The sequence below is a fragment of the Thermobia domestica genome, chromosome 15 (genome assembly GCF_964235325.1).
Source record: "Thermobia domestica chromosome 15, izTheDome1.hap1.1, whole genome shotgun sequence".
Classification (NCBI taxonomy): Eukaryota; Metazoa; Arthropoda; class Insecta; order Zygentoma; family Lepismatidae; genus Thermobia; species Thermobia domestica.
Window position 1 is genome coordinate 75,743,575 of NC_137468.1, and position 72,089 is coordinate 75,815,663.

General features: G+C 35.3%; 2 protein-coding genes across 4 annotated transcripts in view; one reads left to right on the top strand and one right to left on the bottom strand.

The window, feature by feature from the left end:
- The first annotated feature begins 1,688 nt into the window (after window positions 1-1,688).
- On the top strand, window positions 1,689-60,234 carry LOC145671863 (proteasome subunit beta type-6-like). The gene is made up of 6 exons (XM_081741090.1): window positions 1,689-1,827; window positions 18,618-18,685; window positions 37,736-37,867; window positions 41,301-41,430; window positions 50,501-50,651; window positions 59,835-60,234. The coding sequence occupies exons 1-6, from the start codon at window positions 1,729-1,731 to the stop codon at window positions 59,960-59,962; spliced, it is 708 nt and encodes a 235-aa protein (XP_081597216.1). The 5' UTR covers window positions 1,689-1,728; the 3' UTR covers window positions 59,963-60,234.
- An 8,826-nt stretch (window positions 60,235-69,060) lies between these two features.
- LOC145671096 (anoctamin-7-like) overlaps window positions 69,061-72,089 on the bottom strand; it is a 1,175,643-nt gene continuing 1,172,614 nt past the window's right edge. For all 3 annotated transcript variants that reach the window (XM_081739856.1, XM_081739857.1, XM_081739858.1), the window contains one exon: window positions 69,061-70,307. In XM_081739856.1, the coding sequence (XP_081595982.1) occupies window positions 70,119-70,307 (189 nt within the window). In that variant the 3' untranslated portion in view covers window positions 69,061-70,118. The remainder of the gene's footprint in view (window positions 70,308-72,089) is intronic.

The following is a 72,089-nucleotide window of genomic DNA, read 5'->3' on the forward strand; positions in this document are numbered from 1 at the left end:
TATTTACTATTAGCTGAATATACCCATTCTTTGTAGGGGGGTTGTATTTGAAAGTCAACGCCTATCACCATTCATTTCAGCGACCGCGAAAACTATAGATTTGACACTAATATCGGTCATTTTGGGTTATTTTTACATGTCTCGGTATCCTTCCCCCCGCTGACCCCCTGGCCCATATACAATGGTAGCTGAATTGGCAAATCATCGCTAATGGAAGTGACACCATTGATCTCAGCGACCGCGAAAAGTATGGTTTTGACACTAATGTCGGTCATTTTGGATATCTCGGTATCCCCCCCGGCCCGCAATCGAATAGGGTGAATTTGGAAGTTAATGCGATCGTAGTTTCAACATCGATCTCAGTGACCGTGAAAACTATGAATTCGACACTAATATTTGTCATTTTCTACTACTGTTACATGTCCCGGTTAACGCCCGCTGAGACCACCTGGTTCGACTTAAAAAAAAAAAAAAAAAAAAACGCTTCGTCTTGGTCTGGACTAAGGTATCCGTAACCAAAATTTGGAAACTCTCGGTCAACTTGTCTGGGCCCCAGGCCGGTCCTGGTAAACGCCTCCCCTGGTTCGAAATTTAAAAAAAAAACAGTCTTGATCTGGGGCCTGAACCAAGGTGCCCGTGACCAAATTTTGGTAACTGTCAGTCCACTCATCTGGTGCCCAGGCCGCTTGTTTCAGAAACTTCTAGTATTAGAAGGAAATATATACTTACTTGTTGTTTAGTATCTTTTTCAGCACCGTAAATATAATATGAGGCTATAGTATGAGGTGTAAATCTACAGTTTAAAATAGAATCCGAACCACCGTAATGCGTAAAAAATTGAATACTCTTCCACTGGGAATTGTATTATGACCATGTGCACTAAAGGTGCATACACTAACAACAGCAGGTGGGAAGACAATGTGTTGTTAGTGTATTTCCTTATAGCTTTTTTAAAAGAAAAAAATCTTGCCTTATATACAGATACTTAAAATTGTTTACATTGGGAATTTTGTAGTTGAGTTTAAATCTTTTGAAAGTCTTTCAACAATAAAGCATAATAATCGTCGTTGTAATTTCTTATATGTTCCTGAATTCGGTCCTCACGCCTTGGTGAAAATGCTTCTTATTTTCTTGTGATTTGGATATTTCTTTCTCAAGAAAACATCATTCTTACTCTGAATTAGCGAGATTGAAAATTTATCTTGAAAAATGTTTAAAATGAATAAGGTCAAAATAATATTTACATCGAGACATTCTTAGTGAGAACGTGTATCTTAAAACTAGCTTGACTGGAATTATAAAATAGCAATTCACTTCTCAAGACAGATCTTGAGAACAAAATTCATTTAGATGCATCTATGAACAGCCCTTAGACGCTTCATAATCATCCACCATTTAAATGGCTTTTTTATATTTAAAAAAAACAACAGAAAAAAGATAACAATGAAAAGAAGCAAACACACCTTAATTTGTGTGTACTTTTCTTACAAAAAGTCTAGATTATCTTCATTACTTTTCATTCTGATGTATAGAATATTTCAGTTGACAACAATTTTATCTTGATTGATTTTACGAAATGTAGGACATTCAATCCAAAATATAATACAACTTGAGGAGATAGGCGATTTGAATAATTTTATCGTTCCATTCTAATCAAATACATTCTAATAAAGTATAGAAGAAGAAGAACAAAACTGGGCACTAAATAGGGACACGATTATCTCAATAATGGATGTATATGATACATATAATAATAAACTTATTTCTTACATTTTCGGTTCACCTCATGGAAAACCTGAGTGGTTGGACAACCCATTATCTACAGGGGTTAGTATATTATCAATCACGACTGTAACTTAGAAGCATCACAAGCAATGTTTCTTTCAGAATAAATGTTCCGGGGCACACTTTAGTATTCAGAGGGCACATTATATTCACACGGTACTATTCAATTTATTATTATTATATTATATTATAATTATAATATTATATATAATTAAATATAAGGCTTGTGTATAGCCCGCTCCCCCCAGTTCTTTGTCACCGGAACTGGAGGAGTCACTACTACTACTACTGCTACTACTACTACTACTACTACTACTACTACTACTACTACTACTACTACTACTACTACTACTACTACTACTTTACTACTATTACTACTTTACTACTATACTACTACTACTACTACTACTACTAATATCGAGAACATAACCCAACCAACCCCTGCGGGGCTTCTAACCCGTTCCTACTACTAGTACTACTATTACTATTGCTACTAACTACCACTACTACTACTACTACTACTACTACTACTGCTACTACTACTACTTATACTAAAGCTTCCTTACCACAAGATTTACATCTTAAATCTTTATAACATGCGATTCGGATTCATTATGAACTAATATGAATTGTTAGAATCACTATGATTCGTTAAAAATCACTGGGGGGAGCGGGCTATACTCAATCCAAATATAATTATAGGTCTAATATTATGTTATAATATAATTATTGTATTATAAACGTATTATTTTGGTCTCCTCCCGAGGCATTCCGAGCTCCGGGGGGTAGTGCCCCCCAAAAACATGTCTGGAAGAAACACTGTTCACAATACTTTATTCGCATGGAGTTTCCAGTTAGCTACATTGTCTAGATTCCTATATAACACAAGTGGATCAAAAATGGATTCTTCTACATTATCAACGTAACAGTTTAAACCGTCCAGGTCAAGTTTAGGCAAGTCAAGGTCCAGGTCACTTGAAATAACTGTTGACAAATTATAGTTATTGTACTGATTTCCTTCTAGTCCAGGAAATCTAGAGCAATTTTACCCTCAACCTGGGCAAAATTGCAACACAAGCTTTTAAAACAGTTTTCGATTCAGGAATTACTACTGAATAACATATTCAAAATCCGACAAAATCGGACCACGGGAACACCCCCAAAAAACGGCTTCAAAATGGCCGATCATGGTTTTTTTTTAAAAAAAATCGTAGACCTTTACGTTGGCGGCTCTAGTAGTCCTCTTAATTGACACAGAGACATGAATGATACCTCGTTGGAACGCTCATAGACCACAAATTCCAACGAAGTGACTTTTGTACCCATCATGCCCAACCCATAGAAGAAAAAGAAGAAGAAAGTCGATTTTTTGTTTTTTAATTGATATTTCTTGGACCCTGGCAATACTGTACTTCCTCATACTCCAGCAGAAAAATTCCTACGCGTAGACCAGACATTGGTAACAATAATATAAAAAAAATGAAGGACGTAGGTTCAACAGTAAGGGAGATAAAAATTCGGAACCGCGGACAAAGAAGGGTCACTCTGTATATTTTTTACTGTGGTCTAACTTCTGTTCCTTAGATCAAGCATCCTCCCTAATTGTCACAGAGACATGAAGCATACCGCGTTGGAAAGCTTATGGAACCCCCTTGCCAGTGACGTATCGTTTGTGCCCCCTGTGCCCAACCTGTAGAAAAAGAAGAAGAAACCTTGAAAAATTGGGAAAATCTACACTTTTACTTTCTTGGGCTCTGGCAACCCTGATAATCGTTGGGTATAGGGGGCACAAACGATACGTCGTTGGAAATAGGGTTCCATAAGCTTTTCTACATATCATAGTCTTGCATGAACCTAGGCACTGAAGAATCATGGCTGCTTCCCTTACACGTTTGTGTATCATCTGCAGAAGCCTAGATCCTGACGATAACCTCATCACACTTCAAGAAAAGGGAGCTGAAGGAGTGAACAATGCCAGTAAGGCTCGCGGTAGTAACATTCTCGCCGCTACAAGTATGGTTGTTCATGTCTCTTGTCGCAAACGTTACATTGATAAAAAAGATATTGCGATTGTCCTAAAAAGAAAAACGTCATTCAAAAACGAGTTACTCGCTCGTCGGATGAGTCCTTCAACAGCAACAGTGACTGCCTGTTTTGCGGAACGCCTGTCTTGTTTGATGACCGTCACGTGTTGAAATCAGAAAATGTGCGAGTGAAAACACAAGCATTGCCACACAGCATTTTAAAGTGTTGCAATGAACGAAACGATACCGGGTCATAAACTGTCCGAGGTCGAATTGAGTACTTCTCATTTGATCTTCATGCAGGAGATTGTGTCTATCACAGATCATGCACTATCAACTTTCGAACAGGTAAATCAATTCCTCAACAATACTGCACCGACAATCAGTCAGCGTAAAAAAAAAAAAAAAAAAAAAAAAAAAAAAAATCCGGGCTGGCCGACCTACAAATGATGAGAGAATCCGAGCATTTAAGCGCAACTGTAGTTATTTGTTTGGAAGAGCACGATGATGAGCAACTAACTGTGGGAGAAATTGTTACAAAAATGGGCACATTCCTTGTAGGGACTGATCACATTGCATATGACAGACGGCACATGAAGTGTCAACTAATGGAGTACTTCGGTGAAAAAATTATAATTTCTAGTGACAGTGGAAAAAACGACTTCATTACACTTCGAGAAACTGCCAATCACATTCTATGGGCATATCGTGATGTACCACGAGAGTATGATGAAGAAAAGGAAAAAAATAGAATAATAGAAACCGCAGCTCGACTGATCAAAAGCGACATAAAATCCAAACTACAAACTGGAAGTGATACATATCCTTCACCCAGCGACTTGAGCATTCAGGAATTTCTTCAGTACATTCCACCTAGCCTTAAACTATTCTATGCCATACTTTTTGCCGTAAAAGGACAATGAAACCAAAATAGCATCGATTGGCCAGTGTTTGAGGCAAGCAGCCAGACCAAGAGATATGTTAGCTCCTCTGCAGTTAGGTGTTGCTGTGCAGCTGCACCACCACTATCGATCGAAACACCTGATTGACACGTTGCATCACCTGGGATTTTGCTCTTCATATGCGGAAGTGCAGCGGTTTGAACGCTGTGCTGCAAGTACATTTGGTAATCGTGTGATCGAAATGCAAGAAGACCAGACTCTCCTCTTTGCAGCGGATAATGTAGACCATAATCTCCAAACACTGAGTGGTTTAGGCACATTCCATGGTATGGAAATGTTGGCGGCCATTACTCCATCCACTACTACCAGTTTAACCATTCTTCGGAAGCCCGTCTCTGATGCTGATGTGAAGTCCCTTACCAGTGTCCCCATTCACGCATAGACTGAAGCCAGGGCTATTCTTGAAAAGTTCAACTGTGAACTGGTAACAGCACCATCACCGAACGAAAGCTCCCTGGATATTTTGTGGAAACTTTCCTGGCACTTTCCGTCACGCACACCAAACTGGTCAGGAACGATGCAGGCCATTCACGCAGATCCATCTCTTCATCACCCAGGGAAAACCACTGTTCTCTGCTTACCGATTATTGACCTCCATCCATCTGATATGTCATGCATCTATTCCACTTTAGTGTACCTGAATAATCTTGCGAGAAAATATAAAGTCACACCAATCATCACCTTAGACCACTGTTTCGGAAAGATTCACGTATCCTGCATGACAGAGCACAAAACACCAGTATTAAGGACACGGGTCTCCTGTTGGGCTCATTTCATACTCTGATGAACCTTCTAGGAGCAATTGGTTCCCTGATGCATGGTTGAGGCTTACGTGAAATCTTGGTGAGGTTTTATGTTAAGTGGCAAGTCCGTAGCAAGAGCCTTCCGTGCGCACATGATGGTTGACCTCGCATTAAGTGCATTGCTTGTGGAGAATGTTTTTTTGGAGACCGATAACGGAACACACAGAACTATCAACGATGCTTACTCTCTCTACCAGAGTCTGATGTCGGGTGAGATTACTGTAACTGGAGCTAGTTCTTCACCTCTTCTTCAAGAAGCCCGAGAAAAAATAGAAGCACGAAAGTCAGAACTTATTAACACATCGAAAACAAGTCAGTTGTGGCTTGCATACCAGCGCATGTTGACTACAGCAAGGAAACTTGTGGCAGAAGACCGAACAGGAAGCTGGGAGGATCACCTTGATGTTATAGCAAAGTGCATTCCCATATTCGCTGCAGCAGGACACTTCAATTATTTGAAGTCGACGTGTTTGTACCTGCAAACAATGTTAACGCTGCCATCGGTTAATCCAACGTTCACGAAAGCTTTCAAAATGTGTTCAGAGTTATTAGAAGAAGGAACCGTTATTGGGCTGGGTTGCCCTCTGATCTAGTCATAGAGCAGGTTCTGATGAGATCGCTAAAATCCAATGGAGGTCTAACGCATGGGAGTGGAATATCGGAGATGCAACGATCTTTGTGGGTGCTCTCAATGCCAGCATGCTCCGAGTACAATCTGGCGATACAAACTCTCACTCACACAGCATATGTCACTAACGAACAACATAAAGAAGCCGAAACGTCAAGAATGTCACGTGATATCAGTGACACACTTCGCATTCTTGCAGGACTGCAGCCCATTTCACCATTTGACGGAGACAAATCGTTGAGAAACATTGCCACTGGCGTCACAGCGGATTCCTCGATCAACGTCCATAATTTATTTTCAGTTGGAGAAGAGCTTTCGAAGAAACTATCTGGCAAAGACCTGTTCACTGTGAAGTGGAAACGTGCAGATAGTCAAAACTCTAGCATCCCCGAGTAGTGTTAAAATCAGCAGCGATATCTCCGTCCATTCGAATCTTTTGTTTCAAAGACTGTTAGTTGTCGCTAATGCAGACAGCACATCTTTAGAGGAGACCTTAGCGCATGAATTATGTGCCTACCCACCAGCTTTGTTTGAGTCACCAAGCATGATGCGTAAGGCAGACAAAGCCCCACTGGCCCATGCGATATTCGAGTTCAGCAAGCAGCAGACCGTACAGTTTGAGGAAACGGAGCCAGACAATATTTTGTATGTCTTAGACGGAGGATCTCTGTTACGTAGACTACCATGGTGTAAAGGCAGTTCGTACGACAATATCGCTGCATCATTTGCTGAGTATACGGTTCGTAAATATGGCACATCAACCATCGTGTTCGATGGGTATGGAATTTGCTCACCATTGTTCATTGCAACTGTGCTACCGGGTGTGCAAGAACGTATTGTACTTGCAGAAAGCATGCCCTTCCATGTACTATTGCTAGTGGTGTGTGCAAAGAAACTGAATGTTTTAACTGTTTAAATGAATATGATGACGACAGTGTTAGCGTAGGCGATGACGATGTAGATGTGTAATTTGCCTCCCAAAGTATTTCGTCTTCCCATTCTTTTGCCTTAGAATATTTTGCTTTATATATAGGTGTTATGTTTCTATAAAACGAATTGTTTTGTACACTGTATTATGGTATGACCTTCTATTTGATATTGCTTGTGGCAAGAAGCTGAATGTTTTAACTGTTTAAATGAATATGGTGAGGACAGTGTTAGCGTAGGCAATGACGATGTAGATGTGTAATTTGCCTCCTAAAGTCTTTCGTTATTCCCATTCTTTTGCTTAAGAATATTTTTGTTTTATGTATAGTACTTATATTAAAGCGACCTTTGATTTAAAGGAAGAAACAAGATCTTTTCATGCGTAGAACGATTATCTGGGTTGCCAGAGCCCAAGAAAGGTAAAAGTGTAGATTTTCCCAATTTTTAAAGATTTCTTCTTCTTTTTCTCCAGGTTGGACACAGGGGGCACGTCTTTGGCAAGGTGATTCCATAAGCTTTCCAACGCGGTATGCTTCATGTCTCTGTGACACAGTGTTGCCAGATCAATCAGTTGGAAAAGCAGGAGATTCGAAGATAAAAAACAGGAGAAAGCAGTAGACACTTAACAATGGTGGCGTTCGAATGTAAATCCGGAGGGGGGGGGGCAATAAAATTTGCCATTATTAAGGGAGCAGTAGTCAAAACAAGCAGTCCAGAATTCATTTCCGATTAAGTACGTTGAGCAAATGAAAGGGAAAAGTCCCGATTTATATTACTATTATTTGATACACACGTGTGTGAAGTAAAATGTAGTGAAGAGCAAAGTGGAGTGGGAAAATGCATTTTCATGCACGTAGCGATAACGTAGCTATATGGTACAGTCACACGTGATCGTGGCGTAAGACGATTTCTTGCTGACGATCGTGGAGAAATGATCTAAGCCACTCTTCCAACTCAAGTCCCAATCTAAACAACACTTACTTGTAACTCTTACAGAAAGTCAGAATATAGACGAATCTTATAGAAGATGACGTACAGTTGTATTCTTTGGATTCATATTATATACAGTAAAGCTCTATATGTTCTACAGAGCTTTCTGTACTATAACAGAGAAATTTCATCTTTTTATGTGAGGAAACATTGAAAATTCAATATTAATAATAATATATTTCTTCAACTCCTCGAAGTAAGGAAAAAGCAGGAGATTGTTCACTTTTCATTTTCTTTTGCAGTAGATCAGTAGAACGTAGAAAAAGCAGGAGATACCCTGCAAAATCAGTAGATCTGGCAGCACTGCTGTGACAATTAGAGAGGATGCTAGATCTAAGAAACAGAAGTTAGACCACAGTAAAAAAAAATATACAAAGTAACCCTCCTTGGTCAGCGGTTCCGAATTTTTATCTCCCTTACTGTTTAACCTACGTCCTTCATTTTTTATATTATTGTTACCAATGTCTGGTCTACGCGTAGGAATTTTTCTGCCGGCGTATGAGGACGTACAGTGTTGCCAGGGTTCAAGAAATATTAATTAAAAAAAAACAAAATCGAATTTCTTCTTTTTCTTCTACGGGTTGGGCATGATGGGTACAAAAGTCACTTCGTTGCAGTTTGTGGTCTGTGAGCGTTCCAACGAGGTATCATTCATGTCTCTGTGTCAGTTAAGAGGGCTACTAGAGCCGCCAACGTAAAGGTCTACGATTTTTTCCAAAACTATGGTCCGCCATTTTGAAAACCGTTTTTGGGGATGTTCCCGTGGTCCGATTTTGGATATTTTTATCAGGTGAGGTTCCTAAACAAAATACAGGTGTAAAACTAAAGGTTGCAATTTTGCCCAGGTCAAACCGTATTTTGACTCGACTATTCTTATTGTCTTCCAAAAGATTTGCGCTGGTAGACCTGATAATAGCCCAAGTACCGTAGAAGAAATACACAGGGGCAGCGAGAGGTAATTCTTGAAAAGTTACAGTTCTTTCACGATTTGAGTATAAATACAGCGTCCAAACATATGACAAAAACTACAATGCAAAATAAAACTAATAAAGTAGAGAACTACACGATACTATCTACTACAAACACGATACTATATATCCTAGTCAAAGCAGGGCGAAGCTAGTGTGAATGTGTGGTAGTGTGTTCGAAGGGACCAAATGCGTCAGCGGTGTGTAAGCATGTAAGCTAGGACTTGGGTTTTCGCAATGATACACTTTCCTGTAGCATCTCTAATGATTTCACATAAGTAACGCTACACCTGTAAAATAAAATACAACTTTTGTATACTGTACAGAAACACTGCATCGCCATAAAATAATATCAAGCACGTTTTTTCTATATGCACTTACTTATTTTAACTCTCGTATTGCATTTGTAATGGTTTTGCACTAATAATTCTATACTTGCAAGCAAAAATCAACTATATTGCCTACTATTTAATTCTGCCACCAGCAGAACTTTGTTCCTTATAAACATCATGCAAGGTATTAAATTTTGCAAAATGTAGTGTGGTTAAACTTGACCAGCGCCTTTACTCTTTTCTTTTTCTTTCGAGATATATCAATGGCAGTTAATCCTTGATCAGGCACGTAGCCAAGGGGTGGGTCCGGGGGATCCGGAACCTCCCGTTCGAAATCAGAAATGAAAATAAATTAAGGAAGAATGAAACAAAAAGAAACGAGTAAAAGAAAAACCAACGTTAAAAATATAAAGATACAAGTGTTTTGTTACTCTTTCTTACGTATCTTCACTGTTCGCCTTTTCCCGTTTTGCCTTATGATTCTTGTTTCAGGAAACATCACTCAAAAGTTGGTACTTGATGATTTATTATCGTAAGGCAAAACGGGGATTCCCGTTTCGCCTTACAATAATTTTCATATATTGGTAGCACTGCTTGAGCAAATATAGTGCTTGCCTCGAATCTGTTGGCACTCTCTCAATTTAACGTTGTCATTTTTCATTTCTCTTTACCAGATTTATTTTTGCTTTTGTTGTATATAAAAACAGTACAAACATTTTTAACACTCTCCACCTTACATGTACTTTATTTCTTTTAACCGAAGTGACAATCGTTTATTCTGTCTACAGAAATAGAATTGCAATTCCTAGAAAACAACTGAACTCGGATCAGGAGTGCAGAAAAGTTTTGAAGAGTGAAAAAAAATCCTCGCCGACGTTCACTACTTATGTATAAAGAAACAGACAATTTAAAATTATAGTTTTCATATGTTTCATTTATCGTGTAATGGAAACATTTTTGCAGAAACTCCACCTCACGAAACTTTCCAGTCATCAAACACCATGAGCCCAACGTTTATTAGTGTGCAAAAAATTTCAGGGAAAAAGTGTACGACTATAGTTGGGTAGGGAAAAGAAAAGAATGAACTCTTCCACAACCCAAACGAAGGTTTTATTTGGTAAAGTTAACATTTAAAAAAGATGGGAGTAACAAGGAACTTACAATAGCGATATATACAGGGGTAGCTGGGGAGAGGAATGGGGAGGTGGCCCTCCAAACTATATCCTGTCAAATGGGGGTCGCTTGTTATATGTTTATTAAACTTGATTAATACTTACAGCTAGGGACGTGAGCAGAAATTCATTTCAGGGGTGAAGGGTGCAAATTCAATATGAGGACAAATTGTATTAAAATTTGTGATACCACCCCTTAAAATTAGATAAAATTTACAGAAAAGACGGGATTTCGGGGATGGGGGTTCGGAATCCCAGGACCCATTCCCTGCATACAACGAATGAAGAATGTTTGTTATATAAAATAAACTATTTTTTTTAAATGAACAGTGCTAATACGTTAAAATAATTTTAAAAATGAAATTAATCATCCAATGTGATACTCTGATTTGCCTAACTGGATGTACAGTTGCGAATTTATTGGTATACTATATATTGTATAATGGTGTCTGTCATTTATATCCATAAGAACGCAAAGTAAAACAAATTGACTTTCATAAGTGATTTTTCCTTTCTTATTAATAATTTATAGCTATGAATATATTTACAAGCCTACCAATATAAAGTTCGTAAGGCGAAACGGGAAATGCACATCGAGATTTCCCGTTTCGCCTTACACCAAGATGGAAAGTGATAACAGGTTTTACATGCAGATTTCATTGCTAGAGGTCATAAGGCGAAGCGGGAAAAGGCGAACAGTGCAGGAATCCTTTCTTATGAGAAGCTTTGTGCGGAGCGAAGGGGGTCAAGTTTAGTGTTGTAAAAAAACGGTTTTTTTTTCTGTAAAGTTTTTTTCAATAAAAAACATCGTTCTTTTTCATGTTTTTTTCAAAAGTCTGTTTTTTTTTCTGGCAACTATTATTTATTGATTTATGTTGCAGATCATTGAAATAATCAACAGAACTTGAGTCGAAGATCTCGTAACTTACAAATCGTTTGTTTCTTTGAACCTATACGAGCAAAATTGTGAGATTATTCTTTTCAGCCCCAGGTCATTTTTGGCGTTTTCCTACATTTCCAGTTAGTGAATTATTGCTCAAAAACTATTCATTCGATTGATATGGTTAAGGCCTTGTTTTTAAGAAAATGGATGTGGCTATTTTTTGGTGTAAGTTGTATTGCAGTGTTGCCAACGGGTGAGAAATTATTGAGGGAAATGTAGGGATGAAAATTTACAAAAAAATTCCTAACCGAATTTCAAAAATTTTTTGTATCTAGCACCACTGCTGCTATATGGGTTCAAGTCACCTAAACAAATCTTTGGTGTGTTGACAAGGTACAGTGAAATTCTGAAGTCGCTGGCTTCCATTCAAAGAGAGAAAGAAAAAATTCTGTCATACACATGAAATTTTGACACTTTTTACGCCTCAGAAGTAAAAATCAAATATGCCGGGGTACAACTTCTCTAATTATCCTATTAAAACTTTTTATGGTGCGTTCTGTAGGGCAAAGAGGAAGCTTTCAGGTAGTGGTACGTTTGTTTCAATGTAGCTAACAAGAGGGTAATAATAGAGGGGAAAAGGGAAATTTTCCGAATTTTTCACCTAATAGCGGGAATTAATTATTTTGGCTGGAAACGCTGCCGTCAGACAGACGAAAACTATCTGAAAATAAACCGTAGTGCTCCAAGAATATATCGTTTAAGTATCATGGCGATATATAACAAAGTAAGCATGAAATTTTAAAAAAATCTCATTCTACCTCAGAAATTCACCATTTTCTTACCATTTCCAGAACATGGTTTATTATAAACCTCAACTGTACTTCCCCTAATTATTCTAGTAAAACTTTTTATGGTGCGCTGTGTAGGCTAAGGATGAGGCTGTTAGACACTGGTACATTTGTTCGAATGTAGCCAACAAGAAGGAAATAATAGAAATAAAAAAGGAAATTTTTCCCAAAATTTGCCCCTAAAATCTGGAATTAAAATTTTTTGTAGCTAGCAACACTACTATCACACACACACAAACTACATTAAAATAAGCTTTGGTATTCCTCTAATATATCCTACAAGTATTGTGACGATATCTAATAAAGTAAGCATGTCAATAAAAATATCTCATTCTACCTTTACAAAAATCACAGTTATCTTTCCAATTAGAGAACAAGGTCCACTGTAAACCTCAACTGTACTTCCCCTAACTATCCTATTGAAACTTTCTATAGTGCGTTGTATAGAGCAAAGACGAGACTTCCAGATACTGGTACGTTTGTTCCGATATAGCCAACAAGAGGGAAATAATAGAGACAAAACAGATAATTTTTCCAAAATTTCCCCCTAAAATCTGGAATTAAAATATTCTGTAGGTGGCAACACTGCTACCAAACAGACGCAAACTATCTTAAATTAAACATTGGTACACCACTAATATATCCTACAAGTATTATGGCGATTTTTAAGGAACAAAGCTTCTAATTACCAAAAATATATTACGGTAAACAGAAAAGTAAGGAAAAACTGGAAAAATCAAGGGCTAGAACCTAAATACGAATTTTACGTGCACCCCCTAATTACCCCATTGTAACTATCTGTACTTTCGTTTGTTAAATAAGGACAAATGTTCGATTGGCGTACGTTGACTTGCACTCGGACGTATAGGTACGGATTTGTAAACAAAAATTTCTAATATTTTGCCAAAATATAGGAGAATTTTAATTTCCCTAATTGGCAACACTGCGCGCAAGCCCGTCCAATTGATGTCAACAGTTAGGTATCCATCCGAGGTATCTACCTGGCAAGTCTTAAGAATGTCTTTCTACAACGAAGGAAGCTACAGGGAAGAAAAGTAAAGGACATTCGAAATTAGGAAATTCTCGAATTTTTGACTGGGGTTAAATTTGAGAAGGAAATTGGACACCAGAAGAAAAAGAAATTAATATGATAAACTATAGTCCTAATTAGTGTCCACACTGGAGCGGATTAAACAAGTGACACACCTGTGTGTGCCACTTTGGCCACCTGGGCCACCGAGTATACATTTGATTACATTTTTTTGACTACTAACTCGTGTTGTTGTTGTAGTTATAGTCTCGACTAATAATAATATCGTTGTAAACAATAACTTTATAAGGAAAATTTTCTCTCCTTTTTACATCTTAGTTCCAACACTGTTGGTGAGAAATGTAGTGTTTCAGAATAAATTTTGGGGTTTAAGTCTTCGTAGTACTTATTACATTTTACGTACAATTATAAGCAATGCATCAAGTAAAAGAGCACCTCAAACAGTGTTTGCTACAAGTGTTCAATGTGAGATTCATTTGTCACACGGAACACATCTAGTCGATAGGCGAGAAAGGCCCATAAACTTTCCGCCATATGGCACAAAACACATTCAATTTAGGGGAGTTTCGTTTCAATTGTACCATCTCCTGAGGATTTGCTGACGGTCAGATGCAAACATTATGAGTGTTCACATTAGCTCTTAGGTGAAAAGTCGATTTATCACTGAAGACGACACGATCCAGAAAATCTTCGTTGTTATGCAGGAATATTTCACTTGCGAAATTGGCACGTAAACCGTAGTCTGTAGGCTTTAGACTTGTAGCAACTGCAAACAATAAAGACGTAGTTGCAAGCGTCTCCTTAATATTCTTCACACAGACGGTTGCACTGTATAGGTTCAGTCTTTATTAAAACACAAAAAGCTTTCTGCTCTCTAGTCTCCATCTTTGCTACTTGCTCTTTCTAACGGCAGACAGAAGAAACAATGCATGTACATGCGTGCGTACAAAACTGTTTGAGTTGCTCTTTCATTTGATATAATATTTATAATTGTAATATATACTACAAAGATTCAAAACCCTAATATTAATTTTGAAACACCCTGCATTAGTTCAAATTGAGTAATCCTATATTCAGGTCCTAGTCAATTTGTCGCCTCGTGCAATGGCATAATTTGCCGCCTCCACCTCTCTCCAGAAAGAACAAATCTTAGAAGTCATGATTTTAAGTATGCTACTCCAGCATGAACAACAAAGGTGATGTAAGTGCAGTCGCACTCAGAAAGGCTTAAATACTTACTAAAAATGCAATTCCGTTGTGTCTGTTTTTTTCTTTAAATGTTAATCTATTATGATAGTTAAAGATAAAGCAAACACACCTGCAGAGAAAAGATGGTAATCCTTTTTATAGAATTCACTATCGAGCTTCAATCTCAATGTATCAGTTTGCAATTCCAGTGCAACTAGCTCTTTTATCTTTATTTCTTGATTTTTCTTCTACATCTTCTAACATTTTTTAAAAAAAAAAACTTGTTTCTATCTTCAATGATAAGGAACTTGCTTCTGACAAAAACAAGACTACTTTCATATCAAAACTGTGATAACTTACTAAATGGAACAGATATTCACTACTATTCGAGAATTGAATTCTTGCATTTGACAACAATCAAGCAATTTGTGCTCGGATTTATTCGACCATTTTCTTTAGCATTGTCCATGTGGCCTTAAACTAATGCAACCTAAACATAATTTATGAATGTTGTAGGCCTATTCAAATAGGTCAGCTTAGTAAATGTAACTACCATCATCATGAAGTTTGTTTCCAACAAGAAATATTTAATTTAAATAATATACTTATGACTGATTTTGCCGGACCATCCAAGCTTGCCGTTCCACGCAAACGCACGTGTTGCATACATACAGTGGCGTATTTAGGGGGCTTCCGGGGTTAAGCCCCCCCCGAAATCTTACTATAGTAAAGTATATGAAATATCTTGCAGAATTTTCACATTTTCAGGCAAAGCCCCCCCCGAAAGTTAGCAAAGCCCCTCCCGAAACAAAATCGTAAATACGCCACTGCATATATGGTAGAGCCGGCTCTGCATATCATATATATATATCTAGTCGACAAATTATTTATATATGACATTTAGAAAAATACTATTAGGCAAATTAGTATTAGTTTTTACCTTTAGACAACTTATTGGAATTTTATACTGTTCGTGACATTATTTTCGTACTTATTAAAGGCCTGCATTCACGAAAAAACAAAATTTCAATTCTACTTTTATTTCTTAGTTGATATTGATGAAAACTGCTGAAACCCGAATTGTTAATAGGTATGGTATTCATGTAAATTGTAAAATATTTGTAGCGTATCAGTATCTAGCGTTTAATTTATGTTGCATTTTACGGTGATTACACCTACATAAAAATATTTCATACTTAAATAGACGTTAGATGCATTACAAATGACTATTTAAAAAAAAACGAAATTTAGAAAAAAACGAGAGGCAATGTTTTTTTTCTAAAAAAACGTACATTTCTGAAAAAATACGAACCGTTTTTTTCTATTTACAACACTAGTCAAGTTAAAAATGGATACTATTGTAACGAAGCATTCCGAATACCATTTAGCTACATACTAATCCTATGGATTACAAATGACGATCGATAAGCCGGTTCGATTTTCGCTTTCGCTGCAACATTAATCCATTTCAAAGTATGCCTTTACTGGCGGAGGAGATCTCGTTGCTATCCTCGGCGGCATTAAACATGATAAGAAAAAGAAGAAAAGAAGATAAGAAGAACTGAGTTCGAATGACTTCGGAAGACTATATCTTTTTCCTTCTTTATATTCTTTTACTTTAGATTTCTTCATAGTTTGTTATTAAAATACTTACTATAATATCCTCAGTTTATTGTCCTAAAAAACAAATATGAGTATGTTGCCAGTAAAATAGTTTACATTGATCGAAGCCCTGATGGGTAACCACAGTACTTGATTTCACCCCGCTTCCCATTACGAAATCCTGACAAAACGAACCAATATAAGTTGCCAGTAGAATAATTTAGAATGTTCGAACCACAGTGTTTCGCTACGGACTCCCCTCTATTACAAAATCCTGGATAAGTGCCTGTCCTTGATATTGGTCAATATAAATGTAATTACAAATAACTATGCTGTAAAATATATCAAACCTTTAGTAGAATCTACAGCAATAAACTGAACGTAAGAATAGAAATTAATATAAACATAAAAGATATATCTTTTCATGTAAATAGTATCCTCATGTTGTCTACTCTTCTTTTGCTGGAGCTAACCGATACCTCATTTGGAACAGGTAAAGTTGGAGAAACCAGAAATAATTGTTTAAAAATTACAGTTCTTTTCAGAAGTTATCTTCTAATGCCTTTAAGACTCCTAGTTTTATGGTGCTTCCCAACTGTGAACAGATTTATAAAATGATATGCCTGTAAACTTAATATAAACTTAATGTACTGGGTAAAGCTTTGCTCATAGCTCACCATAAAAACTTATATACGTTGTCAATAATTATTTAGATATTTATTATATATATTCTTCAATTCAATATGCACGCTAAAAATTAAGGATAGGTGTATCTGATATCTTCGCTAGGTCATTGTGCTTAGTAATTAAAAGGTTTGACTGATCACTGACTAATGATACAGTTATATTAGAACCTCAACATAAGGACTTTCGTTCAGAATTCGAGGCAGGATGTTAGTAACAACACAAGGCATATGCTGACAGAACACCGAGGCTTTGTTTCTATTTCCGCGTTCCTTCTTTCATTCACCTATTTCATTTTATGGTGCATATTGCCTTGAAGAATGTATGTAATAAATATCTAAATATCTAAATAACTATTGAGAACGTACATAAGTTTATATGGTGAGCTATGAGCAAAGCTTTACCCAGTACATTAAGTTCATATTGTTTCCAGACATATTGGCGTGGAAGACCCGGCGGAAGCTCATATTGTTCGGATTCCATGTTAATCAGTACGTCCACGTCTCATATAGCCTCGCAGATTGCTACTAGGTGTAGAATGAACATATGCTATAGTTAGTAATGTTATAGATTTGAAGATCAGCGTACTAATGCAGCTTATTACGTCTTTACTTTTATTTCATAAATATCCTATATTTAGTTGGAATTGGATCTGGAATATCTCAAGCAGATCATAGGCAGTTATCCGAAACTTTGAGTTTATTGTATTCACTAAGTAATAAAATTTGAACAATTAGTTTTACAGTATAGTTTTTCCCTGCTACATATCTTATTGTTCCACACTGAGAAAAATCCGTTCTCCGGACAGCGGTATATTGTACAAATCCTCTTGCTTACCACAGAAATAAGTATGAAGCATACGTTATCCGTATGCTACATACGCACTGTCCTTAGATGTTACATCATTCCTTTGCAGGATGTCTGATATTTAACAGTTTTCCTTATATTACATACATATTATGTTACCTTCGTCAGAGATATGATATATACGCCCATTTGTATGTGAGATCTTGACCGCGTATATTGTTTCATACGGAAAGCACGTATAGATGGAACACTTATACGGAAAGTATTATAAAACATGCGTTTTCAGTTATACGTCTGCTGTACGTTAAGTCCAAAACTACAAGAATTACGCATGTAACCTACCTTTTTAAGTAAGCCATCTACAATTTTTTTCTCAGTGCAAGTTAGTTCGTTAAGTAGGACATTCAGAGCACAAAAGATTCAAGACCAATTTCCGAGTTGTGAGAAAAGAAAGAGAAATTTTATACACTCCGTGTAAATACATGGTATAGTGAATACCGCTTTTTGAGTCAAAAGATCCAATATATTTCAATCAAAAATTCTTTTGTGGGCCTTATATCCGGAGAACTACATATAGTATAACCAAACCCAAATTATCACTTAACTCAGTATGATGTGCTTATTCCGTAGAAAATACAAAAAAAAAAAAAAAAAAAAAAATCGATTTAGGGGCGGTTTAAAAATTTGTGACCCCTAGTGCAAAAACTAATTATTGGCCAAGATTGCAATATTTTGACACATTTTTTGATCACTCCTAAAATTCTTGTTAAATTATACTTACTATTTACATATTTGGACACGTACCGTATCTTACAAGTACTGAAAGAAATTTCAGATATAAAATTGACCAAACTGACCAAAAACGGACTTCAATCCTCTGTGCACTGAGCGTCCTAAGTAATTAAAATAATAACCATATTCTAAAATCATATTTTAAATATAAAAATGTCTTGTTTTTTCTAGACTACAATTATAGCGGCAGAATTTGACAATGGTGTTGTGATCGGAGCAGATTCAAGAACCGCTGCAATGTAAGAATTGTTTTCTGTTCCTTTAGTAGATTTTATTCCTTGTATTCGTTAACATATAGGAGACTTGAGCTAAAACAACCTCAATAACAACAAACAGATAATATTAGAATTTTTGAAAAAATAGGAAATTTATTTAATAACCAGTGACGATGCGTTTTGAAAGAAGTACTTACCACACCTACACTAACCCATCGTCACTAGTTTAATGTACGAAAAATGCAAGAAAGTAATTAATAATATTAAATATAAAAATTAGAAATATGTTTTGAAAGCAAAAAGAAAATGAGTTGCCGCTTCGAGACTCGAACATAGGCTCATTGATTCATGATGCACACTCCTTATATTCTAGGCCAGCGAGGACCCTAGAGAACGAAGGTTTGTCCATTGTATTTTCAGTACAAAGAGGCAAAATTCGAACAAGATGGCGTCAGAGCCGGCCAATTAGTTCGTAAAAAAGAAATCTACATGTTATATATAGCACAATCTCTTCAAGAACACGTCCTGCTCGGGACAGTTACCCATACTATCGAAATAAGAAAACGAAAGTAAAGACACGTGACTGTACCGTTATTTTACATTCGCTAACCCATTGTCACTAATTTAACAATAACATATGTACGAAAAATGCAAGAAAGCAATTATTAATAACACATATAAACGTATGAATATGTACTTTGAAAGAAAAAGTGAAAAATAATTAATTGCACTTGCCGGTATTTGAACCAGTGGCGGCCGGTGGATTGTGGGCCCGGGTGTTGCAGTACGAACGATCGGAGACAGAAGATACAAACTGAACTCACTGACTAATCAGCATAACTGTTGATGCAAATGCTCTCTGACGTGTGAAATTAAATCAAATTCTGTTTCAAAATAAAAATAAAAATAAACAAATTAAATAAAATAAAAATAAGAAATAAGAAATAATGCAGAAAATTTTATCCAATTAGTCATCTTATTTAATTAATAAGTCCATTCTCCTCTCTTTGATTGGAGCCGTGAACGCCCGAAAAGGAGGACAGAGGGGGGTCCGGGCACTCCCTCTTGCTCACGAAAATGTACTAAATTTCTTAAGATTTTCTTAATACAAATGAAAGATGCTAAAGTAATATAGCAATCAGGGAGATGAGCCCCCCCCTAGGAAATTTTCTTCGGGCGGCCATGATTGGAGCAAATCTGCCTAATACATGCTGGTTGAATTCTGGTATTCCAATTATCAGGCCGTTTTCGATGGTAAGCATAACCAATGGCGATACCCTTTTTTAGAACATTCAATTACTTAGAAGTGTCAATTCTTTTCGCCTTTCTCTTTTTGCTGACGTCATAGCTACAGTTAATATTAATTTGAGAAGCTTTGTAGATTCACTAAATAATATTTCTGGATTATTCTGGATTCTGGATTATTGCGAACAATTCATTCTAGCAAACTCATTACCTGACAGTAATCCAAATTCCTTTGCAGCGTAGACTGAAGACAGTTCGTGGCAGAGATTAGTGTTATAAAAAAATATAAATTGAACACACTTTATCTAGGAAAATTTAAAACAACAAATTGTGGAAATATATCTAGTGCAAACAATATTGCTGCCATAAGATGTCCTATGAATTCAAACCGGATTTTTTTGGGAACAATCTCATGAATTGACCTTTGCTTATTTTGTTTAAGCCTTAATTAAAAGTTTTTTCCTCAGTGGAGAGTTGAGCAAATTGATTTTTTTTAAAGTTATTTACAGAAGTTACAGTATAAAATTCATTCAGAATTTGTAGGTTATTTACATAATAGTCCTGGATCCACAGTACATGCCCGTAAAAATTTGTGGGTGCACGGAGTTTTATTGTTTCATTGTGTTCCTCGACCTATCGTTGTCTACTTTTTCTTGGGTAGACATCTCAATTATGGTCGCTTATCTCCAGAGACGCCATTTTCCAATATGGCCGCAAAATAAGCAACCAGCATGCATAACTAAGTAACTAAGTCACCTAGGAAAGTGATCTTGGTGTCGAATCATAGGTTTTCAAGGTCAAGGAATTCAAATATTACCATGAAATTGCTATATATTGAAGAATTGTACATATTACAGACAATACACTATATATATACAGGGTGGGTCATTTTAATTCATCCACAGGAATATCTCGAAAACTACAAACCGAAGCAAGAAAAGTTTTCAATTATATCTGTTTACCACAAAGAGTGACACATTTTGGTGTACTCTTTAATACTATCAGATTAGCAGTATTGCCAATCCAACACAAAGATTTTTTTTTTTCAAATGTCACTACGTCAGGTTATTACAAATTTCAAATCTACATTAGAAAGAAAACAAACAATATCACACTTATTGTTCAGTTTTGTAAACTAACGACGCTACAGTATCACAAATATTAAAAACGACCAAACTTTGAAGGTTTCTAAAATAATAATAATAACAACGCAAGTGACGAACAGGACAATGTATATCGAATGAACTATCATCTTGATCTGACGAATTTCGAATAGATGGGAACAAAATTATAAGAAATTAAAAATAGGACTTTTTGAAAAGGCTTTATTCCGAAAACAAAGTTGATATACAAAATAGTTTAAGGTTTACAATATATGTAAAAGCAGTATATCAAATATTGTGTTATTAGTACCATTATGAATTAATATTTGTTGATGGTCCAAAATATCATTAATATAAACAAATTAAACTATTAGAAAAGGTGCTGATGTAACTAAACAACTGAGTATTTTACAATATTTCCCACATATAAACAACATTATACACAACATTTGAGCAACCACAATATCTATAGTCTTTAATAATATTTTGTCATGTTTAATGTATGCTAATTTTTCTGTCAAAATGTATATCAATACTAACACACAAAACCAAGTAGTTCCATAAAGAGCATCGTTTTGCCGTTGTACAATTTGTTTTTCCCGCAGATATCTTATACCTCACATTTAAACAACTTTCTTATTTAAAGTACTAAAAGGGTTTTTTTTCTCGCTAATACAGGTTAAAGATTACTTAATATATGTCCAAATTTACAAGTCTAAAACAAAATGCATGTGACTTACAACTGAGAATATTCACAGCACTTCTGACAAAGACAGTGCACTGTACACAACACTTGAAATTTCTTACATATACATTGTTTACAATTGTTTATTTTGCAAGAACACACTCGCAATACAGCATCTGGCAAAGGTCGGAAACACTTTCTGGTCTCAGGAAACCGTTTACTTCCCTCATACGAATTCCACGTTGCTTTCAATAATGTGTTTCTTTTCTAATAACAACAGAGATTCTCTGATGACCAAGCTCGCGCCTCTAATGTAGCCTCGAATAGCAAACGAAGTGGGTGCCAGCTGATGGGTTTACGCTCAGTCGAGAAAGTAAAGCATCGAAAGTTTCTACTTCAGTCAATCTGGCCCTCACTTTCGTTAAATATGTTTCTGCATTCCTTATGTCTTCAACTGAGAGACTACTTGTTTTAGCAAAATGAAGAAGATAATTTATTGGTTGTGCATTCAGTGCTGCATTTTTGTACCTACTTTCTTACAATGTTATTGCCAGTGAAAATGTGAGCGTTGAAGACGACGCTACGCATTTTGTCTCCAAGTGTATCATATAAGTGGTGAATAGGAATGAAACGACGCTTTTCTCCCACCCCAAACATTACCCACAATTGCTTCAGTTCTTTTCTACTTAAGGTTGCAAACTATCTTAGTAACAAAACATCCATATCAGTATCATTGGACATCACAACAACTCGCTGCGCGCCGCTGTCAACTACCCAGTACTTGTGAGGCACAATTCGTTGGTCGGTTTCTTCAATCTTTCATGTGACCGTTTCAATATTAGTTACTTTTCCTTTTAAGCATACTGTATCAGGAAAGACACTGTCGTTTATTACCATTCCGCTTGTAACAAGAATTAAATCTGTTGAAGGTTTTTCAAGTATCACTTTTTGTGTGTGTTAATGCTTGCAGTTTTATTTTATTTTGAACGGTATTCCAGAAGTTTTCAATTTGGATTGGTATGTGAGTCTGAGATTGAAGGCAAGCAAGATGAATAGATCCGGTAGTGCATGATCGACGTACTCTCGCACTTTCTTTGAGTAAATTGTCAAAAATAAATTATTTTTCTTTGGCTGGGCACACTTTAGTCGTTCGTTCAATAACGACTATTGCTTCTCCAAAGTTCTTAAATAATGACATCTTCATCATTCTTATCTGCGACATAAAATCAACAACTACAGTAGTCCGTTCCGGAAATTGTGGATGAAATGATATACTCTTGTCGATTTTTTCTCCAAATGTAATACTGGCTCATGCTTTGTTGGTCTCGAAGGTGCATCACCTTCGAACAACTGACTTGAATTTATAAGATCATGAGAGAGTATTTCTTCCTTGTCAAGCCTCTTTCTTTTGCAATATCGATTTTCTTCTGAATCTGTGAAAAATTCCTTGCATTGATGATGGTAGGTGTCACAGTTGTGTTGTTTATTATAAGAGTTTCGAAGGTGGGGGACATAGGCTTTTTCAATTCTGTTCGTCAGTCTCCTTTCCTTGATAACAGAGCACTCTTTCCTAAACTTCTCATAGTTACGTCTCCCATCTCTTAATACACCTAAAAGTTTTGCCCTCACATCCACAGGTACTGTACAATTTATTTTGACACAGTGTTTTGTGTTTTAAATGGATTACCTTCTGCTATTATGAACTGAAGCAAACATGTGACATTAGAAGTGAAACATTGACAATGGCGAGAACTTCGTGATAGATCAGTTGCCATTCAGTGACGTACTGAGTTTTACGCGTTTATCCAATAATTCCTTTCGTACTTTTTGAGTTCGTTGATTGTTTGTTCCAGTTTCATATCGGGGGCCACTGCGTGGAATGGTGCAATCTTTTCAGGAACTAATAACTGACCAATAACTTTTCATGCAAGCAACTATTTCAAGGCGCTTCATTAACTCCAAGTACCATGATCCATAACGTAAATATTTCAGGCAATTGAATTGCTGAAATACAGGGATTAATCACTCAACGGTCTCAACATGTAAATTCCAGTCTCCTTTGCGATCAGACGTTACAAGGTTTAATACAATGTTGAGGAAATTGTTGAGGTAACTGTAAAGTTCTTATTTCTCGGTACATTCGTTCACGTCTTAAATAGCCTCTTAATTGTTGATTTGAGTATGGAGGAATTTACACTTTCCTTTTTCTTTATTTTGCAAGACCAGTCGAAACTGATTTACTTCTTTGAACAAATTGTTGTATGCTTCCTTTTCGTTACTACCCCAGAAAGCATCCCAAATCATTTTCTCGAGTACTTCAAAGGCAATTAACATTCCTTGAAACGCCTGAACATAATATTTTTCATTTAGTACACTTTAACTGAATTCACTCCGAAGATTTCTGTTTCAACCAGATCATAATCGAAACCGCTACCAAGGAGGCACCTCTTACCACACTATAGAGCCACTTTTTTGCAATGAAACATTCCAAGCATTGGCAATATGCCATGAAATTCCTCTGGGTTACTGAGAACTATGTCCGCTACTGTATAGAACACTCCTTCGTGGCAGAAAACCGGAAGGTTGGGTTGTCTCAATTGTTGTCTCACAGATTCAAATTTTTAAAGGGCAGTACACACACTGACAGAAATCCAATTTGTTTAATTGGTGCAATCTTGGATGAAATTAAAGAGTGTATACTGCTCCACGTTGATGATACAGGCTGTGTCGCCTAAAAACGCACCACATCGAGTAAGAGAAATAACAAACTCAGTTTTTAGAGCACATGTGGATGCCTCATCAGATGAATGAATGCCAACATCCTTAGCTACTTTAAAGTTGCTCGGAAGAGCAGGTTTGATTGTACTCTTTCTTCGATTTAGTATTTTTTGACACGGTAGCTCACACTGAAGTTTACAAGTTCTCTTTATCAGTGCAGTTTGTGAAATATTTTTTTCTTTCTGTGGGTCCCTTCTGATGTCTTATATTGAAAAAGAGCCATAGCAGTATGATGACTTCCAAATCTACCTGAGAGCGATGACTTGTTCTTAAAGTCGAAGTTGTCAAGAGTTTTTATTGTGAAGTCTGTTAAGTCCAAATGACTTGGTATCGGTATGTTAGCATTGGACATCCTCCGAAATAAATTTCTGCGCACGCCCCTGCCTATATTATACACAAGACTTCAATATATCGCAAATGTAAGGTAATATTTGGCTTCTCGGACCCCGAAAACCTATGATTCGACACCGAGATCACTTTCCTAGGTGACTTAGTTCCTTAGTTATGTATGCTGATTGCTTATTTGGCGGCCATATTGGAAAATGGTGTCTGTGGAGGTAAGCGACCATAATTGAGATGTCTACCCAAGAAAAAGTAGAAAGCGATAGGTCGAAGAACACGATGCAACAATAAAACTCCGTGCACCCACAAATTTTTACGGGCATATACTGTGGATCCCGGACTATAATTAGAGTACACACAATACTAAAAACCAAAACAGCTGATTAAAAAAGCAATAGCTGATACAAAAGTCAAAACAGCTGATACAAAAGAGGTATATCAATCTCGAACGACACATAGGGCCTATACACCAACACACACAGACACACACGTGGTAAAGAAAAACTACATCCCAAATCATCCGTCTTGGCTGAAGAAATGCACGATAAACACAATATACAGGGTGTCCAATATACAATGCAATCCGGAGTTTGGGATAGTAGAACTTTTGATTCTGAAGTGATACACAAATAGTGGTTATACTAAAATGAAGCCTTTATCATGTATATATTTGTAAACTAGGAAGCAACGATTGAAGTACACTATGAACTACAATGTTGTCAGATGTAAAAGAAGATGTGTATATATATATATATATATATATATATATATATATATATATATATATATATATATATATATATATATATATATATATATATACAAATCATTTAAATTGACTCATAACTCATACGTATAGATGTTCTGTCATTAATTTTCAGTTTGCTTAGTTGGAGTAGCTTGAAAAATATGTAGCAGAAAAAAGAATTTTTCATTTCCACCGATAACTAATCGGATGAGGCCTTTGTAAGGGAGAACTAGGGAAATCGGAGTTTTCATAAACTAACACACTGAATTGGCAATCCTGCTGATGTTTCAGTGCATCAAAAGGTTTTGTGTTAAGTATCTATCCACATTATGCAATTCCTGAAAACAATGAAAAACAAACTTTGAAATTATCATGATAAAATTTTTGCTTACATGTACCCGGCAACACTGCTGTTCATTTTTATGGGGCTATTTAAAGCAAGAGGTATACAAGAACAATTCTCGAACTATTCAAGATCTGTAAACGAACATTCGCAGTGCCAATGAGAACATTAATACTTCTAATCTTTGTAAAGTTGCTGCCAACCTGGTGAAACGTGTAAACCAGTGTTTGAATCAAAACAAGGGACACTCCCAACATCCACTGTAGAGTTGCTAACTCGTTTCTGATAGTAGCAGTGTTGCCGGGTGCATATAAGTAAACGTTTTAACATAATAATTTCAAAGTTTGTTTTTCATTGTTTTCAGGAATTGCATAATGTAGACAAATCCTTAACACCCTTTTGATGCACTGAAACATCAGCAAAGTTACCAATTCAGAGTGTTAATTTATGAAAATTACGATTTCCCTAGTTCCTCCTTACAGAGGCCTCATCCGATTAGTTATCGGTGGAAATGAAAAATTCTTTTTTCTGCTCCATAGTTTCCAAGCAACTCCAACTAAACAAAGTGAAAATTAACGACAGAACATCCATACACATGAGTTATGAGTCAATTTACGTTTTGCAAAATAAATAAATAAATAAATAAACCTTCGGTTACATCTGGCAACACTGTGTGGTTCCTAGTGTACTTCAATCGTTGCTTCCCAGTTTAAAAATATATGCATGAACAAGACTTCATTTTGGTATAACTTTATTCGTGTATCACTTCATATTAGGAAGTTCTACTATCCCAAACTCAGGGTTACATTGTATATTGGACACCCTGTACTTCCACATGAGGCAAAACAATGCTTAGGAATGTCATACATTCTGGAAAGCAAACTTTGAAACCTGTCACATGTAGGATCAGCATGTAACAGAAGCCAAAAGTCAAAGAACGTCAAAACAAACAGCATTGCAAGTTCTACACCCAGAAATGTTTGCTGGGAGGATTCCAAAGTATTTGAGTGGGTCCCATACGTCTATGTAACATCGAACCTGCCTTATTCTGCATCTGAAAAGACGATAAGTAATTCCAATTACTGCCAACTATATTTTTAGAAAGAAAATGATAAAACGAATATTTTTATAAGAAAAGAAAGAGTACATGATCAGGCGTAAAATAAAATATTTAGCCTACATCAATCATTTCTCTGTTAAAACAAGTATAGTTCGATAAGAAAGTCCACCAATGTTAGTCGAGTTTCCAATTTTTGGGAGGTTTGGGCCCGGCGGATCCCCTTGAGCATTGCTAACTAGTTCTAAATTCAATGTGGCGTTTCCCATCATGCAGTTTTATATGGAAAGTTATTAAGAGTATAAAATACATTTATTTTATAAAAGAAATATGTATATACTAAAATACTATTCACCGAGGGGGGATTCTATATATTGACTTATTAATATTTGGTTCACAAATTACTGTACAAGAAGCCTTCATTGTCTATATAACCTAAGAATTTAAAAGTATGAATGCATAAAAATAAATCTTATTTACCACGAAAAACTTCGTTCACTCGAAACCGTGCCGCCTTGCAGAAGCACTGCAACGACCAGAGCCTTTAATTTCTGAAATAGAGGAAGGGAGATTTAACATTCGTTCCAATTTCTGCACTGTAGAAATCTGGTGGTTGTATGCTCGCTGCAACGCAATGTAGAGACTCTGTGACGGACTGTTTTTCGCTTTTTACAACGGATTAATGGATTTTACAGTTATAGAAGTAAAAAATGTGATATTTAAAGTATATATATATGGGAGTATTAGAAAGTACTTTGTTTTCTGTTCTTTTACTACTAATAATATTTTTTCTTGAAATATTTTGGTTGTTGCGCAACGCTGTAACACTGATTTGAACTCAAGTTCCTTCAATCAACAAGCTGAAACCTTAACTACTTGCTCACTGTGGGAGCTTACAAGTATGGATTTCGAATTTGTATTTACACTACACGTGTGTTTGGTAATAACGCTACGAGACATCATTCACGCGTGGATTACTGTTTGACCAGCTTATTCAAGAAACAGGACTCGTTTCTTAGATTTACGAAGTCACTCTTTTAATCCTCGTTTAATCCGAGATATGTGTTTTTGGCAGGGGGTAAAAGTGAGCCTGAAATGGTAGCGGGACGGTAGGTAGCGGTATGACATCACGCTGTTCCCTGCCTACCTTTGCCCATTGTAAGTTTTTAGAAACTGTGGGGACGCCGTACATATTTTTTGAAGGTCTCTCCGCGTTCCCCCGCACTTTTACCCTTGCTTGTTGGTACAATAAGTTCTCAAGATTGTGAATTAATTAATACTTGATCTTGACCTACAGATTAAATGTTTTTTTTTTTTTTATGAAACCAGGGTTGGCTGAAGGATAGATATCTAAAGGCCATAAATAAAATAAGCGAGTAGTGAATTTAATGCCCGGTTAACGTTTGTTAAGGTCTGTGTAGCTAAGTGGACAGTGTGTGAGGCTCTTATTTGCAAGGTTATTGATTGGATACGTGTGTCTGAAGTAAAGTTCTGTTTGCAAGACACGTTACGAAAATGGACCGTTAACAGTTTCAGCAACGTGTACATTTTTGCTACCTACATTTATGCGAATCTTCTACTGTGTCTTACGAAAGTTACAAAGGGCTTATGAAAAACATTCTCTAACAGGTCACAAGTGTTAAGATGGCACAAGTCATTTTTAGAAGGCCGAGAACAAGTGAAAGACGAAAGTCATGCGGGAAGACCTTGTAACGGATGAACGATACACATATAATCTTTAAATAGCCCCCACTACCCACAGTCCTGCGAGAACGGACGTCACCCCACCTCCCCCTTTAGAATATAAGAATTTTAAAAGGAGAGAGAAAGGAGAATTCCACTCCCCCACGGCTGAGAATAATGACGACGTGAAGAGTGAGGTTCAATACTGGAAAAGGCTTATACTGAATGCAAAATATCCTATTAAGATAATCAGGAGAATTTCTACTACTACTTGTAAATGTAAAAAGTTTTCTAACAAAATGGAAAATTTTATTATAACAAATCCGAAACGTGATATATAAATATAAATATAGAAAACATTCAACAAATTTAACAAGTAAGAATATCATTAATCGAAATCTCCGTTTGCAAGCAACATTAATTTTCCAAAAGTATTTTTTTTCCAAGTGACAAAAGTTTCTGAAGTAAATACTATAACCAATCGTAAATCCAAATATAGAATTTAGAAACCTATACAATAATTTCATCAAAAATGTATGGAACTCGAAGTTACTGCAAAGTGGCTTTCTTTGGAATGAAAATGTGGGAGGAAAAGATTCCTTATATATGGGTCAAAATACATGAGTTACGAGCAACAGCTCTCCTGTACCTATAGATCCCTCTTTTTTTTCTTTCCTTTTCAAAGCGGGCCTAAGACATAAATCATTCATTTAAAGTCTCCACTAGCCTTAATATTTTCCGTAATTGGAATATATTCAATTTCCTGACTAGCGACTTTTAACTAGTTTCCCAAGGAAAACAAGATTCAACACGTTTTTAACAAAAGGCATAACTCTGCCTACACAAAACCATGTACCTTAACTATTCGGTTAACTATTTTTACCTTTTTTTTCGCAATATTTGTTAGAAATAAATGCTTCCAAATATACTAAGTAATAAAAATGTCTTCTGAATAATAACCATAGTCAGGATCTGTTAAAGTTCTCAAAAGAAGTTAATTAAATTATACGATTATACGGAAAGAATATTAATTTAATGACCCATTATTTCATTTAGAGGACCTAACACTCTTACCTCATTTTATACACTGCGAAGCGCTTCAGTCTTAGAACAAGAACCTCGGCTGCAACGTGACGTCATCCCGAACGCCACGACTCGCGCAAACCAACCGAAGGTTAAGCAGTGCTTCCAACTCCAAGAGAAATAACCAACTTAACAGTAAGCTGGAGTTTCATCTCACAAATTTCCTTTACAAATTTTTCATTTTATTATGAAACTTGGGTGGGTTACATTATATCCGAGGGTCGGTCAAAAAAATTCCTAACCATAACAAATCCCAAGTTGAATAATAAAATTTTTTCAATACATTACCAAATCTTCCATAATTTTTCAAATGCTAACGCCTTCTTTACAAACTTCTACAGTAAATTTTCCAATTCCTTACATAACATACACAAAGGATGATGATGAGGTACTTACAGAATGAAAAGGGTTGACCTCTCACTTTCTCGGACGAGGCATTCCTGCAGGAATAAAAAAATATATACAACACACAAAATTTGTTCGAACAAACATCCTAAAACATAAATAAGTACAATATTAATAATTTACTTAACCTCAATTCTCACATCAAATATTTTTTTTTGTGTGTTACCTTATGGGTTAGGTTGATTAACTTGTCTCGGTGGAAAATATTTCTTACAAAAACGAACATGGCGTTTTATATGAACATATGGTTTTTCAATATTTTCTAGCCAAACTGTATTTGGTGTAGGTTTAGAAATAAGGCGGTATGGGCCTTCCCACTGGGGGGCTATCTTTGGATTGAAATGTTTCTCTGCTGAAATTTTCATGAACCTTTTAACCAATACTAAATCATCAATGCTTAAATTAACAGGACTATGTTTTTGAGTATATACTTTCGCACTATGTTTCCAAGCGCGTTCAATGTTATTATTTATATTGACTAATTTTTGCTCTTTATCCTGGTCATCGTCTAAAAGATCTAAATGCATCAACCATTTAACATCTAATGGATGGTAAAATTTCTGTCTCATATAAAGTTCACATGGACTAGTCCCAGTAGTTTCATTCATACTTATGTTAATAGTAAAAGCAATTTTAGATAGTAATTGGGCCCAATTCTGTTGAGACTTATCAACATAAATACGAATTAAATTTTTAACCGATCTCAGCGTACGTTCGGCTCTGTTCGATTGTGGGTTATATGGGGAGAATTTTACACTCTGTATGCCATAGCTATACAAGAATTTCAAGAAGTAATCACTCACGAAATAAGAGACGCCATCATTTAGGACTTTACCAGGAAAGCCGTATCGAAGAAATAATTCCTGTAACTTATTACAGATGATTTTTGAGGTTAGTCGTCTTAAAGGTTCTAAAAAGACAAAACGACTATAGGCGTCAGTGACAATTAAAATATATTCAAATCCAGAACTACTAGGCAATTTTCCCGCAATATCAATAAACCAGGTATAATTTGGGTGCATTACCTTTTTTGTAAAATATTGACCCATAGGTTTTCGATTGGAATCTTTACAGGTTTGGTACAAATGGCAAGATTGTATAAAATTCTTAATGTCAGAATATAAAGTAGGCCAGGTATACTTTTCAGCGACCTTAGCAATGGTTTTTCGATATCCCATATGCCCACCATGAATTATTGGACAATGAGAATACTCAATAATCGACTGAATTAAAGAATTAGGTATTACAATTCTAAATCCATTATTCCCTTTACCTTTTGTCTTTTTAAACAAGATCTTATTTCTTAATACATACGGAGAAACTTCTTCCTTTTGCTGTAACCTATTGATAATCTCTCTTAATTCAGGATCCTTCCTCTGGTGATCTGTAAGAGGCACATTAAACACAGGATTTTGCCAAAAATTAATGAAAGACAAATTTACTGTTTTATTATGATCTTTTACGACTTCCATTGTATTATCGTCTTTTGTATAGAATTCTAGATGGTTTCCAACCCTTGAAAGGAAATCGGCTATACTATTTATTTTCGATCTTACATGGACTATACGAAATTTAAACCTTGAGATTTTCTCTAACATAGTTCCATATCTCCTTTGTCTTTTATGGTTATTAAGTAACCAAGTTAAACTCTTACTATCAGTATATACTACAAAGGGATTTGCCAAGTAATACTCAAATTTTTCCAAAGATAAAGAAAGAGCCTTAAGTTCTAATTCGTATATATTTTTACTCCAATCAGATTGTGGAATTGCCCGACTAAACATAGATACAGGTCTAAGATTCCCTTCCGAATCATATTGGCTGAGAACCCCAGAAAAATGACGCAAAGAGCTATCACAATGTATTACGAAGTTGGAATTCATATCTGGGACTTTCAAAATGACCCGACTACAAAAGGCATCTTTTAATTTTTGTAGGGCTTCATCATGAGCTTTAGTCCATTTAAAAGGCATTTTTACAAATCTTAATTCTTGAAGGGGAGCAATTAACTCTGAATACCCATAAATAAATTTTGAATAGAACGAGAAAAATGAACATATTCTGTTCACTCCTTTTCTGTTCTTTGGTTTTGGTATCTCCTGGATAGCTTTAATTCTTTTAGGGTCTATTGACATGTTGCCATTTTCAAAACGAAACCCTAAATATTTAATACTAGTTTGAAATAGACAGGACTTCTTTTCTGAAATAGTAATTCCCCAATTTCTTAGTCGAGATAATACCTCCTCTAATAGAGCTTTATGACTCTCAATATCTTTGCTAAATAAAATTATGTCATAAAAATATATCTCTAAATTCTTACCAATTAACCCTTCAAAGACTTTTGACATCAAATTACTTAAAACAAAAGGTGATGACACTAAACCCATTGGTACTGATTTATATCGATAGATTTTGTTTTTTGTCACAAAAGCAGTAATATTTCTACTCTCTTCAGACAGAGGAATTTGGTGAAAACAGGATTTACAATCAAGTTTTGAAAAGATATTATTGTCCGAAATACTAGATATTACATTCTCCATGTTAGGAGAAGGATAGCTGTTTACCATTACCTTTTTGTTCACTTCTCCGTATGAAATTACAAGCCGCCTGCTTCCGTCTGAATTTGTTACTAAGAAACAGGGCGATGTGTAGGGAGAATAATCTACTTCCTCTATAATATCGTCTTTTAAAAGCTGGGCAATAAAAGAATCTAATTCCTTTTGCTTATGCGTTGGAAGTTGATAAGGTTGCAATCGAATGGGAGTTTTATCGGCAAGTTCAATTTTGTACGTAAAGTTTTTTACTCTACCAATTTTGTTTCCAATAACATCAAAATATGAAGTTAACAAGTTATTAACATATTCCTGTAAATTAGAATCACATAGTAATAATTGATCAGGAACCGTATAATTACCTTGAGATTCCTCCGGTTTAGTCTCCGGTGGATGCAATATGGACTGATCAAAAACGAATTCCACTCCAGGGTCAAACGTGGTATTAACTCCGCTGTCTCTGGTTACTGAAGTCGATGGAATCAAACTCAGATTGGAATTACCAAAAGATCTAGGCTGAGGTGTAGCTTTCGGACAACCAAGGTCGCATGGCGGCTGCTTTCCACTCACCCCATTCCTAGAAGTATATGCAGAAGCGAGAGAAGTCTGGGCACACAAAAGTTCATCAGCTCGGATCATAGGAACCACTAACTTCCGAGCTTTTATATTATATAAATTACCCGCAGTGTCTATTATGGCATCGTATTTTGTATGAAAGTCATTTCCAAGCAGAAGATCAAACTCATTAGAGTCCACGATGAAGAAAATTTCACTAAATTGGTGTCTTCCAATTTTAAAATATAGTCTTACTCTCATATCCACTGTAACTTGTACATTTCCTAAGCCGATAGTCTGAACGTTCACCTTTTCTGCCTTTATTTTACACCTTTTTCTAAGTTCATCATAAAGATGTCGAGCCAAATAAGAGTTCGTACTCCCAGTATCAATTAAGCACTTAAAACGCATACCCGTAATGTAAACAGGAATCGCTAACAATTTTTTCAAATTACTATCATTTTGTTTTACGTCTAAGTTATTTTGAGTTAAGTACTGAGATTCTAAATTATGGTTATGAGAAAATTCCGCCTTATCAAAATTTTTATAGTTAGATGGTAAAGAATACATAGCTGGAGAAACTAAATTTTTATGGAAATTTATCGGTTCACGAGATTGCAACACAACTTGCTGTTTTGTGTTCTTCGCTCCGATAAAGGAAGATGATTTACGGGGTGGTACCAAGTCCCGTACGCTACTACCTTGATTACGTAATTTGTAATAATCTTTCCTATACCTATGCAAAGAATCATAGTGTTCTGCAGCTAAATACAATTGATTTAAATCGATAGGCATACCTCTTTCAGCTAGAAATTGATGGGCAGAAGGCGTTACCATATTAGTGATTAAACTCCAAATGGTGGCTTCATCAAAGGACATATCAAGTACGTGAATAATCGATAATTTATTATCCACGAACTCATATAATGAATGATCCTCCCGCATGGGAACGTAGAAAAATAATCGCATGAATTGTGTTCTACCAATAGTGGAAATAAATCGCACCACTAAATGTCTACAAACTGTTTGACAAGGGGAAGCATCCCCAATGAACGATTGTATAACTTCTTGCATTTCTCCTTTTGTACGAGAAAGACAAGCTACCAACACAAGATCTAAAGGCAAACCCTTTCCTCTGACAATACTATCAAGTTTTAATAAAAACTGAAATGTAGACTCAGTATTGGTACCATCTATTATAGGTAGATTATTAATATCATGCAACAAAGATTTATAGATTCCTTCCGAAGCAAATTTCTCAAAATTTAAAATTTAATGAAGCTGCCATATTAAATGGTCGATCTCTATATTTATTTTGAAAGCTCTGACTCCCTCCTACTCTTAAATTAGGCGAGGAATTCGCAAACCGTGAACTGTGTCCCACATTACTTTGTGGATTCACGTTATAATTTTGATCCTGAAATGGTCTACTTTGGCCACCTAGTAAAGGTTCGTGAGGATTCACTTGAATATGGGCTGAAGGCCTTAAATGATCAAACATAGGATTACTAAATTCATAAGAATATCCAAGAAATTCATCCCCACCAGAAGTTGAAGAATCCGAAAATCTATACTTTACATGTGTCTCCTTTGACTGTGCCATCCTTACAAGCACACCACAAAATATTGAGCACAAAGAAACCAAAAGGATAATTAATACTATTTTTACAACCTTATCAATAATTATTTGCTTATTACACACGGACCTACTAAACCATAAATTTTGTATCCGACCCCGGCAATACTGTATTAAGTATTTTATGTCAACATTCATATACAACATTTATATTAACTCAACAAGAAAGGCATAGTATAATGAAAATATGTTATTTAATTTAGAGGTTAATTTGACCAAAGAAATACACATAAATTTTAGAATATAAAGGGAAACACTTTTGGCTGGACCTCCCCGAACCGGACCTCGAAGCCAGTATAAATTTGCCTTTCCAGGGCAGTGTATAAAATTTATATTATTTAAAAATTATATATGTAACGGATGAACGATACACATATAATCTTTAAATAGCCCCACTACCCACAGTCCTGCGAGAACGGACGTCACCCCACCTCCCCCTTTAGAATATAAGAATTTTAAAAGGAGAGAGAAAGGAGAATTCCACTCCCCCACGGCTGAGAATAATGACGACGTGAAGAGTGAGGTTCAATACTGGAAAAGGCTTATACTGAATGCAAAATATCCTATTAAGATAATCAGGAGAATTTCTACTACTACTTGTAAATGTAAAAAGTTTTCTAACAAAATGGAAAATTTTATTATAACAAATCCGAAACGTGATATATAAATATAAATATAGAAAACATTCAACAAATTTAACAAGTAAGAGTATCATTAATCGAAATCTCCGTTTGCAAGCAACATTAATTTTCCAAAAGTATTTTTTTTCCAAGTGACAAAAGTTTCTGAAGTAAATACTATAACCAATCGTAAATCCAAATATAGAATTTAGAAACCTATACAATAATTTCATCAAAAATGTATGGAACTCGAAGTTACTGCAAAGTGGCTTTCTTTGGAATGAAAATGTGGGAGGAAAAGATTCCTTATATATGGGTCAAAATACATGAGTTACGAGCAACAGCTCTCCTGTACCTATAGATCCCTCTTTTTTTCTTTCCTTTTCAAAGCGGACCTAAGACATAAATCATTCATTTAAAGTCTCCACTAGCCTTAATATTTTCCGTAATTGCAATATATTCAATTTCCTGACTAGCGACTTTTAACTAGTTTTCCAAGGAAAACAAGATTCAACATGTTTTTAACAAAAGGCATAACTCTGCCTACACAAAACCATGTACCTTAACTATTCGGTTAACTATTTTTACCTTTTTTTTCGCAATATTTGTTAGAAATAAATGCTTCCAAATATACTAAGTAATAAAAATGTCTTCTGAATAATAACCATAGTCAGGATCTGTTAAAGTTCTCAAAAGAAGTTAATTAAATTATACGATTATACGGAAAGAATATTAATTTAATGACCCATTATTTCATTTAGAGGACCTAACACTCTTACCTCATTTTATACACTGCGAAGCGCTTCAGTCTTAGAACAAGAACCTCGGCTGCAACGTGACGTCATCCCGAACGCCACGACTCGCGCAAACCAACCGAAGGTTAAGCAGTGCTTCCAACTCCAAGAGAAATAACCAACTTAACGGTAAGCTGGAGTTTCATCTCACAAATTTCCTTTACAAATTTTTCACTTTATTATGAAACTTGGGTGGGTTACAACCTTCAATCTCAACAACGGATGACAATGTGAGGTCAGATCGCGATTGACGGTGAGAATGATTAGTAGCAGTGGCGTATTTAGCATTTTGTTTCGGGGGGGGGCTATGCACAACAGGTGAATAAGCACTTATAATTTACCGTAGAAATGGTAAGAAGGATTATTGTTGTACGTGGAATTTCGGGGCTGCTTGAGTCTGATAGCCACCCCGAAATTCCACGTACGCCACTGATAATAGTGTTAGATTTGAACCTCCTTTAAGGTGGTTCCAAAGACCCTTGTTATATGACATTCTCTATTAACGAATCTTTGAAAGAAGCAATTCCTGTGATTCCTCAAACCTTCAATTCGCCAGCTCCCATTCCCTTTGACTTCTTTTTATTACCCTTGCCCATAACCATTTGAAAATGTGTCATTTTGGTATTTTGAATATCCAGAATAACGTAAACAACGAGCTTAAAATTATTCCAGCAGTGCTACGAAGAATGGAAGCAACGTCTTCATCACTGTTTCCTAAGTGGACTATTTTGAAAGGAAAAACCTTGAATTGTAAAAATAATAATATTATTCGTTAAATGAAAAATCAATCTCATTACTTCCTTGACACACCTAATACAAAACTGGACTCTGTATTCAGTACCAAGCATCAACCACTAAAAGTTCATTTTTTCAAAACAAAAAAAAAATAAAAAAATAAAAAAAATAAAAAAAATAAAAAAAAATAAAATAAAATAAAAGAGATAATATTTCTACAGCGGGAAATTCCAGGCATAGTTGGTCACCCACATATGTTGAGTGTAGGCATTTCTTTCGTCTCTATTTAATGAAAGCCGGCCTCGGTCTGCACTTGCTTTACAATGTATTACAATGTTTAATATATCGTATGAACTCAATTCTCAATTCTAACAATTTTCAACAATGCTCAACTGTAATCAGGGGCGTCATTTAGGGGTCTGGGGCAGGAGGGCACAATTGCCCTCACAAGAATTTGAGGAATACACATTCTTTAATCGATTGTCTTCTAATATACTGGCACAAAACGTGGGAGTTTTATGTCGGTGATGCTCTTACCCTCCTCAAGCAAAGTCTGAAATAACGCCCTTGACTGTAATCTCGTTTAAGTGTGTGCGATATTGTGAGCTTTCAGGGAACTGTCTTATTTGTCTTAAAAATTCACTTCTAATATTCAAGTTTGTTATTGTACTTTTATCTTATAGCTACATACGTAAATACTTACTTTGCAGGCCATATATAACAAATAGAGTTTCTGACAAACTAATGAAAGTTACCGACAATATTTATTGTTGCCGTGCTGGGACAGTGGCCCACACCCAAAGCATTGCTGAACTAGTGATTAGCAACTTACAATTACATGCGTAAGTACAATTAAAATTAGTAAAAGATAATGTATATCGTCTTATGTAAGCAGATTTTAATCCATTTGCATAACGTAACTAGAAATATCGATTTATTTAGATGTGTAGTGGATTTGAGGCACTAATTTAATACATGTAAATTTAACTTATTTTTCCTTAATTACAAACAGCAGTTATTTTGATTTAATTGATATTGTTGATTGTAGACATATAGAGTGAATAGAGAAGATGCCTGTTGGAGAAATTTCATAAGATACTATAAATTTGAAGTTGCTAAAGTAAAAATGCACGTGATAATTGTATATAACGGAGGTAAAAGTAGATCTGAGATGGTAGGGGAACGGATGATATCACCCCATCCCCCGTGGCTATCTTTTCCCATTGTATTTTATAGGAAGTGCAGGGACGCCATAGACATTTTCTGAAAGTGGGGTAACGGCGTCCTCTCGCGTTCCCCCTCACGCACAGAACCACAGACGCGTAAGTTGACACAAAAATGCATAAATTTTGAGATTTCAGCAAAACGTTTAGATGCATAATTTTTAAGCATGCAACTAAATGCATAATGAAAACTTTGTTAATTGATGCACTTGTATGCATAAAATTCATTATGTAGGTAAACGTTTTGCTGAAATTACAAAATGTTATGCATTTTTTGTCTCCGACTAAATCATATGCATGCATTACTTGAAATAGTGGTTTGTATCGCTGGTTGTATATTCCTTAATATATACAGGACTTCCAAGGGTGTGGAAAGGATTAAATAAATTTAGAACACTACTAAAACTAGGCTTTTAGGTGTGATGCAGGACAGAGTGCAAATATTCCATATTACAAGAGAGGCTCTACGGCCATTTTGGAAATTGCCATACTGGATTTGTTTTAATTCAGTGAAATATGGACTTTACGATACGCTGCTATTTTTGAAATAAAGTGTGATTTTTTTAAAGACATTTAAAAGATTGTTTTTTATATTCTTTGTTAGCAAAATTTTGATCACATAGGTCTAGAACACATACAAAAACTTGTCATTGTAAGTTCATTATCATAATTTCGTTCAGGATGCAAACAAGCAGAGAGGAAACTAACATACTATCGTTATAAAAACACAGCCTATTTCAAAAATAGGATCGGATCGAAAAGTTCCCATTTCTCTGAATTAATTAAAATCCAATATGATACCTTCCAAAATAGTCGCAGAGCCTCTCATATAAAGTGGAATATTTTCACTGTGTAATGCATCACACCAATAAACCTCGATTTCATAGTTTTGGTAGTGTTCTAAATTTATTCCATCGTTTTCACACCGTTGACAACCCTGATATCATATGTGCAATATACAATTTAGGCCACTCAATTTATGAGACCCATCTCACTACGTCCCAACAATTGTGAGAAAATAGTTACAAACATATGGTCTTCAAACAGTATATCTTACAAGTCAAAAAAGGAAAAGAACTCAATTTATTATACATAGCCTTTTGTTTTACAGGTTTCTCTACAAGAGCAGTTTTGTCATTTTCACTCACGATAAAACTCCAAGTTATCTTTGGTAAAATAAAAGAGCTTGGGTCAATGTTAGAAAAATCTTATGATCTACCGATGGGAAATAATAAAAATAATAAAAAAAACTATAGAGTAAAAAAATGTTGAAGCTACCAACTCAGATTTTATTTTGTATTATAAATCAAACTTTGTATGCCTATGTTCTTTGAATCTTTCTATCGCTTTTTATATGAATGTATTTTAGGGTGTTTTCCCGTTCTGCCTAATTCCCATTCTGCCTAAAGGCCCTACAGCACTTTGTAGAAAATATTTTCAATTATCTTATCTTTAGGCAGAACGGTAATACCCGTTCTGCCTAATCTATCGAGATGGGGAATTTGTGCAGTGAGGGATCTTTTCTAGGGAATTTTTCTTTAGTAATTCTAATAGATTCTGTAAGAAGAATAACTATTTCTTCAAGTTTCATCATATATATTAGATGTTATTTTACTAGTTCTTCTCGGAAAAATGACTAGGTACAGTTCTGTTATTAGCAGTGTTAGGCCTATTCACGTCTTCTTTAGTAAAGATGTGATTTTTTAATACTTACAGAGAAATGGAAAATTAATTGACTCAGTTACAAGAAAGTCGTTTGACATTGTAACTGAAACGAACATAAAATAAACTTATTTCGGTCTAATATCAAGTCATTTCACAACAAAATTTTGTTCAGTTTTCCAGTAGTTCATCTCCACCATCCTAAGGCTCGCAGTACGTAAAAGGTGCTACAATTCACATCCTCAAGATATGTTTGGCCATATATTAAACAAACAATTCAAGAGGATGCATAATTCGGTCTGTTTTCTTTTTCTAAAAAGAGCTTTTGTCTTCTACACATCTCTTTTTCCGGCATCACCTCTATACATGATCAGGTGCTTTGTCATCTATACATGATTCTGGACTACACGCAATATGTCGTACTTATATTATTAAAAAAATGGGGCCACGTTGGCTCAGCGGTAGAGCGTTCGCGTCTGGTGCATGGGGTCCATGGTTCGATCCCAGCTCGAGCCAGATGAGCTTTGTGGCGGACAAACACCGTGTGCGTTGGTTTTCTCGGTGTTCTACCGTTTCCTCCCACTTTCCACGATTTCATTCATTCCTCATCATCACTGTCTCCTTTAGACTAGCCGGCATTACCGTGGGACGTAAAACTTAAAGATTTCATTTCATTTCATTTATACTGTCAATGTAAATACTAACAATACTAAATACCACATATCGCCAATATAGCCAATACAATTGAAATAAAGATCTCATCATCGCTGTTCTAAATGTAAACAGTATGCAACCACTTCTATGTAAGCCACCAACCCTATTACACGTGATTCCAGCCTTCTTCTGAATTATTTGATTTTCTGTTCAATTCGCCTATATTTAAGCTTCGGTTCCTTCGGCTTCTTTCTTACCTCCAACATTAACATAGAAACTTCATGTTCTAAAAGCTGATTTGCTACTGGTGAACCCAGTAGGCAATCAACTTCAAAAGTTGCAAACTGAAACAAAATCTTACTAATTCCTTTCTCTTCCCGATTATCTGATCTTTTGATTTGATTGAAATAAAAATGTCTCGGCACGAGGAGCACGATATTCTCTTGTGAGCTGATAATACGGACGTTAAGCGCACGATGGGGATGGCATTGTCGATGAATTTGCTGGTGTACCACATATAGATAGTTCCATATGAGTGCTCGTACACTGCCAATACACGCTTATTTCATTCTCCTACCTTCTCCCGTCCTTTGCTCTAGTATTCCTCTCTGATTGTAAAATTATGGTCTTACGCCATGTATTGGCCAGTTGGAAATCACTGCGCTAGAATATTATTCCAAATGTTTTTTTTTTTTTTTTAAATTAATTTTTCAGATACAGATTTTTTTCTTTCTAGGATTCAGACAGGTCAACCAATACTAGTAGAAAAAGCAGCAAATGCGTTTCGTGCTGTCTCTTACCAATCACGCAATTCGATTACGGCATCATTTATAGTTGCTGGCTGGGACCCTGTTAAAAAGGGACAGGTAGGCTTGACTTATGAAAAGTTTGATTATTACCTATGAGCTAATCATTTGTGCATTTAAAAATATTGTACGTCCGTTTATGACGTTCTGTTGTCATGGGTTGATTTTCTTTTCTTGTCATAAATGCAGCCGTAGTTGTATCTCATTTTTTGCATTGTTTCTGCCGTAAACGTCCAAAGTATTGACTTGTGTGACAATATGAGTATCTGGGTAATAGAAATGGTCTAAAGGAAAGAAGGATGTATTATGAGGTTTGACACAAGTAACTGAGTTTAGTATCTAAACCACCTTTCTTTCTTGCCCATTGATTGATATGAGTTAATTATTTTAATATTTTCTTCGAAATGAACTGAAATTTTAATTGTGTGATTTTACTGCTTTCTTCTTCAACTCTGATTAAATATGCCGCGATTTTACAAACTGAATTTGCATTAACATAAGTTTACTATTACTAAATTTTATTATAACTTTGCTATTACTAAATTTTATTACGAAATTTTTAACATATATACAGAGTGGGCCATTTATCTTGATACGTCCTTATAACTTTTAAAATAGTACATTTAAAAAACGCTGAAATTATTGTACCATGTAAGTATCACCAGGGGACGTTGTTTGACATACTCTGTGATATCACCAGGTTAACAGTGTTGCCAACTCAACATAATGTTATATTTTTTTCAAATGGTACTACAGCTAGTAATAAGCAAATGCAAGACCAAGACGAAACTTGGGTGCTCTTGGTCTTGGTGTCGCACTGGAGCCCTTGATCTTGGCCTTGCACATCCAGGTTTGGTCCTATAAAGTATTTGCAACTGTCTTGCAAGTCTTGCTTTTGTCTGTCTTAATGTGTGAATACTAAAAGGGATATCTTTTTAAATGTAATATTGTTCATTTTGACCAGTGGCGGCTGGTGACAATTTATTAGGTAGTGACAGAACTATATTATTATTATTATTATTATTATTATTATTATTATTATTATTATTATCATTATTATTATTATTAGAACATATATAGAATTTCAATTTAATTATAATCGATTGTGCTTACATTATCAGTAATCAGGTAGGTACTGGTTCTCTTGCTCCTTTCACTGAACTTATATTCTTCTTCATGCCAGTCAGTTATATATTGAAGTGAATTCAGAAATCAAATTTGGGGAATAAATCTTGAGATGCTCTTATTTAACTAAGTTTGTTATTTATCTTGTTGATAAAAAAGACACATACACACTGATATTGAATAAAACACGAGTACACTGTTTAAAAAGAAACACTTCACTTGTACTGTTTATTCTCTTCGAACTTTCAACTGAACACGTTTGGTTGACTAGTTAAGATGCACGATACTGAAACTCCATGCGACGATTTTTCTTGCTGGAAAAGACGTGGATATTTTTTTTTTTTTTTTTTTTTTTTGTTAAAATTATATCTTATTAACGAATGTCTTTTCACATAACAACATGCCTAACGCAGTTAATCTTTCCTCTTTCATGGTATTTCTTAGGAAAGTTTTTATTCTGTTCAACATCGAGAAACATCTCTCTGCTTCTGCTGTTGACATTGGCATAGTTATCAACAGTGTTGAATTCAGACATTTTCACCCGGGGGGGGGGAATGTGGACTCTTCGGGGGGAGGGTTGTTTTCCTATATTTTTGCAAAAAAGCAGCATATTTAACAATTCCATTCACATGCACATCTTACCTAATATTGAAACTAATTGCTGATAAATATTCAATGTGAGATTATAATTTTAAAAAAATCGTTTAATTTTATCTAAAACATTAAATAAAGACTGGCAAAAATATTTTAGACTAAACTTTAACTGCTATTTACAGTAGCTATTTTACTTATTTTTTCCTATATTCAGTAGTTACTGTTTGTTACTAATGTAGAAGTTTTTAAAAAAGATTTAAATTAACTCAAATATTTTTTGTCCTAAAACAAACATACATAGGAATATCTTAACAAAAAGTAATCATTCTTTCTCACACTTCTGATTATAAATCAAGCATATTAGCGTTGGTTTCTTCACTGCATACACATCAATAGTTTAGTTTACGAAATCTTCAGTAGAATTAGTGCCGTGTCGTGGAAAATCAGCGCTTGGCGTGAGAGTATACGATGGCACCCCCGTACATATGAGTGAGGTCGACAGACCAGTCGGGAAACGTGAGAAAATTTTAAAAAGTAAACCCTGCCTTTCCTTGATTTTGAGCAATTTTTATTACTTTTTTCATTTCATTTTATATATGTGCACATGCCCACATGTGCACATGCGTTTCATTCCTCTCTTTTTTCTTTCCTACTTTTCTTTTCTTTTTCCCTCCCGAATTTTACGCCCCTTTTTTCGGCGCCCGGGGTCGTCGCCCCGCTTGCCCCTCTCCATGCCACGGCACTGAGCAGAATCTTCGTCACTTTCAATAGCAATCTTTCATTTATATACTACTATTATATTGATAAATTCTATATAAACCTCTAACCCAGGAGGGATAACTGTTCCTTCCTGATCCCTCTAAATGACGCCCTCTGAATTTCACCCTTTAACTGACCTATTTTTAGTTAAAGAAAGGTGTGTTTACTTTAACAATCGTAAAATACATTTATGTCTGTTACTTCCGATGCGAGAAATGGGATTTAGGCGCTCTATTTCAAATAATGAAGAACTGTACATTTTAAAGAACTGAAGTCTGCTGACATCAGAGATCATACGGAACGATCGAAAGATCTTCCCTATCTTCCCTTTCCTATCTCAATCTGTGCTAGTGCTACCTACTAATATATAATATAGGGCAAGAGTATATATAGTACCTACTAAAGTACAAACCTTTCTTCAACAGTTAACAATTTCATGTTCTGCCAAACTCGGTGATAGCGTTAAGAAATATGGGTTTTTATTGACTATTTGGTATTGTATCTTAGATATTACATGTTTAATATTTATATAGAATGGGTCTGCGTCATTTTTATGTATATTGAGAGATCGGATTTCGTCTGCCCGTGCACGGAAAGAAAAAAATAATTAGGTGAAATAATTTCTACATTTTGTGACTGAAATTTTGGAAGTTTGGGGGGAATGCATTTTCTTCGGGGGGGATTCCCCCCCGGGCTACCCCTTGAATTCATCCCTGGTTATCAATAACTTTAAGAGTTTAACTGTTTCTTGAAACATGTCGCACAATTCATCGTCTATAATGAACATTAAGAATGACACCGCGCTAGACACCGTTCTCAATTCGCGTCTCGAATAGCACACTTGAAGTTCGCTTTTTAATTTCTTTTCCTCCTAGAAGGGATATTTTTTAACCATCTCACTGAGATAATTATCGGGGAACTCCTTTTTGTAATTGTCAAATTCTTCTACAGCAAATAATCTCGTAGCTACAAGGTGCTCAGTGAAGTGAAATCTAGATTTGATCTCCACTAGGATTGCATCTCAAACTTCTAATGTTCGTCTTTTTTTGTCGTTATAGAACGCCTCACTTCGCCATATTTTTGCACATGATCCGTTTCTTGCAGTTTCTAATTCGGTTTCTACTTCCTGAATAATGTTGTTAATTTGTTCTCTGACTGACTGCATACCAAGTTGAAAATTATGCAGATGTTCTCGAACCTTCACTGGATCAGTACATTTCTTCTGTAGTTGGCTGAAAACAGTTTCTACGTGTGGCATAATCTTGTGGAAAAAAGTCAACCAAAATACGAAATTTTCTTCATTTAATACAGTGAAACCTCCCTTAACGGACACCTCTCAATTACGGACACCTCTATAATACGGACAGATTTTTTTGTCCCGGCAAAAATATATGTTCTCTTACGGAACAAAACCCTCTCTTTTACGGACACTCTCAGAAACGGACGCGGACAGTCCTTTCTTCCCCCAAACGTTTCAATAACCTCTTCATAACGGACAGGAATTATTATCGGTTCTGTGATATATTACAGTAGACAGAAAAGTGTTTCCCCCACTAGTACCTGATGAACCATCAAACAGAACAGCTTCAAGCTGAACTTAAAATTCTTTTTTTTTTTCTGTCCGCAATAAACTGCTTTCTGGCGGAAATCCTAGAAAATCTTCAATAAGCAATAACACTCATGTAGGGTCAGTCGTATGGCCAAGAATCCTATGCGAAAGATCTTCCCTTCCCTAACAAATTTGGTCCTTTTTCCTCTGGGCCTTGCATCTTTCCCGACAATTTCATAGATTTTTCCCAAGAAAATCACAGTTGGTGGGTTTGTTGTCCACATTTTCAGTATTTAATAATAATATTGCATGCTCTTATTAAGCTATTTTTACTTTTAGTATAGGTGGTATGTGAATTAATTGATCTTTTTTACAGGGTGATAAAATGTACCGTGCTTAAGAAAATTACCATACACGCATTACCTTTTGCAGTATACGAATATATTAACACATCCCCCAGCAATAATATTACTTAACAGAAATGATTTGCTCCTTCATCCCTCTCAGTAATTCAAATACGTACTAAATAGATTTTCATATTGTATTTTACGTTATTTACGCTCATACATAATGTATTTACTATATATTAATGCATACAATTACCGTTGCGAGAAATTAAATTTCTGTAACCTCCCTGTAACGGACACCTCTCAGTAACGGACAAAAATTCATGTCCCACTGGTGTCCGTTATTGAGAGGTTTCACTGTAATAGCTTGTACGCGAAAGATTGAGTTAAGGTGGTTTGTAATGTTATATCTTCACAGTTTTCTATTGCTAACATAACATAAATTAGATCTTTCCGATACTCGTAAACTGTATTTACTTCACGAGACTGAAAATTCCACCTGGTGTGAGAAACCCGCGGCAACCCCCAAGCAGTGTATATGAGATCGTGAAATATCGGCTGCTTTCGGATTTTGGGTGACAAACTTTCGTTGTCACGAGCTAGAAGCAATGGAAAGCCTTTCCCGTATACAGCTGATAGGGCGCGTATATGGTGATACCACTATGCCAAGCAGCATTCAGAAGCAAGGGCCTGGTGACAGTCACCGAAGCAGAGTTGCCACCGCCAGGTTTTTCGCGCTAGGTCTTGCGACTAAATAGATACGGCAGCGGGCAGAAAAAAGGAAGAAATTCAGAAGCAGTTATGATACTTAACTCGCTTTCTTTTAATATTCTGAATCTTCTACCTCTCAAGGCAGTGACATGTCACGGCGTCACTGCCTCAGAGGCCGCCACTGATTTTGACGTGAATGTATGTTAGTGTACAGCAGTTTTTTCCAATCTGGGGGCCACGAGAGATTGATAATTAGTCCACGAGACAATTCATTTTCATTAAACTTTATCATGTTGTGATAATTGCACAGTATTCAATCATTTGAGAAGATTAGAATACAGAAAGATAAAAAACGAGAAAAACAAAATTACCGACAAAGACTGAAATATATGTGCAAAACATATCTGAACATCAATAACTTAAGGTATCAATACTTAAGCATTCGGATTAATAAAACTAAAATAACTACACGCCACATGGTCCCTAAGATGAGAAGCATTCTTGATGAGACATAAAAGTTATGTATTTTATTAGGGACTCTCTTCTTAACAAGCTGTTATATTCTGCTCCATATAATGAGAAGGGAAGTGCTCAGGACAATTATTATTGCACCCATAACTTAAATGTTTGTTTCGGAATAAGAGATGGACGCGGTTCTTTGAACTATTAACAGAATAAAGTTGTTTATAATTAATTGGTTCGTTCAGTGTAGAAGGGAATCACGTTCATTGGTCATTTTGGGCATATTTCATCTGTAAGATCTCTATCCGAAGCTCTGAGATTCATGTCCATATATTGTAAATAACTCTTATAAATGTTAATAAGTATTAACTTTTTTCATGCACTTAAGCGTACCGTACAAACTTTTTGTCTTTTCTCACAACTTTGGTATTTGGATCTGATTCTCTTGTGTTTTGAACGCCCCTCTCTAAATTTGAGTTAACAGAATTTGAACGATTTCACATGGATCTCATTTTTTGTTTATTTTGCGGACACTTTTAAGGACTTGAATACTCTTAACTCTAATCTTCAAGGTACACCAGTTACTGTGTTTTCTGTCCAAGACAAAATAGAGACAAAAGTCAAGAAGTATAATTTGTCACGCAACTGTTAGGAGAAAAAAAAAAAAAAAATGCGACTCCTTTCAGACAACGAGTAATTTTATTGATTTTATCCTAGTCTAGCGATGTTGCTGAAAGTATGGTTGAATATTTGATGACACTGGCATTTTGCGACTACGTATATTTTCCGATTGGTCCTGAAAAACTGATTAAGTGAAAACTCCTTTTCAACAGGGCCGCCCACAGGGGGACGTATGGCGCAAGCTGCGCCATTGAGAAAAATTTTGGGGGGGATTTTACTCTACTTTCGAACTAGCAATTTTACTGTCGGAATAGCATTAAAACACGATTTTGAGAAGCTAATTTTCAAAAATTTTCCAGGGTGAACCCCCGTACCCCCTGTTTCGATACTCGATGAATGAAGTACCGCGCAAGTAGCCGTATGAAAGGAAAGGTTGGTTCGTTTTAAGAGAGAAGGGCCGCCCACAGGAGGGATGAATGGCGCAAGTTGTGCCATCGAGAAAAAAATTGGGGGGAATAAAAAAAATTGGTGAAGAATTTTACTCTAATGTCGAATAAGTAATTTTGCTGTCGTCAGAATAACATTGGAACACGATGCGATTTTGCCCCCGCGAAGTGAACTTTGTGGTAGACAAACACCGCGTGCGTGGGTTTTCTCGGGGTTCTCCCGTTTCTCCCACTTTCTTCATTCCACCATTTCATTCATTTCTCATCTTCACCGTCTCCTTTAGCCTAATCGGCATAAGCGTGGGACGTAAAACTCAAATATTTCATTTCATTTCATTTACGATGCGATTTTTTTTAAATCTCGAGAATGAATCCCCCTACCCCCTGCTTAGAAACTCTATGAATGAAGTACCGCGCAAGTTGCTATATGAAAGGATGGGCTGGTCGGTTTATCGCTTTGTGGACATGTCTGGATCAGTCTGGATCAGTGGGTGAAGAAAGGATTCATTAGGCCTTACAGGTATTTGTTGAATATGTCTGGTTTTCCATACCTAACTATATTATACCAGATACTTCTATCATTATCAGCAACGAGTTGCTCAGCAGAGAGGATTATGAGTAAAGTAAAGATTGTAAAAAATAACTAAGAAGCAGCATGGGAGATGTATGGCTCTCCGACATGCTTCTCCTTTCTTCCGAAAAAGACATTTTAGAATGCATTCCCAACAGCGATATTATAGACAAATTTGCTTTGTCGAGTGAGCAAAGAAAAAAATTATTACTCTATAAAGGACATCAAGGGTAGGTTAATGTCACCACCACGACCAGTAATAATTTAATCCAACAAAATCATTTCTGTAAAAAAAAAAAAAAAAAAAAAAAAGTATGAGCGGCCTTAAAAAGAAGTGAAATCAAAAAAATGAGCGCCAAGTTCTGGTGAACAACAGTTACAAACACTCAAAGAATCACTTTCAAATTTAGATTTGAAACTTGCCTATGTTGTCTGTTGAAAATTATAAAGTAGTTTGACATAATTGTGAGCTAGTGGTAACCATACAGACAACAGCCAAGTTTCAAATCTAAATTTGAATTGAGCCAGTGAGTGTTTGTAACTGTTGTCCACCAGAACTTGGCGCCTATTTTTGTGATTTCAATTCTTTTTAAGGCCACTCGTACTTGGCTCTTTTACAGGAATGTTTTTTGTTGGATATCATTTCTTTTTATAGGCTAATTTCGAGGATAACATTTTCTTTTGGTATCAAACTCAATAACTTGTAACTTGCGTCTTACTTTTCATGTACAAGGGAATTATATCAATATTTTGTAAAGAAAAAATAATACTACTAATTGTAAAAAAAAAAAAAAATAGAATACCTGTGCCATACACAGTGTGTAGAAGTTTTTATACCCTTCAATATCATTATAGAACATATTTAGTATTGTACACTACCAAGACTACTAATAAAAGTAATGCCATTTTTATAATTACTACTGCCCCTACTACTACTACAAGCATTCTATAATACTACTACAGGAAATAAAAACAACAACAAAAATAACAATTACTAGTACTATAAAAACTACTGCTACATTGGGCAATTGTTTTTAGAGGACTTGAGTTTTGAGGAGGGAAGAGATTATTAGTTTTGGGGGGGAGTGCGCCATCAGCTTTGGGGGGGATGGGCACCCCTGCTTTTCAATACTCTGAATATAGAATTCTTCTGTCGAAGAACAACTTATTGAGCTGTCTTGAAATTCGACGTTCAAAATGCTGCTGTCTTCGTTACCGTCACTGAACATTGGTTCTAAATGAAGGGTATTTATCGTGAAATTCCCAAAAGGGTTGTAAGACACCTGCTGTCATTTTTTCAAAATACTACTTTTTCATCTTGTACGTATGAAAAACACACGTCATCAAAATTGCAACGCCAAAGAGGAGACATCGTAGAAAGTCCAAATTTACAAAACATATAAAGCATGGAAGGTAACAAATTGATTGGCACAACAGCGGCTGAAACAGCAGAAGTGCTGGGTGTGCCATCTAGCGACAGCAAGTAGAGGTCGGCCAAAGATATATAGTTCATTTGTAGATCAATGTTGGTGTATGCATATAGTCATAAGATGTCTTGTCGCCGAATGCGGCAGTCCCTCCAGCAGCTTTCGGCCTTTGATCGTGAACGAATAGTGGTGTATCGCGAGTTTATTTTACCTTTCCACGACATTTGTGTCCATATTGGACGAAACGATGCCTCAGTAAAGTGCATATGGATTCGACAATTAGAATGACAAATCGAGCCTAATTTCGGTGAAATTACAGCGGCCGCAAAAGTTGTGTTTACCAGTGTAATTGCTGTACATATTCAGGTGTTGACGTGATTTAAGGTATTAGTTCCTATGGTTCTAAAACCTATTTTTTTAAATCAATGAGAATCACTTATAAGTAGTTGCTGTACCTATTCAGATGAACTTTATATAGCAAATTATTTCTAAATTATTCTTTTAAAATTTTCTCGAAGGTGTACACCATTCCAATGGGAGGTATGATAATGAGGCAGCACGTAGCACTAGGTGGTTCTGGTTCTAACGTCATTTATGGTTATATAGACCACGAGTATCCTGAGACAAACCTTCCAAGTGAGAGACATTGCGTTAACTTGGTTACACATGGTAAATTCCAGTTTTGTTCGTTTGATTTCTGCTTTTAGTGTTGCCGTTGTAAAGTAAATATATTAAATTAATAGTTATTTAAAATCAGATGAGTATCATAATTATTTTATCGTATATTATATGAAAATACAGGGTGACCCAATGGCCAGTTTACTCGTGACAATGTGAAGAGATGATTACTGAACTTGAGACGTATAATAACATTGCAATTTGATATTGTTTTCGTCAGTATTGCCCTCCCTCTCTGGTTAAAGGTAAACTAGTCCATTGAGGGGCAGAAAAGAAGTGGAATGAAGGAGAGTTTCTATCTGTTGAAAGTTCACACGGTCAAAAACACCTGCTTGACAACAACAACTAAATGAAACGGAAATAGTAGTTCTGTGAGTTTAATATAGATATTCCACACGACGAAACATGAATAAACTTCATTCGATTTATATATATATATATATATATATATATATATATATATATATATATATATATAGCCTATATATATATATATATATATATATATAGAACGTGGTCTGTTTGCAACAAGCCGTGAAGGCGTAGAACACTTGATATTGGGCAACCGACAACTCACACACGATCTAAGAAAATCACATTTATTCTGACAAAATAGGGGTGTGAAATGCCATAAAGCGCCGATTTGTAAGTCCTATTTTTTTCGTCAGTTCAGTGAGGGCTGATGTTTATTAGCATAGTAGAACAATGGAGCCTGAGAAAATATAGTGATGATCTCAACGGGACTAAATCATCTGTCACACTATGGCTTAAATTATTGGAGTTTTGGACATATTTTTAGAGCAAGTAATAATTTCAAGGGGATTGTAGCCTCCAAGAACTTCTGATCTTATGACCGAGGACCTATCGTAAGAAACCATGTATAGCGCCTTAAGATAAAGTTTCCGTCATGTATTGCTGAAATCACTCCTGTTATGTTTCAAAAGAAATGTTGCTTAACCTGCACAAACATGTTCATCTCTGTTAAGGAGAGCAAGGAGGTCATTTAAGGCATTTATTGTAAGTTTTTCTACTATATAAGTATCATGATAATAAGTTTATTCTCTAGGTATACTGACTTTTAGATAATCCTGTATATGTAAGTAATCTATACAGAATTTAAAACGTGAAAAAATTAAACAAGTAAAATAAGACACAATGAGTAGTGATCAATCTTAACGAGTGGATATATATACTATTGAAACTGACATTCTATAGAATACATATTTAACAGAGAATAGGAAACACAGGAATCAGAAACGGAATCTACCTTGCATTAAAAAGAAAAAAAATAATCGTTTAGATTGCCCACGTGGCTACTTGGCAAGAGGTCTTGCCTTTGGTACAGGAGAATCGAGTTCAAGTCTAGGTATTATTAAATGTGTTCGAATCTCACATTATACTTTTCTAATCTTCGAAAGGACTCCTTCAGCCATATTTAGGCCGGTAGTACATTGACTAGATGCAAGACAGTCAAGCAGAGCCACAGAAAATCAGGAAAAGATGCAAAAAAGAGAGAGAAAGAGAAAGAGAGAGAAAGAAAGAAAGAAAGAAAGAGAGAGGACAGGCATTTGTCTAGTGCATACTCGAGTAAATGTAAAGTAAATGTAAAGTTTATGTAGTATTTTTGTATTGGATTGCAGCGACTTATGATACAGATACTATAACTATATAAAATTTTTAAAGCAAATATAGTTCGCACAATTAAATACTCACTATTAAATATTCTGACCCTTTCACTCACTTCACTTTCACTAATAAATAAAACACTTTATATATAAATATTTTTGTATCATCTTATGATTTCCCTCTCATATTCACAAGGCATTCCAATATTTCGTACTAACATGTTCAAATTCTCTTATGCAGTTACAACTACTATAACCTGCATAAATAAAGAGAATAACGCATAAAGTTATTGTTTATTTACTATACACTAAACATATTTTAAAAAATAAAAATAAAACACTATCCTCTATTATACAGATTTTGAGTAAATTTTCTGATTCTGAAAATTATACTTGACCCTGAATCTGTGACCCAGTGACAGATCTAGAAGGTAAAAACTGGAGGAGGGACAACCAGAACCCAGACTATGATAAGTATATCATGAATTTACTATAAACTTTTAAAAATATATAAATAATGGCTGAAATTATTTTTGTCACTCGGAAAACTGGAGGGCATAGGCCCCCCAGCTCCGGGCTAGATCCACCACTGCTGTCACCGTCGTATTGTAATGAATACGAGGGTGCACTTGCCTCAGCAGTAAGCATAGGTAATTGAGCTAATCGGTATTGTCAGACACAAACGAAAGAATCATTTAGGACAAAAGAAACAAATATTTTTAAAAGAGAAAGTTTATATGAACAAAATCTTTTGTTATTAAGGTTACATAATATTGGGAGCTAAGGGCTCTGACTACAAGTTAAAATATAACAAAAGAAAAGGTTATGTAATATTTGTGTCCAAAAATTCGCAATTGACGATCGGTACGCGAAGAAGCAGTCTGCCGTCCACAAATCTCTCGGCGCGTTTTACACTCACTCGATATTGTATGTGTACATCAACTTAACTTATTATGAAAACAGTATATATACATACCGTTATATATATATACATTATAAATAAAACACTTTGATACTCACTGCCAGTCGAAAATTTCCGGACAGATAATAAAACAATGAAATATTAAGTTAGGCTTGTAATACGATGCAATTTAGAACAGTATACTTCCTGGTTTACAAACACAATTCTATCTTTGAGATGAGGATAACATGCATGACGTTACAAAACGAGAAAAACTGGCAAATCGCTTAAATGTTCTTCTCGTCAAAGAAAAAACTCTTCGCCGTTATCACACTTTCACCAATCAGGGTGTGGTTTACAAGTTTTTGCAGATATTCATGTGAAATATTCTTTCAGACGATCTGCAGAATGTCACACATTTAATCAGCATATGTTGGACAGTCTTTTCGTATACTTTTGCCCAACTCTTACCAGATAAATTCAATGAGGTTGAGATTTGGAGACTGTGGAGGCTATTTCATAATAGAAATATCTCTCTCTGTTTTTTTTTCCTTCTGAATGTAGTTCAAGCAAAGGAATCCTAAAGGAATAGCATGCCTGTTTAAAATGGAATAATAACTACTCTTATCCTAGCATCCTCTTATCTACATTTCCTAGCATCCTGTGAAACGAACAAACTCCATGTTTAATAGTTTGGATTACGTAGTCATGAACATTTTCTTTATAACTGATCTTCCAACTTAAACTCGACTTCGTTGACCAAACAATTGAAATTTTGACTTAATCGTCCATAACACATGTTTCCACTGCTCTATTGCCCAGTTTTTGTGCTTGAAGGTCCATTGAAGTCTCTTTTGTTTGTTCCTATATCGTAGCAGCGGTTTCCGCACAACAGCTCTTCCCCAGAGTCCAACTACTCTTAATCGTTGTTACACAGCATTAACTGAAATTTTTGTACTGAGGGTAGCTACGATTAAATTTCAATTGAAGTTCTTGTGCAGTAAGCTTCCTATTTTTCTACTAAACACTTTAATAGTACGATCTTCCGTACGTGACGTAATACCAAGTATTCCAGTTCGATTTCTGTCCGCGTTCTTCCCTGTTTGCTAAAAACGTTTGATGGAATCACCAACAGTGAATAGAGTCAATTTCAACTTTTAAGCTACTCGTATTTAGCGAATGGAAAAGCCCGCATTATGAAACGCATTAATGCCAGTTCGTGTCTTTATACTTGAGGTCTTATCTTTGTCCTTGTTTTTCAGCTATCACATCAACAAATACACAGAAAACACAAAAATCCACACACACATTGTTCAACATGTCACCACAATGTATTCTATAATATTGATCACTACTAATGTAAACTCCTGTACTTTTAGTAGTGGCTAGCCGTTAATGGATAGCACCCTATTAGAGGGTAACACCCTCTCTTAAGCCACAGTGTCCCGTTAGAAGAATTTGTAGCTGTCATAAAAAAAATCTTGAAACTATACCATATTTCAGCGTGTACACATAGTCTTGAAAGGGTCATAAAACATTTTTTTCCATCTTGCAAGGAGTTGAACGATGCGCAACTTTCTGGGACGTTTTGCTTGGTACCTGCTATCGTCCTCCCGCTGACATAAAAGAAAAACCAGTTTCGCCGCTTCCGAAACAAAGGATTATTTTGGACAGGGAGGGTAAATGCACCAAAATACACGTTTTTAATGAGGAGGTTCACTGTTTGTCCACTAGAGTGCAGTGCTGTATGTGTGGAGAAACCTTTCTTGCTTTCAAGAAGTTGTAAAGAGTAAATAGAAAGATCGGGTTGCAAAGTTTTTTTTTTTATGAAAGCTACAAGATTCATTGAACGTGGCAATGTGGCTTTAGAGAAGAATAGTTTACATACTAATGAAGTTAGAGATTAAGAGAGGGAGTAATGAATATTTTATTGTATTTTATTATTATAAATTTCAAAGTCCTAAGGACCTTTGAGATTCTTAACATTAGATATAATAAATGTTAGATAAATGTATTTAGTATATTACTGCCAAAAGAGTTTAAAAAATGAAACGAAATCTTACGTCCCACGGTTATGCCGGTTAGGCTAAAGGAAACGGTGATGATGAGAGATGAGTGAAATGGTGGAATGAAGAAAGTGGGAGGAAAGGGGAGAACCCCGAGAAAACCCATGAGCGCGGTGTTTGTCCACTACAAAGTCACCAAAAGAGTATACAATATAGACTGAAAAATTAGGAGATGTAAATATACAGGTACATAAATAAATACGTCGATGATGGAGATGGAGGATGAGGCGAGGTGCACTATCACATCACATCACCACACTGGGAAAGTTCGTTGGACAAATGATGTTATCATCTCGCCTAGGGACTGCTCTAGGCTTTGATTGAGACAACGTGAGCCCATGTTAGTAATTCATGTATTTACTGTACAAATGATGGGAATATGAGCGGAAGGTGACCATGCATTTGAAAATCTCCAAGGAACTCCATGTCTAAGGTGTCAGGTAGTAGTGTGTAGCAGTACAACGTATAGAGTAACGACAGTGGTAGATTGTAATACCTACATGGTGAATGACGTAGTATCAAATGACGCAAAGTAGACATCAGTAATGGATGCTGTGCTTCATAAAAAATATGTATATATCTGAGACTTAGCTTCTCAAGATGAAACTGGAGCAAAGGAAAGTGAATGCAATTGTACAAGTCTGCTTTTGGACTGGGCAGCTTGATTTTAAATTCAAATCTGAAAACACGTTTTTCTAGTATTAAAAGCTTCTCGTAAAATAAACTGGTGGCAATCCATTCAATACGTCCGTAAATCAGCGTAGGGCATAGAAAAGCTATGTATGTATTTAGGACTGTGTGTGTTTTCAGTCCTAAGATGAGGTTTCCAAGTAAAATGTTTATCGAATACCCAAGTAAAATTATCGAAATTACCAAGTAAAATGTGATACACAAGTAGGTTATAATTGAGTGTGCTTTATAGATATCGAGTGAGATGCGGTTGGGATTGTGAGGAACTCGTCAGCACTTTTATTCGGTAGAATGAAGACAATTACCTTAGTTTTAGTGGCGTTAATTGTTAGTTGCCATTTAGTATACCATCGGAGGAAATTATTAATTGCTGTGAAGAATTATGTTGATAGATTGGATGTTTGAGCCTAAAGTGAGGAAGACAGTATCATCTGGATATTGAAAGAGATGGATTCGATCAGGAAGCGAGGCACATCGGCAACAAAGAGTAGGTAGAACAGTGCTGAAAGAGCTGAGCCATTAGGCTCTCCTGACAGAAGGAAGATAGAAGGCGTTAAACAGTTGTTAATGGAAACATATGTTAGATGACCTACTAAGAAATTGTAGAGCAGATGGATATAGGTGGCAGGAAAGTGGAAGTTAATTAACTTGTAGATAGGTGCTAAATACCATATTTCGTCAAATGCTTTCTCAAGATGAAATAAGACTAGGTATGATGGTTTGACAGCGTTAAAGTGTTGGATAACCATAGTGGTTAAGCGAAGTAGTTAGTTGTTTATGGAATACCACGGGCAGAACCCTGCTTGATAAATCGGAAGAAGGTGTCAGCTTTTGATGTGGATATGTAGACGTCTGACTAAAATATGCTATAAGATTTCGCTAAAAGTGGACATTAACTGTATCAGATGGTAGGATTATACGTTTCCTGGTGGTTTGTATGACTTCGGAAACATTAACGTCTGATAGATTCTGGTGACAGTAAAATGTGCGGTTCGTAGGGCGAAAGTAAAGATGTGGCTAACAGAATAGGCAAAGTGAGAAGACTTTCTTCTATATGTCGGTAAGCAATACTATCGAATCCTTGTGAACACTTTCGTTTAGTTTGAACACTTTAGGTGATATCATGAACTGTGATTGGTGCAGTGAGAGGCTGATGACAGAAAAGATGTGAAGCACGTCGGGCCGCAAAGTAGGAATGACATGATGACTTTACTACAGATGGCAAGTACGTGCACAATTGTTTGGTGTGAAGATGGCTTAGAGAAAATCTGCGAAAGTGTTGGCTTTGTCTCTATCAGTTTCGATAGGAGATTATCCTTGTAATAGTGGATATGGTGCTTTAGTGAACTTTAAGCAAAGAACATTGAAACTTTTCCAAAGTATCATGGGATGAGTGACGTCAGAGAGAGAATTACATGTTTTGATCCTACAGCTTAGTTAAATGCAAATGTAATTTTTGACAGTTCACTAATGTTGCTGATGGTGATGAAGTGACTCAGGGTTGCCTATCCTTTGATAATCGCGGTAAAACTGTCAAGAGTGAGTGATGTACGTGAGATACTGCGGAGGTAACGCTGGCTGACATGGTTTGGTTTTAATAACGAATATGAAGAGAATTTGCTTCCTGAATTGTAGTGGTGGTGTTGTCTATATGATGATAGAGTTAGTCTTCTGCAGTAGGAGGCTTCAAAAACTTTACATCTGTTATTATATAAACTTGATACTGATACCATTTGGCTGCATCAAATCTGAGGCTAGTTCATTAGAAGTGATTAGATGAATGGATAGAATTTGAATTAGTTTAAGTTTAATTGGAACATGAGCATTAGCTGTGGGTCTAGAATATCAATATGTACTTGTGAAACTAGATTGGCTGAAGTAATAACAATGTCTGGTGTGGTTTATGATACAGGCCTTGTAGGCTCTGGAAGATGATAAATGATACCACCCGTTTGCGTTGTGAGGAAGCAATGCAAGTTATTTCTTTCTTGATCTGATCTGCCATGCATGTTGAAGTCGGCCACGACTATAAACGTTTAAAATTGTCTGAAACATATTGAACAAAGGAATTGGGTAGTGGATGTTCAGGTCTGATATAAATCGTAGCAATAGTGATGGCTCGTTATGAATGTATAATGTGAGTACCAGATATTCAGGAAGACCAGGTAAATTACAAAAATGAAAGTAGGAGGGAATACGAGGAGGAAATCACATAGCTGTTTCTTCATTTGCTGTTGGTAGGAAATAAGTTATCCTGTCTGATGAGTGTGTAAGCAGTAAGTTGGCAAGATACTGATGGAGTGAGGAAGATTTCATTAAAAAGGAAGACTGTGGCTCTTTCCTCTAGCAATAAAGCTTCAAATAAAGTTTTTTTGAGTGATGGTAAGAGAAATATAAACGTTAAAGTCATGGTGAAATTGATAAAGTTAAACAGTAGTTTTAAAGCGAGAAGGTGAAAATAAACATGTCCAGAATAGATCGCATCTTCACTGCATGATTTGAAGTGCAAGTGTGAGGAAAGCAAGGAGATTTCAAACTGTTGTATAATGGCACAACATATTCAAGATAATTTGCTTCAGGGGCAGGTTTTCCTTTTCATTTGTAATTATATGTCGGATGCGGCTCGTTGCATGTAGAACAAGTCGCTGGATGTTGGAGATTCGGACAAGTACATTTTAAATGTTGACCAGTAGTAGCCGCAGATAGTGGTATTAGGGCATGCAGCAATTGTGTTTATTACAAATATACAAATACACTTTCCGCTTCGAAGAGGTAAGGGTGCAGAAGAGCAGTGAGGTTCGACATGATACTCGTGGTTGTATATGTACGTCCCCATTAGTGTTAATACTCGAACCATGTAGGTGGAGCTTGTAGTATTACGAATCCTGTAAAGAGTACGGTATATCCTTCATAAGTAAGTTCTTGCTGAATCTCCTCATCTACATAAATGGGATCAACACCCCGAATTTGCTGTGGAAAGAAGTGGTGTACATCTTGGTGGTGGTGATTGCTTTCGTGTAGAAGCACTAAGACTGCTAATTTGAGCATATCTACCAAACGTATCAATAGGCATCCTGTCTTTAATAGTGCTGAATAAATTACTATCTTTTGTTCTAAAGATGAATCTTTTTCTAGAATGACAATTTCTTTTAACGAAGCATGAGGAAGGTATGCACGAAGTTGAAGAGAGACTTGTTTCCCGTTCGAGATTAGGGAGTTAAAATTGATCAGCAGGAGTAAGTTTTAAAAGATGGAGAGCAGGATAAAACAGAAGTTGCAGACAAGTCGGTTTCCATGTTGATAATGCCTTGGTCTGTATCTAATGTAGTATGCTGTTTTTTTTTTTTTTTATTTTTTAGCAGGTGGTAAAGCTGCATGCAAGTAGCATAGTTATCTTGATGTATTGAAAAGCGGGAAGCAATAAAGCTAACAGAACTTTGAAATGCGTTTCTGGTTTAAACAAAGTTTCTTTAGAAAGCTCTTTAGACCGAAAATGGAATTTCTCATATAACAGTTTCTTGTTTGACCAAATTCTTAAGATTATTTTATTGATCCCTTCTTAGTTTAGTAATTTACTTTAGTGTCATAAATGTACACATTTAAGTTGAAGCTTATTTTTCAGAATGGGCAAAGCTATTTCTGATAACTCTATTTGCAAAGATAATTTTTAACGAGTCACTACTTTTGCAGCTAATGATAAGCCGTTGGTTTTGTAGTTACTGGGCTGTATCGTATAAGACTCCTAAAATTTTCATATAAAATAATGTTTGCGAAAATTTCATTAATTTTACTTACTGGGAATAATGTCTCACCTTATTTTCTTTTCATTAGTAGGAATTGTAATGACAGATACTTATGGTTCTGAAAGATTGAATATATTCTGTATTTGCAGCAATAGCACTGGCGATGGGTCGTGATACAGCAACAGGAGGTTGTATTCGTTATGGTGTGATCACAAAGAATGGAATCAAAAGAGATATAATACTTGGAAACAAGATTCCCAAATTTCCTATTAAGTGAATTTTCTAGGCAAAACTTTTTAATGAACTTCATAATATTTACGTTACATCACAACTCTAATTGAAATATATAAAAAAAACAAAATTACGTTATTTCATTATGACAAGTTATACTTACAAAATTGATCGTTTTGCTTTGAATTATATATAACTAATTGCCCACGTTTTTATTGGAACAATTATTTCATTATAGGTATGAAACGATTTATAAATGTATCCTTTTGTTATATTACTATACCATATTTTTACATTAATTTTTATATTATTTTATATTATTATATTATCTCATTTACCTTGTATATTCAATTGAATTTTATGTAATAGACTGAACGAATAAACATGTTATGTATTAAACGACTTTAATATTCATTAATAATCTATTGAGTATCTTTCTGCAACAATTTTTATTCATATATGATTTTATCCTGGCATAAGGAGAACACGCGTCAAGCCTAAATCCCTAAAAATAAACCCACAAAACACTGATTCCTTCTGTAGTCGACGAAGGGCATATCACGCATTATATCAATACCTCGTGAATTAGTAGGGAAAGAAATGATGATTCTTACTACCAAAAGAAACCAAAGAACAAAGGAAAGGTGCCCCAATGGATGTTCTTTAAAACTGGAAAGCTTTACCAAACTTTTATGAACATCACCAATCTTAACTTTTTTGGAAAAGAGAAAAATCTGGACGCGAACATGCAGAAACTGAGGGAAGCCCACGATTTCCTAGATAACTTCTAAGGAAATAAGATGTACACAGGTGGAAATTCTTTGAGAATCACTATGTTGACTTGAAGAACAACAATCCTAATTTTCCAATTCTCATCAGGGAGAGCAGCGGAATTCAAGCAAAGATGTTTGCCAGATCTGAGCGAGACGAAGAGAGCAGCGTAGTTTTGAAAAATTTGTAACCTGAAGACAACCTGAAGAAAGTAGAATCTGTAGCATCCGTCTAAAGCAAACCCATGATATTAGTTTACTCATGTAATTTTGGTTCATGTATTACGTTTCAGAATATTGTAGCTATTTGAAGATTATAATTTATTATAATTTCAACATGAAATTGTTAATTATAACAGAAATAAAAAGAAAAAGAAAAATTGCATTAAATAAATTTACGAAACAATTTTATCAAATTATTAGAATCTCATTCTGAGTTCAAAAGATACCAACGCACATTAGAAGTATGTTTAATTCTGTCACGTAGTATGTGTCGAAAGTTAATAAGATATTCTTAATTTCAATTGAAGCTTAACATCTTCAGGTCCACACCTAGATATAATTAAGCTTTGTTTTACAGAAAATAATTGTTTTGTAATACTGTATAGTCATTTTAATGTAAAAATTGATGAAAATTAAAATGTAGAAGGCGGATGAATCTCGCTCCCTTTTCAGATCCAAGTTTGGAAAGACACGAGTTCATAGTTCATAGTTTGCGAAGATATAGACTTAATGTACTGTACTTGCATACTGAACATGGCCGCTGGATGTTGCAGAAACTTGTAGATAAAATGTAAAAAAAAATAAAAATAATAAATAAATAAATAAATAAATAAATGAATAAAATAAAATAAAATGATTATGTTGAAACGAGTATTTTATGTTTCATGTTGAAACGAATATTTACATTTGAGATGATCTTATAACAATTTTCTTAATAAAAGCCCAACCTTGTGATCCTACAATTAATATAGTCAAAATGTTAAAAATATTATACAAATGGTACTAATAGATGCAACATTCTCTCAGTATACAATGGAATTTAAAATATGATACAATAGATATCCAAATAATATCTTTCATAATGCTATTAAGATATATGTGTTTTGCGTTCGGATCCATATGGTGACCACATACCGCTACGATAGGCTATAAACGTCTGCTAGGACTAGATATCCAGTAATGCTGACAACACATCACTCAACAAAAACCTGTCTGGTAGGCCTAGAAACCCCAGTAACAATTGAGTTGAGGTCGATGTGTTGCCCACACATATTACTCAATTAAAAGCCGTCTGGTAGGCTTAGAAATCCAGTAACAACCGCATTGGGATCAATTTGCTGATCCTACATCACTCAACTAAAACTGTTCTGGTAGGCTTAGAAACTCAGTATGCAAGTTTGGGTCAATGTGGAGACAACACAAAACGCACCTAAATGCAATCTGGTGGCGTAGAAATTCAGTAAAAATCGTGTTAGGGGTCGATGTACTCACCACACATCACTCAGCTGAAAGTCGTTTCGTAGACCATAATTTGGATCTGTAATGGCAGGGAATTGTATTATCATTATTATTGGTAAATGAAATATGGTTTTAGAAATTCGATGCTGAAAAAGGACCCTAAAGTTCAGATCAACGTACCCACTAGTGACATCCCCACAGGGAGTCGAATCTAGGAGCGTGCGCACACAAAGCATAGGGTCCAAATTGTCACAGACACATGCATTTTCGTTAGCAACATTGGTCACTGACTGATACGCAAGATTCTGATCGTTACCTAATAAATTTAGGAACTTATATGTAGTATATGAGGATATATATATATATATATATATATATATATATATATATATATATATATATATATATATATATATATATATATATATATATAACACCAGGTTATCATAAAATAAGTATCGCTCTTCAGGGAACTCTGGAGACGTAATCACTTGACATTTGGTAGGAGTATATTTGGGAACATGCAGAAGCGATTGGTTTAGAAAATAAAATAAGTTCCAATATTCGCCACCAGAGGTAATTGTGGCGCTGTACAACACCAAGTTAATTGCAACGTGGAAGTAAAACGACACTAGTGATACTAAATGATAAGAAAGGCTGTAATTATCTCTCCTGTTGGTCTCGTGACATTGATCATCAATGCTATTAATACCCCGTGGTCAGTGGCGAATTTACGGGGAAAAGGCCTTTTGAGCTGAAATGTCCTTTTAAAATTTGTGTGGATATCTTACAAAAACGAAGTTAAATGTTAGTCGTTCCGGTGCTCATAAACTGCAAGGTCCCCCAAAAATTCCAGAAAAAGATTAGTGTCAAATCTCGTCTCCAGTCTCCGTTTCAGTGTCAATGATATTATTGATATTCAATTAAAGAAAGGTCGTAATTATGTCTCCCATGTGACTCGTGGCATTGATTTGTACTCCTATTAATGACCCCGCGGTGTAATGATCTGTTATGGGCGATGATGGTGATGTGGGTTTCTGTCCAAAGGCAGGTCTTTGATGTGAAGGTCCCTAGGCAAGAAAAACCCATGGTGACCAGTATCGCATGAGATGATGAAGACGGGACCTACAAGTTAACATGGAATCCAACTTACGTGTATCCTCACCGGGAATCGAACCCGGGACTCTTGATCAGAAGGCAAAGAGTACGGGAGAAAAATGAAACAAACATCTGATGACCATCAATTCACTTCTGGCATATAGTGGCGTTCAAACCCGTATCATTGAAACACATACAGGCGTAAGTAAGCACCTGGAGACGTTATTATATCCTTTTTTATCATTTAGCATCACTAATGTAACCTTTCTTCCAGGCTGCACTTACTTGGCGTTGTACAGCGCCACAAATACCTCTGGTGACGAAAATTGAAACTAATTTTATTTTCTACACCAATCGCTCCTGCATGTTCACAAATATACTCCTACCAAGTTCGGTTGCATTCGGTCGAGTGGTTACGTCTCCAGAGTTCTCTGAATAGCGATACTTATATAATATATCCATAATGCAGAAAAGAAAAAGATGTTTATAGCAGTTTTCCTAGAAATAATTGAAAAAAAGAATAACAAAAGTTGTCCTTACCTCCCTTCGCATTTTCAGCTTGAATTGCACTTTATGTAATGTTCCCAGGCAGAATGTCTTTAAACATGCTTAAAAACCATTTATACCGGTATATTTAAGCACTCTTCACTTGTGTGTGTCTGCGTTCGAAGCTTTTGTATGGTTCGTGTGCTGCGGAAGAAAGGAAGGGCAGAGGTCAATTCCACAGTCGACCGGTGTTGTCAAGAATAGATTTACTATTTTCAGCACATATGCTTAAGCCAAACGGAAAATATCTATTTCTTCGGGTGTACTTAAGAGACGATTCTGTGCGTGTAGTATCAATCCATGCTGACAGTAGAGAAAATTTGGAATGCGATTAAAAAGGTGATGATTTATAGAAAATGGTTTCTGTTGGTTTTGACGGCATATCGATAGGAAAGGAAGGTTTCCTCAGACTTTATTATACCAGGTATTTCAATCGAGTTACGTAAAGTAATGTAATGTGAATTCCCTGACTACGTGGAATAGCTCATGTAAATGATGAGGTGATGATACGCTGTCTGAGGCGATATCCTATCGGGCCACTAATTCGATAAGCGATGCCGATTGGTTCCTATATAATATGTATGTTGTCGAATTACTTAAGAAAGGAGTAATAAAAGGACATTGCCTTATTTGTCTTTATGTTCTTGGTGTAAAATGGGTTACGAAGAGTTTGCTTTCTCTCAGAAAAGTCCCGACGAAGTTTTGAATTTGACTTATGCATTGAGTGAACTTATGAATCAGTTTGTAAATGATGTGGTAGGACATCAAACGCAATGTTTTTTCTTATCTTTCCTTGCTCTTTTTTTTTCTGATGACATGTTTGTTTTTACTGAGGATATTGAAACATCCAATGAGCATTGTTATTCAACGGCTGATTAGGTTTAGAATAGCTGAGCCAACTAGTTCTTTTCAAAAGACGAAGTTATTCCAAATGCAAATTAAGCATATAGGTTTTATGTTTTGAGGTGAAAATATATTTCTGGACTCAGAGTTCAGACAGTTGAACAAATTTCAACCCCAAGAATCGAAAATGAAATCATTTGTTTATCTATCTCTTCCTGTATATATATATATATACCTTTGAAACCTTTCACTGTAACGTCCCTCGCTTGTGCCCTGTGGGTAAGGGTCAGGGGTGGTAAAGGCAAGTGAATAATGATGGAAGAATTGTGGAATGAGAATGTGGGAGGAAACAGGAGTACCCCGATAGAACCCAGGGATACGATGTTGTATATCACAAACTTACTTAATCAGGGATCAAACCAGGGGCCCCACGCATCAGAGGTAAGCGCTTTTCCACTGATCCACAGTGCCCTCTCTCTATATAAGGTAGCCCAAAAGTGTGGAAACACAAATACAAGTCAAGATTTAAAAAGAATTGCAAAAGTAACACTGTAGGTTAGTAGTACATTTACAGTATATCAAGATGCAAGAAAAAACATAAAGTAAAACTACTCCCCTAGGGAAGTTTTCATCGAAAATTTATTTATGAGATACGAATGTTATCGTCTGAAAGACTTCAGAGAAAATTTTTAAATGATTACGCAGCCCCAGACTAAACTATTTCTTGTTTATGTTTTAAAAACAAAAGTGACTGCCATATTGTGGACCTTATAATGAAATATTAACTAATGAAATCGGCTGAATCGTGTTAGAGAAAATTGTTCGAGGAAAAGCTACTTACTACTAATTATCTTATTCTTGTTGATTTAACAAGGATATGAGTCAACTATCTGTGTTGATCTTTTTAAAAGAGAAATGAATCACGCTATATTGTAGAAATGTTATTGAACTATCTATATATGAAATATAAACAAAATCGTTAAAGCCATTTTCAAAACAACAATTTTGATTTTCACCTTCCCCTAATTAACCCTTACTTTTAGGGATAGAGAGAAATTTCGAAATGTCATGGAGTATCTTACAGAAATCTTTGGTTGTTGGTCCAAACACTTTCAACATCATTGTGTCCTCTCTGTATCTGTGCTACATCAGGAACGAACAGACATTAACTATTTTTTGTTTTGCTTTATCTAAGATCCATGAAACGCAATAATCCGTTGACATCTTGAATTTGAATTTTTCTTACGGTATTAAGACTTATTTTACTCGTAGTGTCCCTCGATAACAATAATGTGGATATGAAATCAATTAGTCTGTATTTGTCTCACCTTATATCTTACATACTCGCAGGAATGTCTTACAGAGTAGTAGTATAGTGATATTAAGTGATGTCCATGATTGTTCTGTGAGATATGAAAATCCTTGTATTTAGAGAGCCCCACGAGACGAGAGATAGAATTCTCATAATGAGACAGAGCTCTTCCAATGCAGATGAGCTTTCAGAGACCTTTTTGAGACGAGACAGCATCGACGTTTGGCTCGTTGTCAATCCTACTCTATGGGATATTACTAGGTGCAATGGTTTTTCAAGAGATAACCTTGATTACGAAGAAGGAAAAGTTTGGAATTTCGTACATTATATTAATTCTGGAACTCTGAGACTCCCTAAGAAATATGATGATGCCTAAGAAATATGATTTTAATATATTTATGTGTATCCAACTTTACAGTAAAATATAACTAAAATTTACATCGTGGAGAGAAGGGGTTAGAAATGGTGGGGGAGAAAAGAACACTTCTACATATTATTGAGGAGAGGAAGAGAAACTGGTTGGGACACATTGCCTAAGAAGAAATTGTATCATGAGGGACGTCCTAGAGGGTATGCTGGTGGGAAGGAGAGGGAGGGAGCGAAAGAGACTACAATTAATGGATGATATAAAAACAGAAAGATCATACGTGAAGATAAAGAGGTTAGCGGAGGACCGTGGAGCATGCAAGCTGCTCACCTGCGGCAAGTGACCTGCCAATCAATTGAATAAAAGAATTAAATTAAGGTTGTGATGCGACGTTACCGTGTGGTTAAGGGGTGTGGGTAAGGAAACTCACTGCAGTGCGAATATATAGGCAGGTGAAACATGTGGCAAGATCGCAGTCCTTTCATTTGCTAACAGTACTTAAAGGGAATACGGAGTGTTGCCTTTAAACACCATCAAGTTTGCCATACGCTTTAAACAACAGCACATTGCAGTCCTTACATATCTCCATATCTTAAGGTCCACTACAGACATTGTTCGGAAGGTATGGATATTGTTTATAAATTTTATTATCTTGTCTAATGCTCCTTAGTTTCCATGTTGATTGTATTGCCTGTTATAGTTACTGATTTCATGCTAAGTTTTTGTTGATAGTTATGTTCTTTCGTCATTTCAATAATTTCATATGTGACGAAATTTTATTTTTACTTTCATACTAACGATCACTTCTGAATATCTATGATTTATCTCACTGGGAGAAAGTGTATATATATATATATATATATATATATATATATATATATATATATATATAGAGAGAGAGAGAGAGAGAGAGAGAGAGAGAGAGAGATAGATATAGATAGATAGATATAGCTATAAAACAAAACTTGTTTTGCAAAATTAGTAATTTAGTGAAGAATTCATTTCAATTACTGCACTTCCGCTCAATAAAGGACTAAATCTAAGGTAATTTCATTTACATCTGTCAATATTTAAAGTATTATGTAAGAAATGTAACCAATAACAAATATATATTGCTAAGCTACATTGCAATCCCTATTCTTTTACTGTCACAGTAGCTTTAAATACATCTAAATTATAGTCTTGTATTCAACAGAAATCTAAATTAAATGGAATAATTTGATATTGGATTATTTTTTTTAAAGTAAACTTTTCACCGTAAAGTTCGTGATTTAAGATAATGATGTTATATGTAACCTATGGAACAGTTGCAAAGTGTTAGCTTGTACGTACAAAGATCCAGATCTATTTTAACATACCGTATAGGAAGTACCGATTGTTCTTTTACGAGAGTTTAGTTAATGGTAAATGAAGAGAATTAATAAAAAAGACAATGGAATGTTATGGTAATGGTATAAGAATTCGTGCTGCGATTAGAAGTATGCAATGAATTTATTTAAATAAATCACGACAAATTAAATGATGGAAGATGTATATGTATTTATTGAATTATATGAAATGAAGTATTATAAATAGTGTTTTCCTTTGTCTCTACAGTCATTTTCAGACTTCTTTTTTAACCTTCCCGCAATTACTTTTATTAATATTAATTGTGATGTTATCTTACATGTACAGGCCCTATTTATCTTATCAATTTATTTAATTCCCATGAATGTTCTTCCACTCTATGCCATGTATATTCTTTGGCTAATATAATTATTATATTGAGTGCTTAATTATTAAAACAAAACTTATACTTTCTTCAAAACTTATTTTATAATTCTAGAATCATTTATATTGCAATTTTGTACAAATATAATGCTTCGCTCGAGGAAAGGGTGTCTGTCTTGATTCCGTATCTACTTATCTTTAATATTTGAGACAGTAGGAAATGTTTTACTAATTCCTAAAAATTGTAGATTAAATTTTTAGGAATTAGTGCAAATAAGAACCATTCGGAACTAGGATTGGTTTTTAAGACGTTGATGAAAATAAACCATATTTTTGTAATTACTTCGAATCTATAGTAGAGGGCAATCGTGCTTTCGAAGATGTCCAAAACCTATGAGATGGAAGAAAAGACCAAGATGTTGAAGGGAAGAAATATAGTCCAAACTCATGTATCAGAAGAATTCAAAACTAAAGTGGCGATTCTAGATATAATCCCGTGACTTGAAACATTCGCTTCTGATGAAAGAAACTGAAAATTATCGCAATGGAAAAGCGCATTATACAAGGAACGAATGAAAACTCGAACAAGAGAATGGCAACATAATTCCATTCAATCTGCCAAGTGATATGGATGACAATAAGAAAAATATACCTGATCTTGAATTTGAGAAATATGATGACAGTAGTACAAGGGACAAATTTGAAGATGGAGAAGAACCAGATGATGCTGTCATGAAGAAACCAACCTTCGAGTTGAAACAACACGAAGATTCTGAAATAGTAATGCAACATAAAAGGAATCAGAGAAGGACATTAAATGAGGAAAGAATGAGAATGATACATCAAGGAAAGTTTCAAGCATCTATCTCGATGTCCAATCTTTTGTGTAAACTTTTCTGAAAATTGGAAGCATGCGTAATATAGTAATGCATCGTTTGTTTTCATATTGAACCACTCTGCTCTTTCAACTGAATTGCATTCTTATTTCAGGCACGATGTCATTCACAGACTACAGGGACTAAAATAAAAGAGCATGATAGGTTTATATAACTTAAATCCATTTATTAATATCTACTCTACAGTCATGAATAATAAGAAGCTTTGTACATGTTAGGCCAGTCTGAATATGAGTTCTGCCAAAGTATGTATGGTACAGATATATACACACAGCAGCAAAACCCCTGGTCTTCTAAGATCCAAAGATAAAATATATTTATGTATATTCTTTTTTACATATATTCACAGAATGTATTATAAAAAAAGAGAACAACAACAACTTAACTGTTAACACTATTTTTTTTACAGTATGGACACATTATTTCGAAATTAACTTATTACCATTTCATACGATATGTCTTCTTCATACTTCTCAAATTTCTACCGTAAAAGAGTAGAAAAAAACTTGCGTTTCCTTGGAATGATTTCGTTCTTAACAATTGTTTATACAATAGTCAAAAAAATTATACAGCACATTCACCCGTAGTACTTTTTTAAATATTTTGAATTGCAAGTGAGAATCGCTTGCCTTCAGTCACAAAGAACATTTTATTAAAGCTTGCCACAGACAGAAAATGGAGGAATAAAACATAACATTTCATTTTGTTTTAAATATCTATATCTTGTTGTTTGTAAGGAGTAATAAAAACTTACTTTCTACGCTTTAAGCAAAGTTATGATGTCATAACACCAGCGCGGTTAAAGAGTAATTGATTACATTTATTTATTACTTTGTTCCTGTCTTTCACATGGGAATGATGGAATGAATGAAAGAAATAGATATAGTATAGAGAGACAATAGAATAGAATTTCAAAATCTACCTTACATATTAATTGATATATAATGTATGCATATGTATTAATTAGAATCGTAATTGAAGAAGTTGCTTTTGGTAAAATAGTTATTTTTTGTTTTACATTTCAGATGGCAGGATTCAATTACATTTGTTTTATGTTCGCAATCAGATTCAGTAAAATTTTCTTGTATTGCGTTATATAATCGAAATTCTCTTGCTTTCAGAGATTCTTTCAAGATGAGATCTTAGCTGCCAAGAAAAAAATCTTAATAGTTGTTTGTTCATTTGGTAGCCACGTTGCATCATGTTTGTCCTTTTTCTTCCGCGGGAGGTTGAGTTGTTGAAGAAGATTCTTCTAGTTTTGGAGGAGGAGGAAGGTTTTCAGGAGGTAACACTGAACCATACATAGCTCCAAGATCAGAAGTAAGGTCCAATGCCATACCTCCATTTGGAATTAGGTCATCCTCTTCATCGTCCTTTCGTGCTGCGACCTAAAAGAAAGACATGATTGAATAAAGAATTAAAGTTAGGGTAACAAGAAACATAAGTTTTATTATGAATAACTAAGATTCCAAGGTTTCCCTTGAAATTTTAATCTGTCTTGTAAAAATTTCTTCAAATAGATCAACAATGATGTTCAGTTTCTAAATGACAGCAAACCGAAATGTGCTTGGGATCTAGTTATGTGTAGCAAACATGAAATTACTTTCCAAAACTTAAATGTACGGTGGTTTTAGAGCTAGTTTCAGATCTTTATTCTTGTGAGTTTGAAAAACCTAGTGTCTACAAACAATACACAATATAAATAATTTAGTTTAGTGATTTGAAATTGATAATTATCTTCCTCTGTAGCTAATACGTATTTTGAACTTTGGATACCTCTATTTATTGATTACGATGTTTCAATGTTGATTTTATATGGACTGTTTACCAAACGCTGCCTAAAAGTCAAGGTCACGTTTCTTGAAATGAGTTCAACTACACAATGACAAACCATAATTACAATAAATATATGGTGGATATTAAATTTCAACATGTAGCATTTAAAACACGGCTTGTACTACAGGAAATATTATCCATGTTTGATTTAGGTCTGATCATTAGATCTGAGTATCTAGATTTGACTGGCTTCTTTTACTGATAAGCTTCTTTTGACACATAACTGTGAGACATGTGCTGACAATGAGCCAGGGAAGTCGTCCTGTATCTTTGCTTTATAATCACCGTATTTATAAAAACTGTCTTTTATCAAAAACCAAAATACTTATGGATAAAATATATGAGTAGGTTTGTTCCTGCTTCTAATTGAAGAGAAGCGATGTTAGAATTTCCTAAGATTTGCTAAATCACCCTTAAGACTAATTACTAAAACAATCATTTCTCTCTAAACATAACATAAAGAACTTATCACTTGTGTTCATTTTGAAGCAAGGAAAATTTTCTGCAGTTATGTAAAATAAAATTAAGTTCTATTTGTCGATAAATGTACGCACTTTGTTAGCATGAACAATAATATACATTCATTTGAAACTATCATTTCAAGATAGATACCCTTTCTGACTTTTTCCCTTTCTCTGCAACCTAACAATGCTACATTTAAAAAAAAAATTGAAGATAAAAGGCAGCCTGAGACTGAAGAAAGTTTAACGTGAGAATCAGAACTCTTCCCATCAATATAAAGGAAAAACATATATAACGTATGGTAGCAAATTCGGAGATTCGGCTAAACTTTAGATATTAGATACTATACCATCCATCTCAGTAATGGTAGGAACTTTATCTCTGTCTGTTTCAATTTGATTCCTTAATTCATGTATTTAATTAGATTTTTAAAAGTTAATCAATCTACCCAATAAGTTCACTGTATAAAGACTTCTCTAAGATTAAAAAAATCTTTGCTTGAACTTTGGAAGAATATTAAACTCAAACATGCTGTTATTATGGCAGTCAAAGACGATAAAAGTAAGTTTGAACTGCCCTCTCCCACTCCTCAAAGACTTGTTCACAAGTAAATCATGGAACACGACTTCTCAGTAAATCTGTCGAACATTGTATAGCTTTAAATATCTATAGCAATAACAATGCTTGCAATAATCACTAGGATCACAAAAATATTATTAATAATAATAATTCTGAAAAGTTAGGAGGGAACTTTCGTTACAAAGATAGACATAGGATGTATGACATAACCATATCTCCCACTTCTATTTCGAACTATTAATAAACACTCATGAGCATAAAATGTACAAAACCACGAAAAGTGTTGTATAACC

Excerpts from the sequence above, each read along its gene's own strand:
- LOC145671863 (XM_081741090.1), top strand. The coding sequence starts at position 1,729 with ATGGATGTATATGATACATATAATAATAAACTTATTTCTTACATTTTC. Across the intron at positions 41,431-50,500 it reads ACCCTGTTAAAAAGGGACAG|GTGTACACCATTCCAATGGG; the intron begins GTAGGCTTGACT and ends ATTTTCTCGAAG. Across the intron at positions 50,652-59,834 it reads CGTTAACTTGGTTACACATG|CAATAGCACTGGCGATGGGT; the intron begins GTAAATTCCAGT and ends CTGTATTTGCAG.